This window comes from Scleropages formosus, chromosome 10 (genome assembly GCF_900964775.1).
Source record: "Scleropages formosus chromosome 10, fSclFor1.1, whole genome shotgun sequence".
Classification (NCBI taxonomy): Eukaryota; Metazoa; Chordata; class Actinopteri; order Osteoglossiformes; family Osteoglossidae; genus Scleropages; species Scleropages formosus.
Window position 1 is genome coordinate 26,804,674 of NC_041815.1, and position 71,617 is coordinate 26,876,290.

General features: G+C 48.1%; 2 protein-coding genes across 5 annotated transcripts; one reads left to right on the top strand and one right to left on the bottom strand.

Moving 5' to 3' along the window:
• Positions 1-458: 458 nt before the first annotated feature.
• pxylp1 (2-phosphoxylose phosphatase 1) lies at positions 459-30,277 on the bottom strand. Of its 4 annotated transcripts, none has more exons than XM_029255405.1 (7): positions 30,090-30,277; positions 26,438-26,554; positions 25,155-25,300; positions 14,633-14,794; positions 11,467-11,593; positions 4,315-4,454; positions 459-2,339 (listed from the first exon to the last, which is right to left on the bottom strand). In XM_029255405.1, exons 3-7 carry the CDS (start codon positions 25,231-25,233, stop codon positions 1,369-1,371), a joined length of 1,479 nt encoding a protein of 492 aa, XP_029111238.1. In that variant the 5' UTR covers positions 25,234-25,300; positions 26,438-26,554; positions 30,090-30,277; the 3' UTR covers positions 459-1,368. The 4 variants fall into 4 exon arrangements, with proteins under 4 accessions (XP_029111238.1, XP_029111239.1, XP_029111237.1 ...); XM_029255406.1 differs by lacking the exon at positions 30,090-30,277 and adding an exon at positions 26,727-27,378; XM_029255404.1 differs by lacking the exon at positions 30,090-30,277 and adding an exon at positions 26,727-27,378 and having other exon boundaries at positions 26,438-26,634.
• Positions 30,278-39,612: 9,335 nt separating this feature from the next.
• LOC108932434 (solute carrier family 25 member 36-A) lies at positions 39,613-56,691 on the top strand. Its single transcript, XM_018748847.2, has 7 exons — positions 39,613-39,942; positions 42,615-42,776; positions 44,324-44,401; positions 47,195-47,295; positions 53,031-53,097; positions 54,554-54,843; positions 54,971-56,691. Exons 1-7 carry the CDS (start codon positions 39,902-39,904, stop codon positions 55,162-55,164), a joined length of 933 nt encoding a protein of 310 aa, XP_018604363.1. The 5' UTR covers positions 39,613-39,901; the 3' UTR covers positions 55,165-56,691.
• The last annotated feature ends 14,926 nt before the right edge of the window (positions 56,692-71,617 follow it).

Consider the following 71,617-nt stretch of genomic DNA (forward strand, 5'->3'; position numbering starts at 1 on the left):
CTGACAGATCTCTTCTGCGCTCTCCTCACAAATTCTCCTGCAAATTCCCACGTGTTTCAAAAACCAAGTATATTCTTTCAAATACCGTGCGTGTCATTTATATACCGCATAAACCTCTTACCTCTCTTGAAAAACCTTTCGCCCAGGAAGTTTAGGACATCACGCGTACTATTTACAGCAGCAGTAGTATAGGCTAAACATAATAAAAACAAATGTTGGCCATGTACTATGTTTACACTGGTTCCACAACCCAATAAACTGCAGTAGGTCTCAGGATTCCCTGCGATTCCCCAAATGGCCACGAGGGGGCGTCCTTTCCCCCACTCAACTGCCCACAGTGTTACCACGATAAGAGCAAGCAACCCTAGAAAATTTATTAAAAATAAACGCTGCTTATGAACTGGATTTTATATCCTCTAATTCCAGAAATCTCAATAAACACACAGCAACCAGCGAAAGAATTTAAAGTCAGAAATTTATTTAATCGCCATCAATGGGCAACGCGGTTAGGAAACAGCCTGTGAAGATTCATTAAAAATGCAGATCTGGAAAAAGATCAGTGGGGGAGGGAGAACAGTTTTGATAAATAATTTTTTTATTTGAAAATGTGCCTAAAGTAAAGCATTAAAATACTATAAATATCCATACGCTGCAAATTTTATTCATAAGAAGCAAATACCAGTATATTCAACATCCGACTTGTTCAAAACTCTCCTATTAAAAGTAATTTATGCCAAGTTTGGGCCTCTGTGAAAACTTGAGCAGGGGGGAGCAGTTCCACGCTGTTCTCTACAGCAGCAAGACTCTTTCGTACCTTCTTCTAAACACACAGTGCATGTGCAGAATATTGTAATAATGTCCCGTGTAGAAAACATCAGCAAATCCAACATTTTACCCAGAACAGGGTACTGAAAACATTAATTACAAAATACCAAAGCGCTTGTGTAGATGCGGTTTGCGTTCAAGTATCAGTCTGAGGTTTAACATTGTGGAAATTGTATCAACAGCCAATGGAGGGAAACTGCAATCGAGCACCATTCTGAGTGGACGTGGTAGAAAAACATGGTAAAATACGGTACGGTACACATAATACAAATTCCTTGTTCTGGGTGAGTGCAGAACTTTGCGGTAAACAACAGATAGTTTGATTTAAATTTACAGTCAGTGGGGTTCAGAGTGAGTTCTGGGTTCCGAAAAGCAGAGCGCCCCCTGCTGTCCGCGAAAGGCATCTCCTTAAACACTTATTCAGTCATCTATTATTCATGTTTTCCGCGACGCTTGACGTGTGCACGAAAACACACTTTTTAAACATATTTTCCAGGCGTGGGCTTCCGCGAGGACGTGCGCGATTCGGCGCGGTCCACTCCGTCAGACGGGCCGCCGGCGACACGCCTCCTGGTAGCTGGTGGCGTTGAGGGCGCCGAACATGTCCCTGCGGACGAAGGACAGGAAGCTGGCGAAAGGGCACAGCGGCTGGCCGGCGTGGCGCTTGTGGGCGCGGCAGAACGTCGTGCGGAAGGTGACGTCCTCGCCGTCGTAGAGGACGCGCACGAAGAGCCGCCGGAGGTCCCCGTCGCCCGCCTCGTCCCCGGCGGCGCCGAGCGGGGACGGCGGGCTCCTCCACAGCTCGAAGACGAGGCGGGCGGCGAAGCGCGGGAAGCGCGCCCCGCTCAGGCCCAGCGCGCTCAATACCGGCGCCAGCGTGACGTCGTGGGCCGAGAAGAGCGCGAGCAGCTCGTCGCGGCGCCCCGAGGCCACGCGCAGCATCCGCACCGCCGTGCCGTTCAGGAAGGGGTGGGCGGCCAGCAGCGCGTAGCGCCGGTACAAACCCCGGCGGCGGCGCTCGCGCTCGTCCTCCAGCTGCTGCCGCTTGATGGAGGAGAAGTGGCGCAGCGAGAGGCAGCCCCGCGCCCCGCACGGGAAACTCAGCCCGTGGCACAGGTGGCACAGCAGCGAGTCCACGGGGCTGGCGGCGCGCATCTGGCGCGTGGCTACGCCCACCAGCCGCGCCATCTCCGCGTAGGTGCGCTCCAGCGCGACGTCGGCCACGCGCAGCTCGTACTGCCGCCGCTGCTCCTCCTCCAGGTACTGGTTGCGCATGGGGCAGTCGCAGCCGCTGCCGCAGAACAGGGTGCTCCACTGGTGGCGCACGCTCACCTTGGCCCAGTCGAAGTCGGGCAGCAGGCCGTACAGCAGCGCCAAGCCGCTCTGCAGCGTGCGGCTCTTGCCCGTCGTCTCCAGGTGGAGCTGGCGCCCCGACCAGTGGGCGGGCAGCAGTTTGTGGCGCTTGATGTAGACGCTGCGCAGGTGCTCTCCGTTCTGCAGGTGCTGCACTACGCCTGCAGGGGGCGACAAACGACGGGACGCGTCGCTCAGGGACGTCGCCGGGCCACGCGGCTCTCCAGACGCGCGTGTGTGCGGGGCACGGCTTTTAGGGAAATAACGCGCATTTACACATTTGCGTACGTCAGATGTTATCGTAACGCGCACGCATCTAATGGGCGACACAGCAGGTGGCCCCGGTGCCTCACAACTGCTGGGCTGCGGCTTCAAATCTCAGTCTGGGTAGAGTTTGCAGGGGTTTCCTCCGGCTGCTCTTGTTTCCACCCACACCCCAAAGACAGGTGGTTCAGTTGGGCAGATGACTCTAATTCGCTCATTTTGTGTGTGTGTGTGTGTGTGTGTGTGTGTGTGAGAGAGAGAGAGAAAGAGCGAGTAAAAGAGTGTGTTAGAGTTTAGAGTGTAGTAAGTCTCCTTGGACAAGAGTGCCGACTAAATAGTAGTCAATCACCACGTTACCTCAGAGAATAGTCTCTGCTAATTAATAAATGTATAATTTTATGAAAAAATTAAAAACTTTTTGAACTAAGCAAGCTGATCTCAGCGAGACGTGCCAACGTGGAAATCAGCTTTCAGTTCCTCCCTGCTGTTAAGTGCCAACGCAATCTGCGTTCTGATTGGTCGATGCTCCGCTTTGGAGGCGGGAAAGAACCGGTGACGTTTGTTCCAATTGGCTGGTGCCCAAATTAGGCAGGACCAGGGTTCTTCGGACACGCCTCCATCCTCCTTTGCTGCACACCTCAGTGTGATAAGGTGGAAGGTGTGTTTGTGTGTTTGCGCTCGCCACATGACGGACTGCTGAGCTGGAATGACACGCTGACAGGCTCCCTTCGCGTCTTTGACGAGCGCCTTGAACGTTCGCAATGTGACACGAAGGGAGCCGCATTCCCAGCAGCCCCCGCGCCACAGCTCACCCCTGTATCACACACCACACATGTTCTGCGTCATCTAACGGCTAACGTGTGAAACATTAATGGAAAATCCACATAACTTTTGCTCATTTAGTGAAGCAACTCAAAATTATTTACCCAGCTTTTACTGGAGCAATTTAGGACAAGTACTGTTCAAGGGTATTCCTGCTGGAGGTGGAATTCGAACCTACAACCTTTGGGTCCAAAGACAGCAGCTCTAACCACTAACCACCATACTACCAGCTGGGTGCCCCATATGTGCGTATGATGTCTATTGTATGCTGTGTCACAACGCAGGAGCGAGCAGCAGGGGGAGCAGTGGTTAGAGTCACGGCCTTGCAATCAGAAGGACCCGGGTTCGAATCGTCCTCCTGCTGCAGTTACCTCGATCAGGGTACTTACTCTGAAGTGACTCAGGATAAATACCTGACGATATAAATAGGTAAACCAGTGTAAAGTTAGATGATACAGTAAATGGATAAACGTTACAGTGAGGACAGATGGTCCAATATGTAACTGCACCGCGGTACTGGGCATTATAGCAGTGTATAAAGTCACTGCACTCACTGTGGCCGAAACTGAGACTTCCAGAAAGAGACATTGTTTCGGTGGCGGGAATAAACACCCTGATGGAGGATTTTATTGGTTAGCAGCCTGTGTGGCTGTCGAGTGGCACAGTCAGAACAAGGTAAAATCAATAGGAGCGGCGGGGGGACTGGAGGGTGAAGGCATGGGCTGTGTATTTATGACGCAGTTGTTCAGGAAAGCACTGATCAGGTGCGTGTGCGCACGCACACACACACACACACACACACACACACACACACACACACACACACACACACACACACAGAGTGTGGGCAATTCAGATTTGCCAGCTCACCTGAAATGCATCTTTGGAGTGTGGGAGGAAACCAGAGCACGTGCAGGAAACCCACATGAACATGGGGAGAACATGCAAGCTCCACACAAACCGAACCTGTTTCGAACCCACAGTCGTGGAGCTACGAGGCGCCCCAACCCCTACCCCTACCCCTACCCCTACCCCAACCCCTAGCGTTACCTGTCTGCGTGAGCTCCCCCATCTCACAGGCGCTGTGGCTGGGCACACGGGGCAGGGCGCTGAGCACCGGGTCCCACCGGGCCCTCCCACCCCAGGACATGTGATTGACGAAAGCCGCCAGCTTGGGGTGGGTGGGGTTCCTGTTGGAGAAGCAAACCAATCATTGGTCACAAAGTCAACCCAAAGCACCAAAGGAGCCAATGAAAGCGCAGCATCAAACAACACGTGAATTTACATGAGCATTGGAAGACAAGGGTCCCTGTCGTAGCCTTACCGATATTAAATCACATTTTATTCATCTGACTCTGTTCTCCGAAGCGACTAACAACATTCACTTCATACAGTAAGCTATTTACACTGATTTACCCATTTATATGGATGGGTCATCATTTTTACAGGGTAAGCGCTACGATCCAGGGTACGACAGCAGGAATTGGGATTCAAAGCTGCTTCCCTGAACTGCAACAGGAGAGCTCTAACCACCACGCCCCCCGCTGCCCACAAAACCGAACGAATTTAAAAGTCACACATTAGAGAAACTGTCCAGTAGATGATGGAGGGAAACTGTCCATCTGTCCACAAGAGGGACCAAGGGATGTCCTCGTATCCTCGTGTCCTTTGGCTCGTTGGCTACTTTACCAGGAAGTTGGGAGGGAGAGAGTGAGAGAGAGAGAGAGAGAGAGAGAGAGAGAGAGAGAGAGAGAGAGGCGCCAGGGTGCCGAGAGGGGCAGACGTTAATGCAGTAGCGCAGGACACGGCGGCGGTAAAACAGAGGACAGGCAGTGCTAATGTGCTCCATGAGCCGGTTTGGAGACAGGAAGTTGGGAAAACTGGCTGGATGGGGGACGGGTGTCTCGGCGGGGCCTCTGGCTGCCGTTGCCGCAGATCGTCGGTCAATAAAACAAGCGGCACGCAGACCTGGAGCGCTAGTGAACAATAATCGCGTGCACACATCAACATTAAACCCACACTGAACCGTTAACGCAACACACACCGTGGGTTTAGTGCGGAGCGTGTGTGTCCCGTGATGTTTCTCAGACTGCACACTCCTTCACACTGCCCAGACAGATGGAGCTTAAGCGGCAAATTTGATTACCCTGATTACATTTTGTTGATTTACTTGATTTTTTTCCCCCCATCATGCAGTTAAAGTGGAGCCAGGGTGTCATTAACGACGGCGGCCACTAGGGGGCACCACAGCCTAAAGCGCCACCAGTCACTTGGATGCGATGAACAAGCCATGAGGCTCTCTTTCTCACCAGTGTCAGCGGATGATCTCTGATTTTAAAATACGTTGTTTATATTTAACAGCAAAAAAAGGGACAGAAGTAGATGAATTCCAGAGAAAGATCGACACGTTTATTATTTGCAGGAAACACGCATGTGGTAATTCAGTACCTCATCGCAAGTCAGCATCCAGAAACCGTGGACCGAAATATACAAATCCATGCACAGCAGTTCCCTCCTGCAGTCCAGACCCTCTCGCACCCAGAGCCACCAGCTGCCCAGATCTTAGATCTAATCAAAGTCACTGAAGCTCCGGGCCAAAATTTGGCTTCGCACTTCAGCCCTGCAGTCACAGCTCTCCATCCTGCACTCGCCCCCGCAGTCCCATCATCCCCAGCGGCTCCTTCACCGGAACCACCTCCACTCCTCCGCCAGCAGCCTGTCGCCCGACTCTCTCTCACACACACAAACACGCAGGGCTGTTACATCAGATGAAGCGATGTGACGTTACATTGTGTTGCATCAGTCGCGCCCATTTATCCCGTCTCATCCTCACACATCGCCAACTTGTACAGATACCCTAACGCGTATCAGGTTGGAACCCACAGCCTCCTGGCGCCGCAGGGACACCCACATGTCCGCAGCGGGGGTCCCTCCAGAACCACAGCTCTGTACTGGAGAACCGTCATCATTCATTCATTCATATGACACTTTTGTTCAAGGTGACCTGAACTGTCTGTCTGAGCACTAAGCTGATGACACTGGGTACTCGATCAAGGGTGCCATAGAGGGAGACGGATCTGAACCCAGGTCTTCTAACTGCAAGCTGACAGTTAACCACTGTGCCACCTGCTGGTCCAACTGCAGCAGAACCACCAACCTCGATCACAGCGGTGTCACCGCGGTGTGCAGCCGGTGAACCCTCCTCTTCCTCAAGACCCCCCTGCAGCAGGGGAAGGGACACAGCGGTCTCGGTCTCACACACACATACACACACAGACACACAAGCTCTTCTGTTCCGCACTTGTTTATTTATGCCACTCGGATGAATAATTAAATTTATTAACATCCGCCGCCGCGCACGTCTCCCCGCAATCATGGGAGCTCATTACACGGCTCCTTGGGGCACACGGGCCTTTCCCTTTCAGTAATGGCAGGCTGTCACGGCGGCTCTTTCTCCGTGACTAATGGACGCGCTGCACCCCCACCCCACCCCACCCCACCCCACCCCAACCCCAGCCCGTCTGTCTGCCCACCCGAAATCATTCTGCGTCTCAGTCCCAGCAGGCGAGAGATCGGTCCACAGACAGGCAGGACCGAATGGGTGAGGACACAGTCGGCCTCTGTGGGTGGTCTCTCTGTGCCCCCACCCCCCCACAACCCCCAGGCCAGCCGTTTGGTCACCAGTGCTACGGTTCAACTGCGCGAAAACCAAGGGGCCAGCTGGTCCAGCAGCGGATGGAGCTGTTGCCTTGCAATCAAAGGACCTGGGTTCGAATCCCGGTCCCGCTGTAGTACCTGCAATCGATGTACTGACCCTGACCGAATAAAAAATTACCCAGCTGTATGAGTAAATCAGTGTAAGCAGCTTAGTGTACAATCTAACATTATGAGCTAGATGAATGAATTACATAATAGCTACACAGTAACAGCGATAGTACAGTATTATATTATAACAAGGCTGTTCATAGATTGTCTATAAACTGTTTAAAGCACTCTTTATGAACACTTTTCTCCAAAGCAACTGAGAATGTTGAGCTACTTACAGTTATTTACCGTTTATACAGCTGTACTTTTCACTGGAGCAATTTAGGGTAAGTACTTTGCTCAAGGGTACTACAGTGAGAGGTGGGATTTGAACCTGCAACCTTTGGGTGCAAAGACAGCAGCTCTAACCAGATAATACATTACTACTATGCAATATTTTGAAGTAATCAATGAAGGGAAAGTCACCTTGTTATGATTCCTATCATCACAGTTGAAGTCACTGCACACATTTTAACCATTTTTGGTGATATTTAAATATCTCACACACGCACAGGTCTAAACCACTCGTCCCATACGGGGTCGCGGGGAGCCGGAGCCTAACCCGGCAACACGGGGTGCAAGGCTGGAGGGGGAGGGGACACACCCGGGACAGGACGCCAGTCCATCACAAAGCATCCCAAGCGGGACTCAAAACCCAGACCCACCGGAGAGCAGGAATCGGCCCAACCCGCTGCACCACTGCGCCCCCCTTATTTAAATATCAACGGTGAATTTTGGGGTTCAAGAATACAAAAAAATGCTAACCACCATAAAATGATAATTATGTATTTGATTTATGAGAATTCACCTTATATCGGGTCTTTCAGAATGCTTTACCTTCAAAAAGCCTGGCATAATGGCATAAGAATAATAATAATAGCAATAAAGGTGGCCTGGCTGTAAACTCGATGCTCATTGGATGCGCCGAGATCCAGGGAGGGACCGGAAAGAGCTGCACTCGGACTCTGATCAAACACGGTAAAACTGGACACGGAACAAGTCATGGGCTCCACTGACCCGCAGTGACTCGATGGGCTCCGTTCCCTATTGAGTGCGGTGGGGTCTGGTGACGTCACACGTGGTGGGGGTCTGACCGATGGAGGGTGCGAGGGAAGGATGGGCAAGCCATGCAGCAGGGGGACAACAAATGTAAAATGTGGGGAAGAAAATCTTTCCAGCTGGAAGGAGACGTAAAGGGGGGCTGGCGGTGGAACCGCGAGGAGGGAATTACAGCACATGGCGCTGCTGTGCTGGACGCTGCACATATGCTCAGCCAAATTCCCATAATTACAGGATATGAAAATAAAAATAGGAAGATTATACCGACCTTTATAAATAGGCTTTGGTCGGCCTTCTTTCCCTCTCTCTAACACACACACACACACGCAAGCTCTTTCGTACGCCAGAATTGACAGAGTAATGGGAACTTTCCTTTTCCGCGAGGCGTACGGGCAAATCCGAGGCTAACAAGGCACTGCGCACACGCACACCCCCCCCTCCCCCCACCCCGCTCACTTTCTCCTCCTCCGCGCTCCCCTGTGCTTCCGTGGGCCGAAGGCTCCGATTTGCATTTCGGCGCCGGGTGCCAGATGGCAGGGTGAGCAGGGAATGAAAAAAATAAAAGCATGAGAGGCAAACACCAGAGAGAGGCGGGTTGACGGGGGGCAGGGAGGTGGTGTAACAGAAAGAGAGAGAGGGAGAGAGGGAGAGAGAGAGAGAGGACAAATGAGACTTTGGGGAGATGCTGGACAGAGGGGTTCCCACACACGCACACACACATACGCACGCACACGCACAGTGACCGGGGACATTCGAGTTATACACATCTGCAGGAAGTCAGACAGTACCGACCGCAGCGAGAACATCCTTCACACCACCAGGGCTACACCTGTGAGGTTAGAGCACCGACCCCACCCCACCCCACCCCCACCCCCACCCCCCACCTCTTTCTGGTCACACACACTTCCTCACCAAGTCTCCCCTTCACACGCTCCAGAAAGACCCGGCACATACGAAATGCGTGTGAATCATGTCCGTCACCACAGCATCCATCTGGCCCCCCCAACGCAGATCCACGATAGGGGAACAGCAGGTGGTTAAGTCCCCTAACCTCCCCCCGTGGGCTTCCTGCCGACGCTCCGTGTAAAGGACCGTCAACAGGACCATAACCTCAGACCCCACGTACCGTCCCACTTGGGTCTCTCCAGATGTACAGACTCTGTCCCATGTTGATGTTCCTGGGTACTTCCCCTCCTCACCCCTTAAACACACACACACACACACACACACAGAGGCAGTAAATGGCTAACCACAGCGAGGACGATGTCAGCGGAGAGCAAAGATCAGGACCGTTTCAGTTCCGCCATCAAACTGAGCAGCATCAGCTGGTTCCGACCAGCGACCGTTGGAACCTCAACCGCTGAGAAGAGCGGTGCACGTGGCGGATCGCGGAAATTTCAAATCGAATCAGAAGAATTATACCCAATATATGTCACTAATTAAACTAAAACCCTGCAAACTTCACATCAACCCATCATCATCTAGAAGTGGAGCAGCTGACTGAGTAACACCCCAAAACGCTATAATTTAGAGCCAGAAACCACAGTTTTCCCGGTTCACGTGAGCACGTCGGAGTCGAACCCGGAGCGAACGCCCCCGGGAGTGGAAGCGGGCTGTAAGACTGTGGTTGTCATGAACTGACCTGCGGGAATAAAGAAGTAAACTGCTTTACACGTAACCTGGAGAGGATGACAGACAGGATGTGCCGAAGAATTGGCATGGGGGGAGGGGGGTGAAACTGACCCCAGTAACAATGGTGGAGGGTGGGGGAGGGGGTGCCGCCTTTACAAACCACACTAAAGGAACTGAGCTTTGACAAAGGAGAGCCCTCCCGGTTGCCCCCCGCTCAGCCACGCCGCGCCGCACAGCTTCCCCTCGAGACCCGAAACTCGACAGGACAGAACTTCACGTCGGAACCTGCAGGGAAGGCCGGACCGGGGCGGGGCCTCCGGGGCGGGGCCCCCGGCGTGGGGCCCGCATCTGAATGAAAGGAAGCGCGCGGGGGCCTGAACCAACGGGGGCTGCCAAGCGAGGAAATGCACCGCCCCCCACGAACTCGCATTTACCAGCCGCACCCGAACCAACGAATGCGAGCTCGCTAATACTTGCTATAAACGCCAAGAAATGTAACAGGAAGCCCGGGTTCAAGGCTTGGCAGGGAGTCTGAAAACGGTTAACGCATTTTGCAGCTACACCTCCGTGCTGGTGGGAGCTTGAGGTGCTGGAGGTAGCTCTGGTGAGCAGGTGCATTTCGGCACGTGGGCGACGGAACAAGAGCGGACGTCTCGCACCAAGGACTAAGCCGACACAGGGCAGGAGTCGCCAGCGCCGCGTCGCCCACGGTAACGTCACCGGGCGGGTGCTCGCGACCGCCCGCGGGGCTCGGTTGAAATACTCGCAAGCGGCAGAGCATGCGCTGAAAGGGGTTCGAGGGACGATGAACCGCCTCCACGCCGATCAGCTTCCTGCCCTCATTTTCACTTTGACTGTTCAGTTTCACACCTAGGAACACACCCAAGGTGAAGGTGTCCATGGAAACACGAAACGCTACCAGCTTTTATCTGCGTTTCGGTACCTTGGGCAACGATTAACCGCAAAACATCCTGTTTCCGGAATGATCTCTAACCACACAGGGATGACGGAGGTTTCGGCAGGAACGGTTCCAATCTGCGAACTCGTCTGCAGCCCAGGCCGGGTTTTACATGCTTATTATATTTACTGTATGCATATACTGTGTATTATATTTCCCCAGGTCACAGTTCCAACTTAGTTACTTACCCATTTAAACAGCTGGGTAATTTTTACTGGACCAATTCAGGGTAAGTTCCTTGCTCAAGGGTACTAGAGCCGGAGGTGGGATTCGAACCCGAGTCTTCTGATTCCAAGGTGATGCTCCAATTACTACGCCACCAGTTGTCCAAATGCCCCCTCTCTATGCCAGGTGAATTTTCCACTGAGTTCATAAGAGATAACGGCAATATTTTATTTTTTTGTTTTCGGGATTTGAACCCAGGACCTGTTGTTCAGGACATAAAAACTAAACGGATCAGCCTCGTTCTGTATATTTTCTCAACAGTCTGGACGCTTTAAATATAAATACATGAGACGCGGTAAGGAGGCCGATGCCCGGCAGCAAACGGTCAACGGAGGGTCGGAACCTCGGGCCCGAGGTCTCCGGATGTCCTCTCTTTCCCTCAATCGACGATCCCTTTGTTACCGTGTTCGAGGGGAGTCACGGCAACTAGACTCAGGAATTTTCTTCAGTACCAAGACGAAGGTGATTGGGATTCGAGGAGGAGGGAGGCGTGTTTCCTCCACTTCATTGCCAGAGACTCCTACCTGTGCGGATCCAGCGTGCAGTCGATGGCGGGCCTCTTGGTTTTGGGGATGGCGTAGAGCGGGTACCGGTCCCCATGGCGGATCAGCACCTGGACCGACAGCAGCTTGTAATCCGCCGGACTGTGTCCTGGACCGCACAGGGCACAAGGATTATTCGACGAGCATCAAACCCGTTCGTCCCCTTCACGATGCTGTGAGCCAACACCCCTCCGCAAATTCACCAACGTCCTCACCGTCTCGTTTACCACATTCGTTCGTGGTTAATTCACGGTAAAGAGCCACGCACCTGGTATTAAAGCGTACCGCAGGGTAAGACCAACGGGAACGCGCACGTCTCCAGCTTTGTTTACACAACCATCCGTCTGCTCTTTATCTCCAGCCGCGATTTCTTCTAAAGCCTTTTGCTCTCCAGCTTTTCTCATCGCCGACCTTCCGACCGTGAAATTAATTACCGATCCGCTTCAAGCGGCAGCTTCTTTCCCTTCGTTACCTTAAGGCACCCAAAGCCAGAGTGGCGTTTACACTGGGATTCCTCCGGGGAGCCTCAGCTCGGTGTGGTAAAAGGGTAGAATTAGTCCCGATCCCGATCTTTGTTATTGCACAACGCGCCTGGTGCGTCACGACATTCCCGCACCGCGACGACAACCATCTCGTATTTACCTGTATTCATTTGTCCGACACTCTTCTCCAAAGCAACTTTACACTATTAATCCACCTACCTTTATTTACCCATTTACAGAGCTGGGTAGCTTTTACTGCAGCAATTTAGGGGGAGTACCTCGCTCAGGGGTATTGCAGTCAGAGGTGTGATTCGAACCTGCAACCTTCGGGGCCAAAAGCAGAAGCTCTCACCACAACGCTACCAAGTGTCCGCTGACAAGTGCCTCAACGTATGTTTGGTTCCGAACAGCAAGAACTCACACTGGTCCTCCATTCCACAAAAAAAAAAATTGTTATTATTGTAATTATTATTATTATATGGCCAATACTGTAATTATTATAATAATTGTATAATAATATAATAGTTCTAAATAAAATTTTAAAAAAAAATTTCTACTTTTATTTTTACTCATTTATTCCTTTTTTTTTTTTTTTAATACACGCACACCACGCTGGGTCAAGCTTTTCGGGGTCCATTGAGGGGCCTCACCTGGGACCTGGGGAGGAAGGGGATTTTTGGAGAAGTTATTTAATCGTTGATTTTAATTGATTGTAATGGCTTTTAATAATGGTTGATATTTTATTTATTCGAAAGTGTTCATTTAAGTTAATGTATTTGAAAGTGTTTATTATTTATTACGAGGTATTTGTCGCTATTTTTCGCGCATTTAGGTTAGGATGTTGTGTGAATGAAGGGGGATGATTTCAACATAACACTGTTAGATATGGAAAGAAAAGGGACCTATTGGGAATTTGATAGTCTATTGATCTGGACTTGATTGATCGGTTTAGAAAAGGACATTTTGCAATTTTACAGTGTTGGAGAAAAATGGGTTTCAGCTTAAAACTGGACTTTTTGTTTTACGGCAGTTATGCCCTCTTTAGAACCGCACACCTGCTATTTGTTCCTTAATGAGCGGATCAGCGAGTGTCTTTCGGATTCGTGGCTCTCTCGGTACACGTCACGGCCTCTGTTGGCCGCTTAGTGTTTTTAACGTTTGAACTGATTACTTGGGAGTGTTTTATTAACTTTATTAGATTTTATATACGTTGGGGGGGGGGGGGGGGGGGCATAAAGAGCTCCAGGGAGGAAGCCAGCAGCCAACTGGAATGAAAGTGTACCGAGGTCCTAAATCTGCAGAACAGATTTGTGAGAGAGAGTGTGAGTGTGTGTGTGTGTGTGTGAGAGAGAGGGAGAGAAGTGATATATTATGTAATCTAAGTCAAATCCCTCTCATCACCAGTAATACCCAGAGAGACTGTTCTGGCTTTAATGGGAATCTTAGCTGCTCTCTGCAGATATTTGTGAAGGGAAGCGGAGGCACGAACTACATGCTGAATCGGCGTCCGCTGCAGAAACATCCTCCTCCCCCCCCCCCCTTCCCCGTTAACCTTTACCCCGTGTAAAACCGATGGGCTGGAAAAACACGACTCGAGCGAAACGCGGCGAAGGGGAGGCGCTCGGGATTCCTGTAAACGCTCCCCTTGCCCAACTGGCAAGAGAGAAACGCTATGATCCGGGTTTAAGACCCGACGTTTGCTTTATTCCTCGGGATTTTGGCGATAAATGGAGAGCGGATCAGGGAGCGAGAGGGAACTGATGAAAATGAAGAAGGAAAACAATTTAAAATATACTCAAGGGCTAAGTGGTGGAGGATATCTGAGTTATTATTTTTATGTTTTTTAATTTAAAAAAAAAAAAAAAAAAAAGGCCCAAACTTCCACAGCCTTGTCAGCATGACCCCAGCACTGTATAAAAGGGTACAAATAAAAATAATTATTATTATTTCATTTTTAGCTGACACTTCTTTCCAAGATGGGATACAATGCACAGTACACTGAACTTCCTACAGCCACTCACACACACACACACACACACACACACACACACACACACACGCACACACAAACTTTGGACAATGTAGAGCCACCGCTTCACCCAGAACAGGTGTCTTTGGACTGTGGGAAGAAACCAGAGCACCTGGAGGAAACCAAGACAAACCTCTAAAGAAAATGCAAACTCGGCACAGACTGAACCAAATTCCAACCCATATTTGCACCCACGGCACCAGGGCTACCCGCTGTGCCACCTTTCCACTCTTAATCTCACACACACACACTGTCTGAAACTGCTTGACCCAAGCGGGGTCACGGCAAACTGGAGCCTAGCCCGGCAACACGGGGCGGGGGGATGGATGGGAGGGGACACACCCAGGGCGGGATGTCAGTCCATTGCAAGGCACCCCAGGCGGGACTCGAACCCCAGACCCACCAGAGAGCAGGACCCAGTCAAACCCGCTGCGCCACCGCACCCACACCCACTCTTAATCATTGCTTAATTATAAGCCATTTTGCAAAAAAGCTTCAACTGAGCAAGAAAAAAAAGAAAAAAAAAAAAAATAGATTAGGAATGAGATGCTCTCACGAGCTGCATTTGCATTGCATTGTGGGTCTGGTTATGTGTCCAGTGTAACCAGCGCGTGTCCAGTGTAACCGCAGGACTCACCTTCCCAGCCCTGCTCCGTGCGGTTGGGGATGTTGCAGTAGGCGTACGCCTCGTAAACGGGGTCCGGCTCGGGGGGGTCTGTGTGAAGCACAGGGCTCACGCGCTTCCTGCTCTTAGCCGCCGGCCTCTCCTCTCTGATGGGGCTGATGGGAATTAGGTGCACTGGAGGGGGGGGGGGGGAGCATTAAAATACTTCAAAATCACATGACAGTAGAAGACTGGGAATTACAGCTGGGGGAGATCAGTTAAGTCTTACACACACAGCTGGCTGACTTGGTTCAAAAAGAAAGAAACTTTGTCACATGAGTGCGATAAGCAACTTTGATGCGAACACACACACACACACACACACGAACACGTTCCTGAGGAAGCAGAGCGATGAGAAACGTGTTCCAGCACAACACCAGAGTCAAGACCTCGTGCTTTGGTTCAAAGACCCCCGACAGAGACGTTGAGCCTCTTCTCTGGTTCCTTTTTGAGCGGACACATCCCCAACGGTCCTTTCACAGGGTGGGTGTGTGTGTGTGTGTGTGTGTGTGTGTGTGTGTGTTGGGGGTGGGGGTGGGGGTGTAGGGGCTCTTCAAAAAGGTAAATGTTTCATTTCTCCAAACTCAGCGTAACTACACGTTCGGCTCTACGGAAAACAAGCACAAAGAAGGTTCAGGAGGGTCCTCGAGTTTCCGTGGCAACTACCCTCTTCACTCCAGCAGCTGAGGTAATAATGTCAACAGCAGCAGCGCCGCTGCCGCCGCCGCCGCCACCGCCACCCAGACAATGCGCCAATTTAGAGAGGTTTTGGGAACAGCAGCGTTCTGAGACACGATTCTGAAAGTCGTGGAGGAAAAACTGATGCTGGGTTTTAAATTGCACGCAGCCTAGGAAAGTAAGTAAGTAAGTAAGTAAGTAAGTGTGTGTGTGTGTGTGTGTGTGTGTGTGTGTGTGTGTGTGTGTGTGTGTGTGTGTGTGTGTGTGTGTGTGTGTGTGTGTGCGCGCGCGCATGCCTGAGCCTGTCCCCAGGGCAGCTCCACAGAGCCTTTAGGATTAGGAGGTAGGGTTAAGGTTGCCGTTAGGGTCAAGATCAGGATTACGGTTAGGTTTAGTGTTACGGTTTACAGTTGCAGTTAGAGGTTAGGGCTACGGTTATGGATTAGAGATTAAAGTTACAGTTAGGGATTAGGATTAGTGTCAGGATTAGGGATTTGAGCAACAGTTAGGGTTGGGGTTTACAGTTGCGGTTAGGGTTACGGCTACAGATTAAGTCCACGGTTATGGATTAGAGATTACGGTTACAATTAGGGATTAGGGCTACGGTTAGTGTCAGGATTAGGGATTTGAGCAACAGTTAGGGTTTACAGTTGCGGTTAGGACTATAGATTAGGGATTACGGTTACAGTTAGGGATTAGTGCTACAGTTAGCTTTAGCGTTACGGTTTGCAGTTGCAGTTAGGGCTTAGGGCTATGGTTATGGATTAGAGATTACGGTTACATTTAGGGATCTGAACTACAGTTAGGGTTTATATTGGTTAAACCAAGTAGGTAAGTATGTAGAATGAGATGTGTAAATCATAATCATTTACACATTTAACGTTTACATTTTATAAATCTATTTTAACATTTAAGACAAGAACAGTAACCGTCCCAGTTGGGTTCACACACTTTCAAGATGCACACTACAGGTCTGATTGAGCGGACTGCGTTTTTCCTTCGGTCAACTCGTACACTCCGACCGCAAAGGACCACTCACACGAGCTTTCGGCAGCAGTCAGAACGAGGATCTGTTCTCTCACACACACACACACACACACACACACACACACACACACAGATGCTCAAGCCCGTCCAACACACAGACACATACCTACCGCTAATTCCAACACGCATCACATTTCCAAAACACAGAAAACACATGCAAAGCGTGCAATGCGACCGCGATTCCCAGCTACGCTCGTTCTCGCTTCGTACGAAACCGCGCCGGCAAGTCGGGACACAGTCCGGCGTTTCTGAGCCGCATACACTCACAACTGAGCAGCAGCAGCAGGGGCAGCGGGGGCAGCGGGGCCGGAGCGGGGCGCATTCTTCCAGCAGGACCCACGGCACACTGGGGGCATTGAGGACCGCGCCCCGGGGTCCTGCACGCAGCGCTCCGCGGTCGGGGACCAATGAGAGGGCGGCCTTGCTGCGCGTGCAGGAGAAAGGTCTCTTTGTAGTCGGCGGCAGCCTGTCGGGCTGGAGGCCCATGCGGCACATCACACCAATTGCAGGGTACTGACGTACACACTCTTGTGTGTCGGGCTGGGAAAATGTTCATCGTTTTATACTTTTCACACCTTTATTATTAGAAAAATACACACACACACATTTTCTGAACCACTTGTCCCATAAGGGGTCGCGGGGAACTGGAGCCTACCCGGCAACACAGGACGTAAGGCCGGAGGGGGAGGGGACACACCCGGGACGGGACGCCAGTCCGTCGCAAGGCACTCCAAGCGGGACTCGAACCCCAGACCCACCGGAGAGCAGGACCCGGTCCAACCCACTGTGCCACCGCGCCCCCTTGTATTAGAAGAATAACTAATCAAAAATAAGGGTAATGGTTTCATACTTTTAAAGTCGATGATATTAACTTCTGTGGCATCTAGTCACAGTTATTCGTTATCTCAGACTTTTCTCCAAAGGAACTGAGTGTTAAGGTACTTACTGTGATTTACGCATTTATATATCTGGATGGATGGATGAATGGACGGACAGACAGATACAGTATATAGGCAGATAAACGGATCGATGGACACACAGACGGATGAATAGATGGAGAGATGGATTGATGGATGGATGCATGGATTAATGGACAAACAGATACAGTATATAGGCAGATAGATAAACGGATCGATGGATGGATGGATGGACACACTTGAGTTTCTCTGTAAACCATGTGCTCCAGCTAATGACGTACAGCGAGCTGTTGGACTCCTCTTCCACGCAGTCGCGCGTCTCTCCCGGCGCTCGGGAAAAGTTTCCACGCACACATAAAAAGATCACGCGGAGGAATTCGGTTTCATGTCGGAGGAACTGTCCAACGCGTCTCATCGGCTCGTTGCGCTCGAACCGGGGTCCGGTCGCGTGACCGTGCGGTCCAGACGCGCTGCGGCGCTGCCCCTCCACCGATTCCGGCAACATCAAAACAGACCTAGAAACCCTTGGTCGGTGTGTACATTTCCCACCTCACACACACACACACACACACACACACACACACACTGCGTGTGTGTGTGTTCCAGGCAGCTCCTGCTCAGCCCACTCACCCTCTCCATTCCAATCCCGTGAATCCATCAAAGTGCGGGTAATGAATTCATCGCAAACCCACGCAGCTCGCCTGGTTGGCATGGAAGGAGGTCGCGGCTCAGAGCGCCGGCTCAAGGAACGGCACGGTCCGCTCGGGAACGGAACCCCGCGCGCGCTCGCAAAAAATTTTGGCCATTTGAAGAGACCCCTAATACACACGCGCCACATAAAACTGAATACTAATGAAGGACTGGCGTTCCATCAAGACGCCCTCCTGCGTTCCTCCATCTTACCTGGCTGCCAGTGCCTTAACCATCCTCCCTGCCACCCATTAACCATTTGTGGAATGCGAATTCGTGAAACGGTTAATGGGCGGCAGTCCTGAACTTACGGTCCAACCATTTTGAGACCTACACCGAACCTGAGGTCCAACGTGTCTGCGGTCGGTCACTAAGCTTACGGTCCATCTTGTCTGCATCTAAACTCACGGTTCAAGCCATCAGCAACCTGTTTCAAAACCCACGGTTCGACTTGCGGCTTGCCCCCTCCATCCCGCCACCCCAGTTCCATGTGGTAACAATTGTGCGAGAACGCTGGGTACAGACACAGTAACTTAGCCCATTACTGCACGGCTGAGTCAGCTTCCCGGAGACATCGAGAGAACCGGGTTGAGCTACGTGTAACACGGCGTGCCCTGTGGCGCAGCGGGGAACGCTTTTGTCTCACACCTCCTGGGCTCGACTCGACTGAACCTGCGTGGAGCGTGCGTGTTTTCATCATGCCCGCACGGATTTGCTCCAGGTGCTCTGGTTTCCTCCCACAGTCCAAAGACAAGTCTTTGAGGCAAACTGGTGAGCAAATTGCCTCTAGTGTGTGTGTGTGTGTGTGTGTGTGAGAGACACTGAGCTGCTGTACAAACATGTGCACAACTGTATTGCGTTTACTGCAGTGTATCAAATGCTGTAAGTCTCTTTAGACAAAGGTGTCAGATGTACTTTATCGTTGCCACAGTACACTGATTTGGAGAAAAGCATCTGCTATATTAATAAAAGTGCTCAACGGAAAGCGATTTGATTAATTAAAAGTGCTCCATTCGTACCGCTGTGTATATGCGGGTGTCATTTTTTACAGCGGCCCGTTCATCTACGCGCTGCCACGCTTACGTACCGCGGTGAAATTTATCCCCTAGCAGCCACCTCGAGCCACGTGCTTGCAAACGATTTCACTTCAACTGCGGTCATCTGAACCACAGGATCCGGAGGTCCGGGTTCGGAGTCGGTCAGGACCCCGGGGTCAGTACTTGGCACCGGAGGCGAGTTATTACACCGCGGTAAACACGCTCCGGGTAGTTGCACCATTCGGGCGCTTCCCCCAGGAGCCCCTCCCGCGTCCCGTGTTTCCGACCACACGTTGGGCCCAGGGGGTCATAATGGGGCCTCCTCGGACTCAGAATGCAGGACCTTGTTCCGAAACCCGGCCCGGCGCAGATTAATAGCTGCGACGTCCGACACACCCTTTAATTAACGCGTTTGCGGAGGAAAGGAGGAGAAACGAACGGATCTCAACCATCCGAGGACAGCGGTACGGACCACCCATCTGAGACGAGTCCCCGTTTGCCCCCCACGCTTGCGCTCTGTTTTTTGTTCCCTCCCTCTGCCGTCTCCCCGCCTCCTTCGTTCTCCTCTCCGCTATTTCCGCCTCTCCTTCAGTCGCCCTAGGCAACCTCCCCGAGGGTCACATCTGCCAAAACGCATCCCGGTTGCCGTGACGATGGAAACCTCGGCCCCTGGGAACCGGTCCCGGCGAGGCGTGCGGCGCTCGGAGGGTTCGCGCCAAATGCGAAACGGCGTCGTGCTGAGAGACGGAAGCGCGCAGGGAAATGTGACCTTTGCGCCGCAGGGGGCTGCCGAGTGAGACACGGGGGCGAGGGAGGAAAAGAGAGACGTTGCATAAATTATAAAGAGGGACCAGACGTACACACACACAACCTCTTCAGTGTGCTCCGACTTAGCAGATTATCGCAGTGCGTCTTATAAATAAGGTATGGCCGGGCGATGCTGAAGAGGAGCAGCGAGGTTCTGAGGAACATCTCTAAAAGGCTTCAGGACGCCTCTCTCTCTCCGAATATTGACGATGATTTAACCGTTCGGTCGAGGCCGACTTTCGGTCGCTTTATGGATCGTCATTCTCCACGCTTTCCGATTCTGAGCACGTCTTAATTCTTTCAAGGGCACGTTCGTGTCGGCCTCAACGATGTCCAGCCAGCGTGTTCTTGGATGTCCTCTCCTTCTCATCCCGCTGACTATGCCAAGCATTAATGCCGTTTCCAAGGAACTAGCTCGCGTGATACGACCAAAGCATAGGAGCTGCCGCTTGGCGATTTTACCTTCCAGCGATATCTTTCTTTTGACTCGCTCTAGGATCGTCTCGTTTGCGACCTTAGATGTCCACGGCACGCGCAGCGTTCGCCTCCAACACCCTAGTTCGAAAGCATCGATTTTCCTTCCGTCCGCCTTCTTGAGCGTCCAGCTTTCGCATGCGTACGTGGAGATAGGGAAAACGATAGCTTCGCTCTTCCAACTTTTTGCCGTTCCTTGCATCGCGTTACGACCAAGTGCGATTCGTCTGTCGATTTCCGGTCCCGGTTCGCCGCTGCGGTTAATTTTGGATCCGAGGAAAAGGAAGTCTCGTACAGATTCGATTTCTTCATGGTCGATCGATATGCGAACTCTGCCGTTGTCTGATGTTGTCATTACCTTTGTTTTCTCGATGTTAAGGTACAGTCCCATGCGTCCGCTTTCTTCTTTTGTTGCGATCCATGAAGTATTTCGGCAACGATAGCGGAGCAGTTTGCCGTCGCTTTCTCCACCCGTCCTCATTTATCCGGGCTTGGGACCGACGCGTCGTCGTTGCCAACTACACGGCCGGGTGCTCCGAATATTACTAACCAACAATAAACCGCTTACCGATTCCAGTCCACCCTTAGAGCGTGTGCGTCGGTCCACGAGTGCGTGATCGCCCTGCGATGGACCGGTGTCTTGTCCAGAGCGGACCCAACCTCACACCCTGCGTTACCTTGTGTTTCCGGGATACGTTCTGGACCACCAGCACCCGGCCCTGGACAAGCGTCAATAGATGGATAAAGCAGCCACAGCTTGAAAGTATGGTGACCCCTTGTGTCCCTTGGTTTTACCACAAAATGGGTATTTAATGAGGATCGGTGTTTCTCGTGACACAACAGGTGCGTAGTGACCAATTCCATAAGTTGTTCCCTTTAGAGGAAATTATGTGTGTAGTAGAGACACGTAAGTAGTGCAGGTGTAAAAATAAGCGAAGCCCAAGTTGAACTGGTTAAACCAAGTAGGTAAAGAGAATCAAAGGTGTAAATCATAGTCATTTACTCATTTTATGTTTGTTTTATAATATTTTACACTACAATAATGACCTGCCCAGTGGGGTTCACATACTTTCAAGCAGCACCGTACTTTCTCACATGTACGTAGAGACCCACCGAGAAATAAGGACATTTCACTCGTCTTAAAACTGAGGCTATAAGCCAAGCTCATCTGCATATTCATATTGAGAGTAAAATACTTATTTGCAACAGCTGACACTTTCCTCCAAAATGACTTACAATTAATCTATTTACAGTTATTTGTTCATCTATACAGCTGGGTAATTTCACTGGAGCAATTTAGGTTAAGTACCTTTCTCAGGGCTACTACAGCTGGAGGTGGGATTCGAACCCGCGACCTCAGGGTCCAAACGCAGCAGCTCTAACCCCTAGATCTCCAGCTGCGATCTTTGTCGCGCTATGAAATCCCGAGCGTTGCAGATGAAATGCGTTCTAACACTTACGCACGCACCACGCGTGCGGAGGAGCCGCGAGACTGTCGGCGAACAGGAGCGTTGAGCGATGAAGTGGGAGACACAGAGTGGCGTCCGGGGACGCGAGAGAGTATCGGCTGTCCGCTCGTTCGGGGGGATCATTTATAAACCTCATTATTGCTGCGTCCCCCCAGCGGAGGGACGAGAGCAGAGCGGGGGAAGCTGCCGTACACTCCTGTAGACACACACACAGAGAGCTATAAAGACATAGTGTTTGACCATTTCTCGTCCTCCACGTGAAAAGGTCTTTGTAAGGGAGGTCAGAAACACGACCGGAGGGATTTTAATCGCACTGCTTGGAATGGTTACCAGAAATCAATGGCTCAATCCCCCCAGTGAAGCAACAAAGGCCTTTGGACCGCTCTGACGCAATCTGTTCAGTCGACGAACCCGCCCCTCGACCACGAAGACGGAGCCTCTGCCTGCGTGACTCCAAATTTGTGTCATATAATAAAATAAAATAAAAAAAAAAAAAACACCTGATGGCCCCGATTGCTGTTCGTAGTGACCCCATATCCTAGCGGCGAAGTAAAGCCCTGTTCTGAGTTTGTGATCCAGATGAGACGGTTCCAATCCCAAATTGGGGGAGGGGGTTGAGAAGCGTCTTCACAGGGGACTGGACCTAGATGATGGGATTCTGCATCCCGGTTCTGAACAAATGGAGCCGATGCACCAAAAGGGGTGAGGTCGTAACCTCTGACCCCAAGGGACACACATAAGGCGTCAGGAAGAGAGTTTCGGAGCTGATTCCACAGGAGAAGCAACATCAGAGCAGATCTCCTGAACCTCCTGTAGGACCCCCATGGCCTCCAAACCCCTGATCTTCTCAACATGGCAAGAGGTTTGCTTACATTTATTAATAAAGAACAGGCTTTTCTCCAAAAGAGCTGAGGAGCTTTACACGCAGACTGTCAAAGCACAGCCACTTCGTCCAATGGCGACGCTTCAGCTGGCGCACATTTACACCGGTACCCGTGCGCAGAGGCGATGGTCACCGATGCAGCGATGTAAGTTTCTGAAGCAGTCAGAAGACCAGGAAAAAAGTGAGTCTACGTGGTTTTACACCCTTCTTGAAAGGGACTCGGCAGCTCTGAGGGACAGGGGGAGCTCACTGCATGACATCAGAGCCTATGGGCTTTCCATTTTGGACCCCAACCGAGTGGCACCACCAAGCAGCCAGATGTGGAGAGGTAATAATCCTCGGATGTGTGGTGCGGAGCCTCCAGACATGAGCAGCACTTACTGGAATCTGCGTTTGGCGACACACATATTTCAAAGCCCAAGTGTAACTACAGGGCAAAGTCCTTCCAGGCCTTGTAAAGATATCCTTCCTCGAGGGATGAGGTCACCGCTCCGGAGGAAAATTGATACGGATCGGGCCTTTCAAGTGGCGGCTCGTCCGGGTGCGCCGTTCCGACGAGTTCCCTCTTTGTAGATCGTTCCGGAAGTCCGTCGAACCCGGGTTTGACATTGAACACGCTGCCATTCTGGCTTCCGGCAGTCTCCTGCGGTCCGGGTGGTGGAGGAGCCGCGGAGGCTGTGGTTCTGGCACGGGGATAGACGATAGTTCCAGCCCAGGGTCCCGGCCGTGCCTGGCCTCTTCTTCCTCCTCCCCTCACTCCCTGCTCCACGTCCCCGCACGACCCCGGTGAACCCGCCCCAAGAACGGGAGGAGGGCAGGATGGATAACTGCTGATCTTATCCAACAAAAGGGACAGTTTGAGGAAACACAGGACTCGACATCCGGTACGGAGAGGGTCACCAGCCGGCACAAGTGAGGCACTGCCTCCGTGGCCGTGTCGGTCCGCGTGTGCGCATGTGTGTGTGTGTGTTTAATTATCCGGTCACACTTGTGATTCAAGGTGTCGAGCTGAAGCTGTATCTCCCACACCCCCCGGAGTCGGCTCCGGATCAGAGCCCTCGGAAGATCACGTGAAGATCACATTTCATGACGCGTACCCTCCTGTCACACACACACACACACACACACACACACACACACAGAGCCTTCTGTCCTCCTGCTTCTCAGAAATATGCTGTGTGAACGAGGGGATGTCACACACACACACACACACACACACACTCGTTCTCCCAGGAGAGAGAAACACACCGAACCCTCTGACCCTCTTCGCAAGGCTGAACCTGTCGAGAACGGTCAGGAGGTCTCTAGGGCCGGGCTGGGCTCGGGTACGAGCACCTGAGCGAACGACTCTCCGGATCTGGGGAGGCCGGCGCGTCCATGAGCCGCTGAACCGTCACGGCAGTTATATTCAGCTTACTTTCTAGAAACTTCTTCGCTCTGTTGCAGATTCCCCATCGACCCGTGCATCTCCATTCCCACCTGCTGCCTCATAGGTTCTCGACTTACATCGATTCATTTATCCAACACTTTTTTTCAAACCAATGCACAACGTTGCGTTACTTACAATTATTTACCCATTTCTACAGTTGAGTAACTTCACTGGAGCAATTTAGGGTAAGTACCTTGCACAAGGGTTCTTCAGCTGAAGATGGGATTAGAACCTGCAACCTTTGGGTTCAAAGACAGCAGCTCGAACCACTACGATACCAGCTGGGTAGGAGGGTCCTAAAGGGGTTCAAGGGAGGGAAATGTTTAAGAACCTCTCACCTACTTGACAGCAGTTTTTCCTTTCATACACTTTAATAAATTTTAAGAATACTATTTATGGGGGGGGGGGGGGGGGGCCCGCTGTGTGGCGGGTCTGGGGTTCGAGTCCTGCTTGGGGTGCCTTGCGGCGCACTCGCACAGGCAGAAAATTCAAAAAGCATAACTTTTATGCATAAAAAGTGTGCGTAAAGGTCAACGATTGAGCTTCAGCGCCTGCTGTGCTGTATTCCACCCGTCCGTCCGTTTTAACAACCGCTTGTCCAGTGCAGGGTCCAAGTGGTCCAGAGCCTATCCCAGAGGCATAGGGTGCGAGGCAGGCTTCAACCTTGATGGAATGCCAGTCCCTTACATGGCAATCACACACACTCATTCACTCACTCACTTTGGACTGTGAACGGAAACCAGAGCACCTGGGGAAAACTCGCAAACTAACACTGAGCTGAATTCAAACCCGCAGCCCAGAAGCTGAGGCACCAGCGCTACCCGCTGTGTCACCACACCACTCCTACTTTAAGTTGTATGAAAACACTTTCCATGTAAGATGCAGAAAAGAATATCAGTTGTATTTCATTTTTTACTCAATTTTTTGTTACAGATTCTGCTGCCTGTACAAAGGTGAGCTCAGTGCCTAGTGGGGCATGTTTGCACAAACACACACACACACACACACGCATGTTCAGAGTGCCCCAGCTGTACTGCGGTCACTCGGGAGGCGGTCGTACTCACAAAACTGCAGGCTGAGGCTCAGCACGGCCAGCACGGCCCCCAGTGCCAGCAGCAGGATGAAGCGGTTCTGGGCCATCATGGTCCCGGCTGCGCGCGCGTCCCGGTCCGTCAGCCATCCAAGCCCCGCCCCCTCGGCCGCCGCACACCTGGCAGCGCAGAAAGCGAGTCTCTTCACCAACAGGGGAAAAACGACTCCCAGAGCGAGAGCCCGACGTCCAGGAATTTGAGCAGATGTAGAGGAATGGGGGCGGGGTGTGATGGGGGTGGGGGTGGGAAAAGCACGCAAACCACCCCCCTCCCATCGGCTTTGGGGGGGGGAAAGAAAACAAATAGAACCCAAATTTGTGCAACCAAATCTGCTTTTACAATTTCGGAAGAGCAAACAGGCTCAGGACCCATTTTTAAATCCAGGTTCACCGTTTTATTTTATTCTACTATGATTAAAATTTAAGCCACTCCCCTCCAGACAACAGGAGGCCACCAGGTTCCACCGTATCAGGTTATCAGCAGGGGGGTGGGGACGGACACACACACACACACACACACACACACACGGATCAGTGCATAACCGATTGGGGGGGGTGATAACACAGTTGGGAAAAAAGGAATTTACTGCAGTAATGCCCCAAGGGCCTCTTCCAGTATGCAACACACAGGTCTTTGAGTGTTGCAGCGGTTAGTACACGGGTTCGAATCCCACCTCCTGCTGTAGGAACCTCGAGGTACGTACCATGAGACGACACAGTAAAAATTACCCAGCTGCATAAATAGGTGAATCAGTGTAAGTAGCTTAGCATACAAAGCCAATATTGTAAATTACTTGGGGGGGGGGGGGGAGGCGCCGGCGCGTCTTATGCCCTTCGGCAAGAAAGACTCCGGCAAAGACTTCCGTCTCTGAATCAATAAAAATACGCATAAGTATATCTGACCATTTTTTTTCCCCACTGATAATACGAATGTGAACATTAAAGAGGCACAAAACAAACATTTATACTTTAATAATTGAAGAAAATTAAATTGAACCTGGTTAAGGTAAACTATTTACCCACAGCTGGCGTACGCAGTCACCTGTCATACCATGTTTACATCATACATTAGGTGCCAGTTCTCATAAAAAAAACTATCAGTAAACAAAGTTATTTATTATTCCCCCCCCCCCACGATTACAATGTACTTTTTGATTTCGGTACCAAAATTTGGTGCCCCCAGTTTCAGCTGACAGGGTCTCATTATGAAAGCAGCCCTAAGGAGGAAAGTCAAATTACAGAATAAATAAATAATACCTGTGATCGTACTACTCATCGCAGCGGCACGATGCTCTCGTCTCCTTCGTATCCTCGCAGGGGTAAAACACGGTGAAAAGGGCACCGTGGCTCCGGCCCCCACCGCTTCCCTCCTGTCTGTAAGAGAAGACGGACGCAGATGCGGCGAGATGATCGCTGGAGCCCCGTCTGAATGGGACGCACGGCAGCTCGGGGACCTCGGATGACCGCAAGGGACCGTCGTCACACTCCCCGCCGCACACTTTGCGTTTCGGCGTCTGACCCCCCCCCAACCCCCCACGGTCATTACCTCCCCAGCCGGAGCCTTGACACAAAACCGCGAGCCGCTGCGTCATCGTGGCCCTACAGAAAATGACACGTTGCATGACGAGTTTGGGGAGACAAAGTGGCACTAGGAACACCCCCCCGACGTCCTCGAGACAACAGCTGACGTGTCAGGCGGTTTTTTTATATAACTGGAAATAATAGAGTAACGTTAAAGTGTTACAGTAACACCTGGGTGCCGTACTTACAGATTTATTGCTGTATTTTACTGTTTTCCTTAAAACACTGTTAAACATAAAGGGTTTTAAAGTCCCAGGTTTTGTTTTTACACCAGTTATTTATAACTGTGTTCAACCTCTGATGTTTCTCACTTTCTGTATTGGGAAAAATGAGTTTGCGTTCAGACGAGTGAATAATCGTGTTCATGATGAGAAAGATTTTAATGTTTTTTTCCCTTTTGAGGCACTTTAAACTTTACTGGTATGAAATAAAATTCTGGAAGAAAAAAAATCCTTATTTTAAAATTAGGAAATTAATATTTGATCTGGATGATAACTCACGCGTACTTGAGGACACTTTTCAGACAGCGGTGATGCTTTTCAAACTTTTGCCCTCCTTCTTTGTATACACTGACATTTATTTATTTAGCAGACACTTTGTCCAAAGCGACTTCCAATGAACTCCATGTAGTGTCATCAGCCCACACATCTATTCACCGCGGTGACTTACACTGCTAGATTCCCTACTTACACTGGGTCACTCATCCATACATCAGTGGAACACACACACACACACACACACACACACACACACACTATGGGTAAACCTAAACAGTATGTCTTTGGAGTGTGGGAGGAAACCAGAGCACCCAGAGGAAACCCACACAGACATGGGGAGAACATGCAAACTCCACACAGACTGAGTGGGGATCGAACCCACGTCCTCTCGCACCACCCAGGTGTTGTGCCACTGTGCCACCTGTATGCATGTGGGTGTATCTGCGGTTTCTCCATGTGCTGTTTCACTTCGCATGTAGCTGTGGCCTGGTGCTGCTGCTTGTTTTACTTAATAAATAATAAAATACATAAACTTTTCTTGACTTTGCAGCAGATTTCCATGATCAAAGGATGGGCAGCATGGAAGGTGGCAGGAAGAGGAAGTTATTAAAAAAAGGCTCCATGATCACACCTGTGATACACTGTAACCTTTGACCTTGAGCCCTTGCTCTATATACGTGGATATTTTTGCAGTTTCTCAGTGTGCTGTCTCTGCCTGTACGATGCTGTGATCTTGTGCTGTTCATAAAACCAATAAAAAGGAAAAAAAAAGAGGAAAAAAAAAGCAGATAAACTTTAAAACAGACAACAGTTTCCCATGAACAAAAAAGGATCTCCACCCCAACACCCACAGGAGCCATTTGATCCCAACACCCCAGCAATAGCATTGTGCTCCCCCACCTCCAGCCACCTGGTGGTCCCACTCACTAGGAAACCAAAACTGTAAATGCGCAGTTTCTCAGTTTCGACCCCGATGTGGCGGAATGCGCTCCCCCTGCCCCTCGGAGCTGCTGAATCCCTCCCAGCATTTAAGAATGGTCTCAAACCCATCTCTTTCAGACCAAATCCCTGTCTAACCAGCCTCAAAAGCTGGTTCTGCACCACCTATTACTGTATTATTATATTCACACGACACTAAGAAGAGACAAAGAAACAAATCAGGCTTTAATAGCTGTGTGTCTGCATCCTTTCATCTGTTGCTTTACATGCAGAAATATTAACATTAATGTAAATATGGATAGGGGATGCGGTGGCGCAGTGGGTTGGACCGCAGTCCTGCTCTTTGGTGGGTCTGGGGTTCGAGTCCCGCTTGGGGTGCCTTGCGACGGACTGGCGTCCCGTCCTGGGTGTGTCCCCTTCCCCCTCCGGCCTTACGCCCTGTGTTGCCGGGTAGGCTCCGGTTTCCCGTGACCCCGTGAGGGACAAGCGGTTCTGAAAATGTGTGTGTGTGTGTGTGTAAATATGGATCTAGGCTTTGGTCAAACTACAGGTGACTGTAACTGGAGATCTCTAACATAAGAGCCCCGCTGTCAGTATACAGGATGTCATGGATCCATGTCACCCCGAGTGACCCCTGGCTGTCCTTTAGATGACCCTTCATCAATCTGGTGGCACGGTGAGCAAACACAATTAAACACCGGTGCAATTTTCTTCCGTTTCTGACCAGACACGAGGCATCGGGTCCTCCGTGAGCTGCAGGGAAACGGTTAAGGCTCCCGCGCACCCAACAGAGGGTTGACAGACACGCACACACAAAGCTCGGCTTCCCCTCGTTTGAGATGGAAGGACAGTGTTTGTTTTACACCCCCACAAACGCTGCACTTCTGCTTGTGTCACAGGGCAAACTTACAAACTTGTCCTTTACTGTATTTTCATTAAAGAAACATAAAACAGCCCACAGTGCAGTGGGTCACTCCTTCATACTGAATTACATATTACTCCTACTGCACCGTGAAGTATTTATTACACTGAAGCATTTATTACTCTCATTATACTGAGAAATACTTATTACTCTTGCTGCGCTGTGAATTTTTCATCATACTGTGAAATACTTGCTATTCCTACTATGCTGCGAAATACTTGCTTATACTGTGAAGTACTTATTTACTCTTATTACATTCTCAAATACTTATTCTTTTTTAAACCTGACAACTTTACCCAAGGTGACTTTCACTCTAACATCATGATCTTTACAATAATTTATTCATTTTATCCATTTCATTAGTGTGTCAGTCCAGGGTGAGCACCTCGATCGCGGGTATTAGGGCACGAGCGGGGTATAGTGTAGGCGACACCCCTCACCAACCCCCCTATATCCCCCCACTCCACTACCTGCTGCCCCCCCCCATCAGTCATATATAAATTGTTATGCCTTTTCATATTATTCCGCAGTCATTCCGTACCGTTCATTTCCGGCACAGGTACAAGACTCTGCCCCCCCCAGAAGGTAAGCAGGTACTCACGACACCTCAACCTCCTCCGCGGGTGTGTTTAAACCCCGTCTGTCCGCAACATCTGCGTCTCTCTAATAGGATTCCGCGCCTTCCTCCCAGCCTTGGACCTTCTGCTTCTCTCCCCGCATTACGCACCGCGTCCCCCGAGATACGAACAGAGCGATCGGACCCCGGTTCGAGAGGAGGGTGCGCGTGTTTTCACGTCGTCCAAGTAGAGAGCGCGCGCGGACACACACACACACACACACACAGAGAGTTCAGAGTCTCACGAAAGAGCCCCATATCATTGCAACAAATGTATCTAGTACCAACTGCCACTGCCCACGAAACGATGTCAGCGATTTCGCCGCACATAATGATTCAATGTATCCGTCTCACCACGCGGGCCTGCGACGCGAGCTCAGCGGTCCGGAGCGCGACGATCTCGAACCCTTCTCCTTCTCCTCCTTCTCCTTCTCCTTCTCGTCTCTCTGAGGGACGAGGTCGAGGAACACTTCTTTCTTCCTCCCCGGCATTAAACGGTAAGCCCGGCTGGCAGCGAATAAAGGAGCTGTAGACGCTCTCGGCGGCCCGCAGCGCCCCCTGGCGGAAAAGCGGCGCAATTGCGGTCCCTGTTTCAACGCGATCCGCTACCACTCGTTGATGGGCGGAGGTGCTGTGTGCGCAGGGTGGGGTAAGAACTCACCACACCTGGTAAACAAGATCAGGCGTAGGCTGACACATGTCTGCTTCGCAAAACCCACCTCTTTCGCAGACGATGAGTTCAAAGCACTTGAGCTCCTCTGTCCATGTGAGTGGTCGGAGGGGGGTGTGTATGTATGTCTTGTCTCGTGTCTATTTTTTAATCCACGTCTCGACAATCGAATCGGTTTGAAAATGGGAGTAATTTAACATTGCGAAATTGCCCCCTGGATTTAAAATCCTAGCAAACAGCAACGAAGTATCAACGAAACGAGGACTGAAGTAAATCGGCAGTTTATCATTTCGTGGAAATAAGTCATTTAGGTCATGAATAAAATGAGACCAAACACGCTACCAGGATAAACCAACTTTTCTAGTCCGACCACAATCTCCTAGTGCGGCCAGACAGCACTCAGTAGACAAGTGGGAAACAGCGACACCACGTGGTCACACCGTGGTAAGACACCTCCTGCATGCAGTGCTGCGCAGCCCTTTCGGGTTACAGTACCGCGCATGTGACCTTGTTCCAGTCCTGCAGCATTTTGGCAGAGCAAAGCGCCAAACCATCTGAGGACAGAGCAGCCTCACAATTTACACTGAGCAATTTTAGCAACGTTCGCCTCGGGTGTCTGAGGATGTCTGAGAGGAGATTAGACTGCCCACTGTGCCACTTTTCCTCTAATTCTGGTTTGTCTGTGTGTGTGTGTGTGTGTTGGGGGGGGGAATCTCCATTTCATTAATCTGACAGCTGCTCCTTTCAGATGTTGGATGACAATTAAGAATCAGTACTAATGACCTTTAAAACTGACTGTTACGCACTGAAAAAGGCCGCAGGACTCATGTATTTAGTTGTAAGACTTCTTCGTCTAGGAGGTGGGTGCATCGAACCATTAGCCGCAGAGGAATTTAGTGGCACCACGACTAAATCTCCACTAGCCAAAAATTTATTCATTTAGCTGATGCTTCTTACCCCGAAAGCAACTTACAATGTTAAGCTGCTTACAGTTATTTTCCCCATTTATACAGCTGGAGCAATTCAGGGTAAGTACCTTGTTTATGCATACTATAGCAGGTGGTGAGACTTGAACCTATGACACGTTGGTCCAAAGGCAACAGTTCTAACCATTACGCTACCAGCTGTCCCAAGCGTGTAGCTGCACATCCGTCCGGAGTCTATCCTGGAAGCATAGGGCATGAGGCAGGGGACACCCTGGCAGGGACATCGGTCCATCACAGGGTAGTCACACACAGAGTGGTGATTAAATGGTCAAAAATTTGGCTAAACACGTGATTTGCCCCCCCCCCCCGCCGCCCAGGAAACTATCACACTGCATAACTTGGCAAATTAACTCATCAAGCTGATTAAAGGAACGTATGGCTCTCTGGGTCAAATGTCGCCACTTGAAACTTACTGTAGTTCAGCATCAAGCATCAGTGAAGAACTGCTATCTGGAACACTCTGCAGTACCCCCCCAGGTCATTCATCTGTTTACTGTGTCCTGCGCAGCTCGATTGTCCCCTGGCTGGTTACTGAAGGTCATTTAAGTTCACGTAGAATATAGCACAAAGCACAGGATGCACTTGTAGAGATTCCATGTTGAAAGGTGTCTGTTTAAGAGGGTGGTGTGGGGGGGGGGTTATTGCAGACCTGTGAGTTCCTTTTAATCTTATTTGAATTGCCTTTGGCTTCGACTGTCTCCGTTAATCCCATGTCCCTCCCAGCAGCGCAGTGTCCTGTCCCGGAGGACGCTTTATCCTCGTTGACACTGGACGGTGACATCGGCGAAAGCGACTCGACAGACACGCCCGAGAAGTGCGGTTGTCTCTAATCCCGCTGGGTGACCTTATCACTCCACCATCCCTGCAGGCCCGAAGCACCCTCTGCCTGAAGGTCGTGTATGAGTGTGTGAGACGGCCCAGAGAAAACAGCACTGAGTGCGTGTGTCTCTGCGTGTGTGAGTGTGTGTGTGCGTGTAGGTCCTGGCAAAGCATCGCTTGTTTGGGTTCATATTAGGCTCCAAGGCGCTGCCACCACTGAGCTCCGGCATGAGGGTTCATATTTAGGAGCTGGAAGTAGTCTGTGACCCGTGGTGTTAACACTCATTTATTCCATGTTATGGTGTAGTGGGTAAAGGTATAAACTAAATACCTTGTTAATAACACTGCGCTTCCCTTTGGAGGAAAGTTTCTGCAGGATTATTTACAACTTATATGAATATCAATAAACAGGTATTACATATCTGCAAGAGAAATAAATGTACCTATAGGTCTGAAGTCCCAGGAATGGCTAATTAAAGAAGCAAGAAGGAAAGCGGTATTGAACTGTTGACCCCAGGAGGCCTTGTTGGGGTGGCACAGAGGGACAGTGAGTAGCTCTGCTGTCTCACAGCACCTGGGTGGTGCGAGAGGACATGGGTTTGATCCCTGTCCAGTCTGCCTGGAGTTGGCATGTTCTCCCCGTGTCTGTGTAGGTTTCTTCTGGGTGCTCTGGTTTCCTCCCACAGTCCAAAGACATGCTGTTCAGGTTCACCCATAGTGTGTGAGAGAGAGAGAGAGAGTGTGTGTGTTCCACTGATGTATAGATGAGTGACCCATTATAAGCAGTGTATCTAGCAGTGCAAGTCACTGTGGTGAATAAGGTGTGTGGGCTGATACACAGAGTTCATTGGAAGTTGCTTTGGAGAGAAGCATCTGCTAAATATGTGAATATTGTACCGTACTATACTTAACTTCCCAAAATACTGCACCCAGCATAGAGGACCAACTGATCCGCACCTCAAACAGAAGTGCAGTGGAATCTGCAGTGTGGCTCCTCATGATGCCCACCAGACCCCTGGCAATCGGCACATGAGGGAGGTTCCTGATTACTGGCAATTCGGTCATGAGTCTGAGACATGCTGCTTCTACACTCATTCCTACCGCATCGCTGGCCCCAGTACCGCCGTAATACTCGGAGGTATGTGAGTCATGTGAACGACCCGCAGAACGTGCCTTCCATTAGAAGTTATTTCCATACCCGGCGCAATGAGAGTCATGCGACCCGAGGAAGAACCTCCAATGTGTGCGAACATCATGAGATGCTCATTAGCTGGAGTACCATATGCCGAGCCGTCCCGCATGGGTGCCCTTTCGGCTGCAAAGAGCTGATGGACCCTGTGTAATCACAGTGACAGTTATGTTGTAATATCTTTATTAATCCTCACATGAGAAGAGACATGCTGGGTTGTATCTTTACCAAAACATGCAAAATCATATCCGTTGCAATGTTGTCCCCTGATCTCATGCACGCTGTTACATTTAATCACTTTTAATATCAATTTGCTTTTGAAAACCCTATATGCTGCTACTCCTGCCATGTATACTGGTTTATGATATGTGACAAATTGACTGTACTCAAGAATCACATCTGTCTGCATCCAGGTATTTCCATCTGTTGGTGTAAGGCACTTTTGTATTGTTCTCGGAACTGTGCGTCGCTTTGGAGAGAATGAATTAATGTAAATTTAAATGCAGACCATTACCGTTGATCTTAAACGCCTGGAAAAAGTTATATGATAATGAATGAAACAGTGTCCCCAATAAGGACTTACAGTAATATCCTACTTATAATAAAGTCCCAGATATGCTGCAATAACATACTTGATGTCTGGGAATTTTTATTTCAGGAATTCATTTCTTCTTGAAAGTGTTGAAGCCAAAGGAAAATGAGAGGATGGCATCATCAGTAATCCATTCAGGCTCTGGAATTAGGGCTTCATGGAGGGAATTCAGGTTAGGCACCTTGTACCATTATGATCGGAAGCCCAGAAGTCTCTCGTCACCAGGGTATTTACTACAGCAGATGGTCTGGAAGAGCTGCGCTGGGTCAGTAACCCAGAAAACCAGCACCTGACAGCGGGCAAAGTTTAGCAGCGCTGCAGATAAGCTGAGATATTAATAGGTATGGGTATAAAGGTCGACTCTTTTTATCAATAAAAACAACAAAAAAAACTTTAGTGGTTGACCAGTCGTGTAGACAGGCAACTCGCTGGTCTTCGTCCTGAGAATGGATGACCGTGTATCGGTCACTGGTGATGCTGCTGGCTGGTACCTCCTGGGCTCCACGTTCAAGTCCTGCTCTGTGTGTGTGTATTTTTCCCCATGTTCTCCCAAGTGGGTTTTCTCTGGGTGCTCTGGTTTCCTCCCACTTTGGAGGAAACTAGGTAAAGAATGAACTATTGCAATTATTACAAATACAAACATAGGGAGTGTGTTTCAGGTGAGCTGGTGACAAAATTGCCCGTAATGTGTTAATGTGTGTGATTGTCCTGTCCAGGGTGTGCCCTACCTCACGCCCTATGTTTCCCGGATAGACTCTGGACCCCTGTGACCCTGCAACAGAGAAAGGGTTGATAATGTGGGAGAAACAGATATCATTGGCATGAAAATGGCACACTGAAAAATCATCTCCAGCAGCAGAAGACAAAGGGTTAAAAGGTAATTCTAAGGGAACAACGGTTTTCTTCTCACTCCAGGCTTCCAGCAAGTTCCAAAAAAAAGCCAGTCCCTGTAATATCCTTTGTTGTGTGAAATCATGTAAGGTACTTCCAAAACTATGATGATAACACATAACTATAAGGGGGCAGTTAGTAGTGCATCGGTTAGATCTGCTGCCTTTGGACCCCAAAGTCACAGGTTTGAATTCCACCTGCAGCTGTAGTACCCTTGAGTAAGGTACTTACCCTAAGTTGCTCCAGTACCATTACCTGGCTGTATAAATGAGTAAATAGTTATAGGCATCATAACACTGTCAATTGTTTTAGAGAAAAAAGTCAGCTAAATTAATAAATGTAAAGCAAGTCTCTGTTCCGTTATGATATTTCACCCTTAAGGTGTCATGAACTCTCAGTTTTATTTCCATTCTGTTTCGGTGGCCTCCGTCTGGTCGCGTTTATCTGATGTATTGGTATAAACTGAATTAAATGAAACACGTTACTCCCTCACTGTTACTGATTTATAAAATCTGCCGATGTGTTCGGCGGGCAAGCGAAATATTAGATGAGCGAGCGTATGAAAACATCATGGTGCTGGTATGAGGGCCACGAGCAAACAGAAATTAATGAGTAACACAGAGCCCACGCTGGCAGAAAACCATGAGCCGCTGTATACAAATGTGGAACGGGTCAGCTGGTCCCCTGAATTTATTTATACCGATAATCTAATGACTCCAAAAATCGTGTGTTTTTTGGGAAAATTTCTAGGTAATCGCAGAAGTCTAATGTTGAAAGGATTATGCTGCTGTCCATTTTTCAGCAATATGAGATGGTTCATGAATAGAGACACTGAACTGGGATAGACTGGAGCTTCATGGAACTGAGGCCAAAGGGCAATATGAGCCCAAAATATCGCCTCTGGGAAGTACCAACAAATCATAAACCAGAAGGAGGGCAGCTCTTGCATGTCAAAGTAGGGATATGTCACCTTGAACTAAAAAAAATATTAAAAATCATCCATTATTAACCGCTGCTTGTCCAGTGCAGGGTCACGATGCTCCAGGGCCTATCCTGGACACATAAGGGAATGCATGAAAATTTGGGCAGAACATGCTGATCCAGCTGTTGGAGCAAAACCCACAATCCAGGAGCTGCAAAGCACCAGAGCGTCCTGCTGCACCACCATGCCACCCTAAATTCTGTTCAGGAGGCTTTGATATCCATCAGATTTACATAACTTGGCTTTAACACACCACAAATAGACGCAATGACAAAATTAAAAAAAAAATAATAATTGAGCAATGTTCAAAACCCATGTGGATGGGTGGGTGTCTTCGTGGAGGCTGAGCTGCGATGAGAGACACCTCCCCTCTGAGACAAGGAGCTTAATCGACGTTAGCGGCGTGCTGAACGGAGACGTTCGCACGGCCCTCGGGAATGCGAGGACCTCGGACACGCCCCGCTCCGCCGCGAAGGGGAACGCTGTTACATAAGCAGTAATGCATGCCCACCCGCACGGAATCACGCCATAATTCCATTTGGGCCTTCTCGTGACAGAGCGAGGACAATTTCTCAATGTTGGCGTCTCTTCAACGAGTACTTCGCGCTCCTCAACATTTAATATCCCCGGCACGCCAAATTCTGCAGCATTAGGTATTTAACACTCCGAAAGTGATGGATGCCTATTTATAAGGATAATACACACACACATTTTCAGAACCGCTTGTCCCTTACGGGGTCACGGGGAACCGGAGCCTACCCGGCAACACAGGGCGTAAGGCCGGAGGGGGAAGGGGACACACCCAGGACGGGATGCCAGTCCGCCGCAAGGCACCCCAAGCGGGACTCGAACCCCAGACCCACCGGAGAGCAGGACTGCGGTCCAACCCACCGCGCCACCGCACCCCACCTATAAGGATAATAATTTGTTCAAAAATATACAGACTGGTGGTCCGCTAACGTGGCTAAAATTTGCGTTTATAATGCAAACAATTCAGATGAATGGCGAAAGGATTGAGGCCAGCATTGAAAAGTGACATTTTTTTCACATTGCATTAAATTGGTCATTAAAGGCTGGCGTAAGAAACATAAACACAGGCCGGGTTAATGGCAGTGTGTTCGGCTCACTGTTTAGCGCGATCCGGTTGATGTGTAACTCGATTGGATTAGGCTGCCGCGCACGGGATCTCGGCTTTCCGACTCGTTGCCGTAACGACAAAACCAAGGGGCGTACGTACCCCATTCGGCTCTTCAAATTAGTAAATGACATTTTCTCGTCAATCGAGGCCCGCTGGTACACCCACACAGACCCCTTTCATGCTCGAATCCAAATGTCCCCGTTTTTTCATACCTGTCCATTGAGCGATAAATGCATTACTTTCAAAAATGCCAGAATTTGATATTTAACATGCACAGTGAGGTGAAATATTGCATTCTGTATTCTTGAGCTTCCATCCTGTACCACTCCAAAAAGATAAAGAACTGTTGCGATAATAATAATCATAATAATAATAATAATAATAATGATAATAATGGCACCTATTTTGACGATATCATTCTTACTAGCTCAAGTCAGATCTGTCTTTTTTTTTGATTACCTCTTGTTCCAAATACAATGCGGGTACAAGACTGGCCCTATGAGACGGATGGAAGACTGTGGAATATTCTCCTGATGAAGGAAAAATACGCCACGAGACGATCAAGATCAAGTAGTTTTCTCGGCGCCCCAGTGAAGCCACTGGTGATCATTGCCGATTTTGTCCAAATGGTCCGCTGTTGGACGAAACAGTTGACGCCAACTTTGGGAACTCGGACCTTCCAGTTTCGCCGCGGTCGACATTCCGTGGGGGGTCCCGCTACCTGAGTGGCGAACCCACCAGGGGCTGCTGGGAAATGGACTTGGGTCTTGGAAGACACCTTGGAAGTTCCCCAAGAAATGACAAACCTGCTGCTTTGCAAAGCGCCTGTTGTGGTTTTTATTTTGAAAACTTTGCATTTCTCTTCTCTGGGTTCACTCTGAATTCACAGGAAAAAAGTCACTCCGGAATAATTAAGGCTACAACCTTATTTTATATTATGATGCAACGGACACACGTAGTTCCTCTCTCCTGAATACAGATAACCGCATTTATATTCAGCCCAAAAGTATCAAAATGGGCAAATTTAAGTGCATTGTCACTTTCCCATATCTTTGCTATTTTAAGTCCAAATTCCCACATGCGAGAGTCTGGATCATTTAATAGGGGCGGCAGAGTTATCGTGTGTTTGCACACGGAAGTGATGTTCCCATAAATTTCCCAGCAGAGGAGATTTACTTGACTGGCCTGGACCACGAGGACATCAGAATCTCAGCGAGTGGTTTTTCAGCCGCTGAATGAACTGTATATTTGAGAAGAGGATGATGAAATTCTTTCGAAGGCAGCGTGCAGTTCTACAGCCGGGGCAGATCACCTCTGTTAACACAACACGGAGATTTCGTTCCAACACCCAGCATCAGAAGCATAAAGTGTCCCCTTTGTGGGCTGTGGGTGATGTTGATCTGTGTGCTGTTGGTAGTCTTTATAAATACAAGATGTTCAATTTTTATACATCTCACATAGAGAATATTGGGCAGCATGGTGGCACAGCAAGTAGTGCTGCTGTCTCACAGCACCTGGGTGGTGCGAGAGGTTTTGGGTTTGATCCCCACTCAGTCTGTGTGGAGTTTGCATGTTTTCCCTGTGTCCACATGGGTTTCCTCCCACACTCCAAAGACATGCTGTTCAGGTTCATCCATAGTGAGTGACAGAGAGAGTGTGTTCCATTGATCTATGGATGAGTGACCCAGTGTAAGTAGTGTATCTAGCAGTGTAAGTCACCACAGTGAATAAAGTGTGTGGGCTAGTAACACTACATAGAGTTTACTGGAGGTCGCTTTGGAGAAAAGTGTCTGCTAAATAAATAAAATGTAAATATCGGAAGCCTATGGTTTGAATTCCACCTCTGCTTGCTCTGCACTGATACAATAAAAATTACCCAGCTGTATAAAAGGGTAAATAATTACCTGCTATTTAGGTGGCAGTCTAGCACGAGGTAGCTTACAATGTCAGATAAATATTTTTTACAATGTTTGATAGTGGGGGGGGGGGGGGGGGGGGGCGCAGTGGATTGGACTGAGTCCTGCTCTCCAGTGGGTCTGGGGTTCGAGTCCCGCTGGGGGTGCCCTGTGATGGACTGGCGTCCCGTCCTGCATGTGTCCCCTCCCCCTCCAGCGTTGCGCCCTGTGTTGCCGAGTTAGGCTCCGGTTCGCCGCGACCCCGTATAGAACAAGCGGTGTGTGTGTGTGTGTGTGTGTGTGTGTGTGTGTGTGTGTGTGTGTGATAGTGCAGTGCGTTGTGCGTGCCTCGTCAGGGTACTACAGCCCGAGTGGGAATTCGAACCCGGGTCCTTCAGCTGAAGGAAGAGAACCGCTACGGAACGCAACGCCACCTGCTGCTGATTGCCAGCAAACGCGCAATGAAAGAGATTAATTTAACTGCAGTACTATTACCAGGGTGTCGATTAATAAAAAACATAAAGGTACCGATTTCCAAAACGTCGGACTCCCCTGGTCACGTGCCAATTACGCAGCCCACCATGCCCTTGTCCTCTGGAGTCCAGCTTCATTCAGAGCTCCATCACGTGAAAGGCCAGTGATGGGGCGGGCATAGTGACGTCACCGAGAAACGGACCAATCGCTGCCTCTGTTTTGTGGCTTGTCATTGGACGATAAACACAGGGCTCACGAAGCGCCGCAACTGTTCGTTGTAGCGCTGCGGACGAGCCTGTGCGCGGGGAGATCGGGGTTGTGGGAGTCGCGGGAAAAAAAAAAAAAAAAAAAAAAAAACGCTGGAAACCCGCACCGACAGCGCGGTTCTGTCCCTAAACTTAGCGGGTCTTCATAGCAGCCGGACTTAACGACAGGACAGGGCGAAGGCGGCGGGTTCGGCTTCAGTTCGCGCGTGGACCGGCCGCGACGCGCGGTGTTTCTGGGGCCCCGGATCCCGAGAATGAGACAGAATGAGCCAAAGAGACACGCTCGTTCATCTTTTCGCCGGAGGGTGAGTTCTGCGCGTCTCGCTCCATCCCTCGCGGAAGTGCCGTCGTGCGCGCGTACCGTACGCGCCAGCCAGCGAGCGTGCGCCGCTGCCCCGGTTTCTCCGCCGGTGGTGACCTCGACGTCGTTAAAAATATGGCACCGCCGCTGCGCGTCCGTCCCTCACCGCGAATGCGGGGGTTGTGTCGAGTCACGCGTGGAAGAATAGCCTCGCGGGTCCCCCGCACTGCTCCTGTGTGGCCGGCGGGGACACGTAGACCCGCCCCGGCGGGGCTCCGTGAGTCAGTCCTCGTGCAGAGGGGAGCAGCGGTGGACCCCCCCAGGGGGTCGGATGACAGACGCGGTCCCGCTCGTGAAGCGATATCATATTCGTCAGTAGTACTGTTTCATCTGCCGACTGACCTCTGGTCCGGATGCCTGTGCAGAAGCCCTAGATTTCCATTCGCTTGTTGTGGTTCATGAATATTCGTTGTCGTACACGAACTGATATTTGTACGTTAACACGAGAAACGCAGCTCGAGACCTGCCCAGCCACTCGGTTATTTTCCGTTAGCTGCAGCGCCAGCGGTAGCCAGCTACCGACACGCACTTCTCTCACCTCGCCGCATATTTCCGCAGGTAAAATAGACCCCTGGCGGCGAGGTGCATGCCATGTGTATGTGCCCAGAACACACTCGTCGAGTGTTGTCGTGTTGTTGTGGCGTTGTTGTGGCTACGGGGCTCGGGGCCTGCACCGGCGGCTCGAGCCTCGGTGCTCGACTGGACACGGCGCCCCGAAAGCGCAGCTCGATCTCGGTCATCGTGTGCGCGGGCTGGCGGGGCTGCAAGGCGGAGCGGTGAAGCTGCTTCACTGCGGCGCCGAGCACAACAACAGTCAAGCGCCCCGTGAAACACACATAAATCGTTCAATAAGGGTCTTATGGTCAATTTGGACCACATTATTTTTTATTAAGGTGACCTCGTCCCAGTGACAGTCACAGTGTGAGTGTAAGGGACCTGTGTGGTTCCTCCTTGCTTTACACTCTGCACTGTACGGTATGTTGGTACACACAATGTTGCTTTACAGTAGTTACTATATTTACAGGAAGTCGTGCGTGTGTGTTTTTACAGTGTGTTCTGTATAAGCAGTAAGTTGTGTGTTTTTACTGTTTCTGTGGTAAGCCGTGTGTGTCTGTATAATACAGTGTTCTGTGCGTGTTGTGTGTATCCAGCAACTTATAAGTGTTTAAGTTAAAGTGTCTGGTGTGTGTCTCAGAGAAAAAGAGGAACATCCAGTTGTACTTGTTTCCTTCCTTGCTTCTTTTCACCCTTTCTCCTCTGCACCCCGAGTGCTGGTGAAGCACACGTTGTTACCTGTATGCCTTAAGATCAGTAAATCAATCTCCGCACCCCTGTTTACCGGTGTACGTTACCAGCCCGAGAAGAATGTGCAAGAGCAGCTTGTTGAAAACTGGGGCCCAATTTCCCCGATATAGTTTGTGTGAGCAGCCTTTCACTGTCATTGCCTCCCTGAACAACAGGTGGCGCAGTAGTTAGAGCTGCCGCCTTTCAAAGTTGCTGGGGGCTTACGCTAAATTGATACGGTAAGAATTACCCAGCTGTATTAATGCGTAAATCATGTTCAGTAGGTTAGTATAAAAACTTGGCACTGTAAATTGCTTTCAAGGAAAGTGTAAGTTTGATAGGTTTACGTGACGACTTGGTGAGTTTGCACATCTCAGGGGGTGGATGCCTTTTAGAGTGAACGGTTTGCATAGCGAAGTCTGTGTTACCGGTAACACTGTAATTAATGTGTGAAAGTGACTTAGTGACTCAGAGATTTCTCTTCCACTCTTAATCGTAATCCGGATTGGCAACTAAGCAATTTACAGTTACTTACTCATTTACATTTATTCATTTAGCTGATGCTTTTCTCCAGTGTGACTTACAATTGTTTGCTTGTTTATACAGCTAGGTAACTTTACTGGAGCAATTCAGAGTACGTTGCTTGAGGGTACTATAGCTGCAGGTAGGATTCGAACCTGCAACCTTTGGGTCCAAAGAAAGCAGCTCGAACCACTACGCTAGCAGCTGCCCCTGCTTATTCATTCAGTCTCGTCCAGCATTTATTGCACACTGATGCCCGCTGTATGTCTAATCTTGGACATCTACAGCATCCACAGGGTGTCCAGTGTCCCCAAAATAGCCCATCTGATGTGTAATCGCCAGGATCTATATACAGGATCCACCTGTGTCCTACTTGGCAGGAGCACAATGCAGAAATATACACACATTCAAACAGCAAGGGGGAAAGTGGGTCAGAGGTGGAGGCATGTTGATGCCAAACCACTTTCTTTCCCAGGAGATGTGGTGTGGAGATGAGGGCTACTGTTAGCTGAGGAATGTGGCAGATCTGCATGATGCATGATGCGCTTGGCTCTTCTCATTCACATGCTTACTCCAGTATTGGTTCTGCATTCATATTTGTGTAGTTTTTATGCGAGGTGCATTTGTCATGTTGAGCGAGCAATGAGTGTAGTGCAATTCTAATCCTAGAGCACCCCAGCGGCAGTATTGTTGACCTGCTTTGAGTTGTCATCTGCTTGTCATCTGGTGTGTTCCTCAGCTGTGTCTCACCTGTCTCTCTCCAACAGTGTAGGAGATGTATGTTCTGACCGTTCTTCCTTTCGTGTCTAGGTGCGGGGGCACGGTGGGTGCCATCCTGACGTGCCCGCTGGAGGTGGTGAAAACGCGGCTGCAGTCCTCGTCCGTCACGCTCTACATCTCTGAGGTGCATCTTAACACAGTCAATGGAGCCAGCGTGGCGCGAGTGTCCCCGGGTCCCCTGCACTGCCTCAAGTAAGTCACAACTGCTGCTGTTGTCATTGTTATAGTCGTTGTTGTTGTTGTTGTTGTTGTTGTTGTTAATGCCTTCCCTCTTGACTACACCGCTACTGTCAGAGTGCATAGTGGCCTTCAGTTAGTCTGTCATTATTAGGGCAGGGCAAGTGGTGTAGAGGTTAGAGATGTCATCTTTGGACTTTGAGGTTGCAGGTTCAAATCCCACCTCTTGGTGTTGCACCCATGAGCAAGGTACCTTGAAGTGATCCAGTGGTTACCAAGCTCAGTAAATGAGCGTAAGTAGCTTAATACTATGAATACTGTGTAGTATTTAGCGGACCCATTTTCATCTAAGGTGACTTAATGTTAGCTACAGTACAGTACCGTCACTGATCTATACACCAGAGCAACACATGCACACAGTGGTGACTCTGAATTGCCCAATATATCTGAAACACGTCTTTGGAGTATGGGAGGAAACCGGAGTATCCAGAGGAACCCCGCAAGAGAGCAGGAAGAATATGCAAACTGCACCCAGACTGAGCAAGGGTCGAACCCATGTCCCCTCGCACTGCCAAATGCTGAGAGACAGCAGGGCTATTCGCTGTGCCATTAGTGTAACTTGTGCCAGAATATGTCAGCGAGTGACATTTACTCAAATCGGGGAGAACCTGACAATGATGCTCGTGTCATATGAGGGGCTTTGTGGTGAATGTTGAACCCCGTAGTGCCGAGGGACTGGGTGTCTCAGCCCCAGAGCTGCTTGGATCGCCAGTGGGCTGCAGTTGCAGTTGGAACCCCTCTGCTATTACCTGCAGTGGCTGCTCACACAGACCTACAAGACATGGTTACAAAGACAGTCATGCTCTATGGTCCATTGTGCCTCTTTGTTTTGTGTAAACATGGTAAACATGGTTAAAGCACCATTCCCAAAGTTTATGGAAGGTTTCACATTTTGGTTTTGTTTACCCTTTTCTATCAAATGATAGTTGTGCTAAATCTTTGCATTAGGGGAGCAGCAACACGGCAGCGCTTCTTTCCATGTTTTTTTAAATTCGTTGTTGAAGTTTGTTGTATATTTGAAATTTAACTGCTGTTTTTAAATTCATCTAATTCTAAATCTCCCCAGAAAGCTGCACATACAGTTCATGGCAGAGTAGTACTAAATGTTGAATAAAATTCCACTGTTAACATTTTTTTGGGGTGGTTAAGGCTTCCCCAGCAGATAAAAATACCAGTGTTTAGTTTTTACCCAATTTTAGACTCCCTGTGTGAGCTTCTGTTCACCCAAGAAAAATGCTCAGTAAGTCTTCTCCTTATAAAAATGCATACCAGGGAGGGATGTGCAACACATCTCATGTTATCTTGTGTTTTCAGTTTTTGGGGTACAGCTAAAAAAGGCCAAATATCATGCCCTCTCATTGTGTAGGGTGAATTTGGTAGAAGATCTTGGAAGCAGTGCTGAAACCCAAGCGCGAGGGCTCTTTGGAAAGGAGACAGTTGCTTGTTTAGGCTTGCTGACAGCACCGTGTTGGTATAACACTCTCTCCTCCTTCCCCTCACAGGCTGATCCTGGAAAAAGAAGGCCCTCGCTCTCTGTTTCGGGGATTAGGCCCTAACCTTGTGGGTGTGGCTCCGTCCAGGTAAGAGGCTGAAAGAATTTGCTTTTTTTTTTTTCCCTTTATTTTCTGCGCACTAGACTCCTTATGCTATAAAAGTTCAAGCTATGAACTTGCATGTATACATTTCCAGTTGCGTTTTCTTCATTCCCAGCTGTATAAATGGATATTTATCTGTGTCTGTCTATTGAATGCCATCTTTTTTTTTACCAAAGTTTTGGTTTTTATGGAGCTGTAGCAATTTGTATTTATGCACCGTCTGGTAGTTGGCTGCAAAACCCACCCAAACAGAAAGGAGACTGGGGGTCCAACTTCATTCAACTTTCACCCTCAGTGTTTACCACTCATTTCTGGTGTTTGAGTGTTGGAGATGAGTGACAAGTTGAGGATCTTTGCGCATGTTTATGGGATGAATAAGTCAATCTGAATTGAATGTGTTTGTAGAGAGGGCGTTTCTTTGTTTTTGGCCTTTTTAGATTAGTTTAAGGTAGCTGAAAGTCAATAATAAAATGGAGTATTTTATTATTGAGATTTTTACGGAACATAATGAACAAAACAAACTGAACCATAAATATATAGATCGACGCTGCAGCCCAAGGCCAGCAGCTACCTCGTGACCAGAGTGACCATTATGTAACTGGACTTCCTTTTTGCTGGGCAGTTGGTGGGACCTTATGGACTGCGTCCTTTCACCTCCTTTCTCACTTCCAGCCCTGCGGTTTCTATCTGGGCCAGGGTTTGTAAGTCCACCGTGTGAGACTCGCATGGCTGATACGGTCAAACCTGGGAGGTCTCTACTGTGCTGAGTAGGCATGCAGCTCAGTGAAAGTTGCGCAGTGAACTGGGGATGGGAAAACAAGATGTATGCAGCAGGTGGTGTAGTGTTTAGAGCAGTTGCCTACAGTCAAAGGATCTGAGCAGTATCCTTGATCAAGTGACTTAACTCTGAATTTATACAGCAAAAATTACGCTGCTTTATAAATGGGTAAATCAGTGAAAGTAGCTTAGTATACAAACCTAACAATGTCAGTCTATTTTCTCTCGGATGTATGTCGCTTTGGAGAAAAGCATCAGATAATAGCAACACGGTTTTACAAGTGATGCAACCATTGTTTCTGCTTTCAGCAAACAAATGAAATGACCAAAGCTGGTGCTTGGTGGTCCACGTGTCGATCCGAATACACTAATCTGTTATGTAATGAAGCCTCGGAGGGGGAATGGATGGGAACAACAGGGGGGTTGGAGGAATTGCTCTGAAGGAGAGCGGTAAGCGGATAAGAGCGAATCTGTGTTTGTGGAGGGACGCTGCACGCGCCGCTTCCTGTGCATTAATGCTGCTGGATAAACCGCCAGCTGGGAAGATAAATCGCCGCCGGTGCCAAGCTCACGACGAGTACTTTGTTGACCAGCCTGAATGACGGCAGGTCCGGAGCAGTTAGCCTCCTGTGGTAACGTCACCTAATGAGGCCTGGACCTCACCACTGGCTGTCGCATAGTGGAGTCAAGTTTGCGTCCGTTTGCTTTTTCAATATCAGGGTGTGAAATCAAGCTGAAGTGACATTGATGACTGGAAATATCCTCAGATTTAGTGTTGACATCACCTGCGTCTAAACATGGGAGTGAAAGCTCAAATGGGGGAGCCTCCACCTATCCATTACTAATAGTTGCTTGTCTGGTGCAGGGTCACAGTGGTGCAGAGTCCCGGAGCCATTGGCTGTGAGGCAGGGTACATGCTGGATGGGATGTCAATCACACACACTTATTCACTCACGCTCTGAGGGCAATTTAGACACCCCAATTCACCTGAGATGTCTTTGGACTGTGGGAGGGAACACGAAGGAACATGCAAACTCGACACGGACTCGGCCAGATTTTAACTCATGTCCAAACACACAGCCCAGGAGTAATATACTTTAAGTAATCCACCATAGAAATTGGAGGTTAAGTTTAATTTGGCCATATCCATAAGGGTTGTAGGCCATCCTTAACTAAAGATTTTCTCAAATTAAGAAATTGGTTTATTCTTAATGTGTCTGAAGTGCACTGGCTGTGAAAGAGTATGAAAGGGGTCTCAGCCCCTAAGAGGGGTTTTTTATTTATTTTTTTAAAAAAAAAAAAAGCAAGAAAAACCACACACATGCTGCCATTGTGAAGCTTAGGCTCAGATGAGGTCCTGTCTGTAGCGGAAGAGCAACATGAACATCATGGCTGATGTGTAATGCAGTTGGTCTGCCAAAGAGTCCACAGTGTCTTTGAGATTTGTGTTGATACAAAGGAGCTGTGTGACATGTGGAAAGGCCTAGTTAATCTGATATTTTATTGGAGGAGAGTATAGATTCAGCTCAGGTGCCTGCAGCAGGTCCATTGACTCGTCACTCTCTCCGCTCAGGCCCCCCCCCCCCTTCTCGTTTCACATTTATCTGTGGATGTTGAAGGCCATAACGTCCTTCAGGAGTCATTGTTGACTTTTCTCACAAGCCACTCGCTTGACGTGTTTCCCTTGGATCTTCATCCTCTTCAGTCCTTGAATGTCTCAACACTGGTCTCAGCGATTGTCTTGAGGGCCATCCATCCATCCGTCTACGGTGGTCCAGAGCATAGGGCATGAGGCAGATTACACCCTGAGGGCAGCACCAGACCATCACAGGGCAATTGCATGCACGCACACACACACGCTAGGGGCAATTCAGAAACAAATTACCCTGAAACATGTTTGTTCTGTGGGAGGAAACCAGAGCACTCAGAGAACCTGTGTGTTGTCCTTGTGAAGGTTTCCCTGATTGTTGCACTTTTTCTAACTCTCTTCCCTCCCTGCAGGGCGATATACTTTGCTGCATACTCGGGTGCGAAGGAAAGGCTGAACGGGGTGCTTGAACCCGACTCCACGCAGGTCCACATGGTGTCCGCAGGTCTGGCAGGTAAGGGTATTTTCACACAGCCCGCCGGCCCTCTGGGGGCTCGGTGGCGCGCGCACACACTCATACACATTCGCTCCCCCACAAACACACTGCTGTGGTAGGGATCCAGTGAGAAGCTCAGCCATCCACACAGTGATTTTACTAATGGACTAACTGGGTGGCTTTGCATTATATTCACTTGTTTTATTGCTCTCTGCTAAAAGACTCACTGATTTGCATACATTCCCAAAAACCTTGTATTTGGGTTACTTTTTATGTGGGAATTCTTTATTTCAAAAGACATGCTGTGAGTTTCACATTACTTTGTAATGCTAGATTTTCTGTGTTTTTTTAAAAAAATTTTTATTAAAGTTTTCCAAAAAAAAATTGTTTTATTTACAGATTTGTAATATTGTTGAGCTAGTAATAAATGCTCTGCAATGTTAATGTTTTTTTAAGGCAAATTGTGGTCATTTTCTAGATTTTTATTTATTTATTTATTCATTTTTTTATTGAGGGAGAACTTGTCAGAAAGCACAACCAGAAAATTGTGGGCTGGTTATGTTGTCTTGTGTCGACATGCTGAACAAACCCGTCCTCGGCCCTTCAAAGTCCATGAAATTTCTCTTTTTATTGGAGGGTAGAATGCAACCTGTTGCCTTTTACCTTGTTGAATCCTGTGGACAATAGACATCGCTGTCAAACATTATACCCTCTTGTCAGGACAGGTGAAGTCCCACTAAAACTGTTTGACTGTTGTGGCCTCTGGTGTGTTGAAGTTTGGCAGTTTGCAGCAGAAGCAGCCTATTGTTAAAACGTGGCCTCATTCAGTACTACTCTCTCAACAACTAATCGGCAAGCTTTTGATATAAGCACAGGTTCGTACCTTTCCGAAAACTGTACCGTAACAATCTACTTTGTATGCTGTCCTGGCACTTGTTCCCTCAACAGGGAAAGGGAACAGTAACCTTGTTAACAGTTTTGTTCTTTAATTGTTGCAGTTTCAGGCAATGTGGATTGTTAACAGAGGCAAATTATGTAGTTTTTCTAAATTTATGTTGATTTGTAGAATTAGTGGGGTTTTAATAATAATAAAGGAATTGTCAAGGTGAGCAGTATGCTGGCTCCTAGTCTTACCAACATTCAAGTCACAAAATTTGAGACCTGGTTTCCTGTTTATTCATTTAATTGTATTTTCTTCACCAATCTACAGGTGGTCCTTCACTTACGGTGGCGTTCCTTTCCAGTGACCTTATTGTAAATTGCAAATCCTCTTTACTGTATTGTATAACTATGAAAAGTGGTTTAACATCTCTGAATACTATACTGAAGAATAGGGTGTTATGTTTTTACTAACTTCACACTTTTCATGTTAAAGGACAAAGGTCTAATGTAGAGTACAGTGTTATATTTTCATGCTGTGCTGTTATTTTTACATTAATTTCCAAATCTTTTCTTCTCATATTTTGCTTTTTCTTTTTGTAGCACCAAAATATGAATGTTTTTGCTTGATAGGCATGAAAATGTTCGTAAGTAGAGCATTTTTGTAAATACATCGCAGTCACTGATAGTGACACTGAGTCAATAAGAAATATGGTTCCTTGCAACAGCATGCCCAGCCAGTGTTGTCATACAGCACATGGAGCAGTGAGTGTTAGACATTACGACCAAGTTTTATTCATCAGTGATATTATAAGGCTGATGGGATGGCCACAGGAAGTCCAGGTGGTCGTAAAGGACTACCTGTATTTTCTGAAATTTCTATGTAGTGGAACAAGCATGAGCGGTCTACTCTTCCAGCTGATAAATGGCAGTAAAACACACTTAGATGGAATGGAGACAGAACAGTAGCGCAAGACTAATTCTGCTCACTTCCACAGTGCTTACAGATCGTGTTTGTGGTAAAATCGAATTTGGAGTTAGAAACTTTTTCAGTCATTTTTAGTTTACATTTTAAGGTAGCATGAAGCTGATACTTTTTACACATTATTTGTTGTTATTCAAGTTTTTATTTATGGCGATATCCCAGACTTTACCGAACTAACCTAGCAAGTAAATTGGGTGATGTCAGTGATAAAAGTAACTTTTGATTTTTGCACAAATTGAGTTGGACTCCTTGTGTTTGTAAGATGAGGAGCCAGTGTATGTCGTAATTGTTTCACCCTTTCCTACCTAAATAAAACTTAAAACTGTGAGTGACAAAAAGAGGAATAAAAACATGCCACCTTTCAATGTTCTGGTTGTGCTGCTCTTTTATTTTTGTTGGGAAGCAGGGATTTTTAAAGCATCCATCTCCCTCTCTGATTAACCAACTGCTACTGAACAGTGTGTATGAATGAGACGGAGCCGGGGGGCTCTAACGTTTAGGGGCCACAGGCGGGGGTCCTCGTGCCGGGCGCTGGCGGACGGGTCGGGGGTCCCCAGCGGGTGGACGCCTCAGGTAGCTCACTGATCTCTTCTCCCACTACGGTGATGAATATGATGATGTTGCTGATGATGATGATGATGATGATGTCATGCCTCGTGACCCACTTTACGGCTGGATTGCAGCTCTGTGTTCTCCTAACCTCTTGTGATTGCACAGTTCTGTCACCCTTTCCCAACATGCCCTAACCAGCCCGTTGCCCCAGTAAAGGTAAAGACCTGAACATGCTGTTTTTTTTTTTTTTTTTTTTCTTTTCTTCCCCTAGCCTGCAATGAGAAATGCTAACCTTGTCATTTTAAAATTGATTTACTATCTCCAAACACACCAACTAAGCACACTTAATGTAATTTATTATTTGTATTTAGCTGACACCGTTGTCTGAGGTAACTCACAATGCTAGATATAACACTAACCTACCTGGTTATCTATGCAGTTGAGCAATGTAACACACACACTCACTGTATAAGAGTAGTTTAGAGGAACCATTACTGCTGAAACATGTTTTTGGACTATGTGAGGAAACCCATACAAACTCCACACAGACTGAGCCAGATTTGAACTCGTGTCCAAACCTACTGCCCAGAAGCTGTGAGGTATTAGTTCTACCCGCTGTGCCACCGTGCCACCTCTTCGTAACTTTTAACTGTTCTCATTCAACAATATGTGGGTCTTGTACCCACATCCTCACGACATGTCCCATTGGAACAGCACCACAGCAGTTCAGTGTCGCTCAACGCAATGTAGGTCACGCTGCCTGCGCTAAACGTGTGCATGCGTGGTGTTTGCGCAACCCCTGCAGGCGTGAGTCAGCGCATGGGCCTTCCAGTGCAGGCAGGGCCGCAGCAAGCCTGCAGACACTCTCTCTTACTCTGCAGCAGCTTCTTTCCTCATTTTGTGCTCCTGAATTAGAGATATTCACAGAATACAGAAAAAGTAGGTTGCATTTGAGAGAGAAAATTTGATTTCAATCAGTTTTTTTTCCTGCTGCAGTTTGGTGCATCCCTAAGGTCAGCAGGAGGCCCAGGTTACCCCCTGCGCAGTTGCACGTACACATGATTGGCAGATACTCAGACCCTCAACGTGCACTCTGAACATGCAAAATTCTCCTCTTACGGATTCTCCCTTTCCTAGTCTTCGCAGTCTTTTTGTTTTTAAGACATTTTGTAATCAATGACAATGATTCCCCCCCTCTAGGCAGGTTTGACAAGGTTAGCATTTAAACAGTTTAACTTGCACTGCCTGAATTAAAATGTTCTATTTCTTTAAAATTTTTTTTTACCCCCCTGCTTTTATTTGTTCCCATACTTTCCCCCATTACACAAGGTTCGAATGGTAGGTCATGGTGTGTAGCACTCAGCATATACGTTTGGACAGAAAGGAACTCATCTTTCATTTTCAGATTTTTGTTTGTCTTTGATACTTTTTCTTTGTAGTCACTTCAATGAGTTGTTTCCTTATAAAACACAGACTAGCCTGCAGATGAGCATTAGCATCCCTTAGATGTTGGGGAGAGGAAATGAGCGGGCAGAAGGCTATGGATGGGTGGAGGAGCCTTGTTTTTGCTGGGGAGGTGTGGGGGGGACTCTGGGGAGGTAAATGGGGGTGAGAAATGAGTGCTCCACGCCCATCTACACTGAAATGAAACGGTGCACTGCTTTGGTGTGTGTGGTACAGAAAAGCCTGTGTCTATTTTAGGCCTTGTACTGTAGCTTTGACCCGCGAGTGGCTGAGATCCTGCCATCTCAGTGCCCAGACCTGCAGGTCTGTAGCTGCAGCTGTAAGGAGTGGCTTTGGCCTTGTGAGTACTCCCTACGGAAGTGCCCCTTCACCCCCGCGTGGGCGCCCCCACGCCCAGAGAGCGCTTTTCTCTTTTTCTCTCTCTCTCTTTCTCTCTCTACCACCCTCCCCCTCTTTCTCCTTCCTCCAGCTCTACCTCTAGATCTCTTTTCATTAGAGCTATTTTACAACCCATTGAAGCCCACGCACCCTGTAGAATATAAATGGTCACCTTCATGAAATAGTAATCTTTAGCTTGTTTTCCAAGAAACCTCATTAACAGCACATTTGACCATTGTTACATGAGTTATTGTTGACATAGCAAGGCACTGACTAACTTTTTTTAATCATACACATAGTGATAAGTATTATATACACACATATGTGGTCTTTCTCTCCTGTGTTGTTACTTATGAATTTTTTCCTCACCTGACATTTTTATACAAAGTGACTTACAGTATTTGACCCTTTCATACAGCAGAGTATTAAACTGGAGCAGTTCAGGGCAGTTACCTCACTGAAGGTTATTAGAGCTGTAACAGGGTAGAAGTCTTAGAACTATCTGCCTTCAGGTTACAAGTGCATGCCCTTAACTGCCATGTTGCCTACTTTCCCAACTGCTGCCTAAATTCTGCTCTCATCAGCTAACTGTTCACCTTTTCACAAACCATGATACTGATTTACACGCAATCCTGCTGATAATTAAGAGCAATAATTATTAACGACTAATTTGTGGACACTATACACAAAGACACAGGCATGTTTACATCACCATCTCTGTCACTATCTGTGGCTTGGAAGAAACATTCATCGTGAACACCCCACCCCTTCTCCACACAGACATGTATGATTAGCAAATTCTTGTCTTTTTATTAGTTTTATAAGCAGTCTTTAATCACTCTGGCAGACAGCATCTCCTAATATTTTTTTTGTTTGGTTTCAATTTGTTTTCCTGTGTTTTTAGATACACATGTTCAGCCATTATGTGCCCCTGGTATAGAGAACCATCACATGTTATATACATAGTTTTGTTAGACATGTCCTCATAGGACCCTAAGGAATAAAATGCCTTGAGGGCAGCCATCACCATAAGTTGTGTTAAACGCTCAACAGCAGATGCAAAGACAGTCATGTGTTCACTATTTCTGTCGTGTGTGTAGCAGAAAGTTTGTGTCAGAATAGCGAACAATACCAGTCTACAGTTTGTATGTTCTTTCTGCTGTGTTTATGACGTAGGTCCTTTCTTTCCTGCTTTCTATGTTTCTCCATAGCTTATTATTGACTGTATCAAGGGTAAAAAGGAGGACCTAAAATAAGAACATTCCTCAGTGGATTGCACCCTCCCCACTTCTAAAGACTAGTTTCTCTTTCCTGTGGCTTACATATTACAGGAGTTGAACAATGATAAACAGTGTCATGAACACAGCTGGAAGAAAAGTAAAGGTTATAGATAAGTGAGTAGCTGATAGGAAGTTGTGCTGTTTGCGCCCTTAGTGAACTCTTGGATGAAACCGTTCCACCTCTAAGTCTGAATCCACCGTTTTCCTTTTTCCAGGGTTCACTGCCATCACCGCGACAAACCCCATCTGGCTCATAAAGACTCGACTGCAGCTGGATGCCAGGTAAGCAGGGAGACTATGTGCACAGTGCCAGCTGAGGGCTGAAATTAAGATTGGTTTGGTCCCCTGTAGTTAAAGCATTTTCCCTCCAGACAAATGCAAATGGAGCTGGGAAAGGATTGCGTTTTTACTCTTGCAGATAGATACACACATATATATTTTCCTGTCAGATATTACTGCAGTCATTGATGCAAGATCGTGACTTTAATGGGGTACAAATCCATCCCTTTAACCTTGCTGTACACTGGCCCTCTGTGTGATGAGCAGTAGAATTATGGATTTCAAGTTCAAGGTTTGTTGTCATATGTACAATTACCATGAAATTCTTGAGTGTTTCTCCACAGACTATGAACAAAAAACAATTGATAGTACTGCACAAAATCAAAACAATAAATAATGCCAATAACAATAAATAACAATAGACAGCCAGAGTATTTTAAACTGAGAATACTTAGTGATGATGCAAGTAATGTGTTGATGTGCTTGGAGGGAACAGTCCAACTCTAGTTGCAAAAGGTGGCACATTGGTAAGTGTTCTATGCTGTTACAGCAGTGGGGTAAAAGCTGTTCCTGTACCTAGCAGAGTGGGTTCGAATAGACCTGAGCCGCTTTCCAGACAGCAGAAAAAAGAAAAGTGCCCTTGCGGGGTGACTATGATCTTTCATGATGCGCATTGTCTTTCTGAGGCAGCGTATGGTGTAGATGTCCTGGACTGCTGGTAGCTGTGTGCCAATATTTTTTGAATGTATTTTTAATTGCAGGACAAGCAGAAAGAAATGGTGCAGCTATTTTCCTTTACTGTTTCTGTTTAGTAAATTTTTGTTTGTAGCCAAGCGAATGTGATCTGAACTTCAGTGTCCAGCTGATAAACGGCAGAAAAGTGCACCTTAATAGGATTGTGGGAGTATCTTAATTCAACTCACTTCCAGTGTTTACAACTTGTCTGGAGTTCTTGTGTGTTTATGATCAGTAAAAAGATGATAAATGTTTCATGCCTATGGGAGATGAGTCAGTCTGCAGTAGGCCTTCAATGACAGTTTGTAGAGACAATGTTACTATTTCATTTTAAATTACCTTGAACTTCAATTCTGCTACAGGTTAATAAAAGTGTATATTATTGTTTTAATATGTTCTAGCTAAATTCAGGGTTTTACAGAATCTAACCTGTGAGTAAATTGAGACTTGTATTTTTAAGCTTTAATTTATTGAGGCTTGGTGATTTTTTTTTTTTTAGTGGCCAGCAAAGCTAATTAGGAAAAGTGGTGTTTGCAAGTTGAGGAGCCAGAGTAAACCCTGTTACGGGGAACTGCAGGAAGTGACAGACAGGTTACGGTCCTGACTCAGGTTTCTGAGACTCCTTATGCTTTGTAGAAGTGATACTTTGGTTTTGCGAAGGGACCCACTGAAGCTGTTGTGCTGTGTTATTGAGCATCTGTTCTTGCCTTGCCATGTGTCCCAGGAATCGGGGAGAGCGGCGAATGAGTGCCTTCGAGTGCATCAAGCGGGTATACCGCGCCGATGGGTTTCGAGGCTTCTATCGTGGCATGACGGCCTCCTACGCCGGCATCTCGGAGACAGTCATCCATTTCGTAATCTACGAGAGCATCAAGCGAAAGCTGCTGGAAGCCAAGGCTACAGCTAGCATGGACGAGGAGGACGAGTCCGTGAAGGATCCCTCCGACTTCGTGGGGCTGATGCTGGCTGCTGCTACATCCAAGACCTGTGCCACCTCCATCGCTTACCCCCATGGTACGAACCGTGGTGGGCGTCTCTCTAAGGATTCCTCGAAGCAAATATAAGAGCTTGTCCTTCTCAGCACCTTTCTGAAGGGTCTCCCACGTTAACGTCTTCCTGTCGTGTTTCTCCCGCCCCGCAGAGGTCATCCGCACGCGGCTACGAGAGGAAGGCACCAAGTACCGTTCTTTCTTCCAGACGCTGACCACGGTGTTCAAGGAGGAGGGCTACCGTGCCCTCTACCGGGGTCTCACCACCCACCTTGTGCGCCAGATTCCCAACACAGCCATCATGATGTCCACCTACGAGCTGGTCGTCTACTTGCTAAACGGTTAACCCTGGACCCCCCCACCGCCCACCAAGGCTGTCCTGTGGGAGACCAAAGAAAGTGCAGGAGGACCAGATGGACAGACACCCCTCTCCCTGCAGCCTGATACACAGAGAGGGAGAGAGAGAGGGAGGGGGTGGGCTTTTCAAATGATGAGCAGTGGATGAGCGTGGCACACAGGGCGTGGGGGGCTCAGGCTGGCACAGGCCAGGAACTACAGACCCTCACAGGCAGATGCTGCAGAGAGAACCGAAGACGTGTCTCTCCAAATTGTCTTTGCTTCCATTCTCTCTCTCTCTCGCTCTCTTTCCCTCGCCCCATTCTCTGCTTCACCCTCCCCCTCACAGAGAAGCTGCTTTCAGAGGACCCTCTTTTGAGAAGGAAGGCTTGAAGTTTGTGAGTAATAACAGTAATAACAATACTAATGATTTAAGAAAACAGTAAATCATATATAATAGAGGATATGTCTAAACATACTTAGAATCCCGCTTAAATCAAATATGGGGCATTTTTAATTGGCCTTTTCCCGAATCTGTGAAATACTGTTTTGTGAGGGCGAATTTGGTGTGTGACTTTTTAAAACTGTGGAGGGCGGTGTTGAGCATTCCTGCTTGTTGGCAAAAGTCGTCACGAAGTGTCTGAAATAAAGGGGTGGCTGTGGGGTCACGTGTTTTAGGTACCAAAAAAGGTTGAGGCTAAATGGCAACTGCCAGAGACCCTCTCTAAACAAGTGCAACTGAGAAGTTTGACAGGTGTTCCCATTTTAACAAGAACAAATAGTGTGTCACCATGAAAATCTTTTTGTGTGTGATCATGTCACTCTTCAAATGCACTTGGACGTTCTCGAAAGTCCTCCATAAGGGACAAAGTTCATTCTCCACAAAGCGGTGAATATGGGACATGGGGATTTGCACCAAGGTTACTTTGTGTTTAGAGATGAGCTCGTAGTTGGGGTTCTCATCCCGAACGTTTGGTTTTAGTTCCGTTTATGCTCCTTTTCTGTGGGATTGCTCTGTGCTCATGCTTGCCGTTAAAGTGGAACGGTGGCGGCTTTACATGTGGCTGCTTGTGCACGAGAGACGAGTTTCCCATCTCTAGTCTGTCTTCATTGTCAAGAGGTGGTTTTTTTTTTTTGTGAGCGTGGGGATTAATTAAAAAGGACTGTGATAAGTCTCCCTAGACCCTGTCCTCCCTCCATCGCTGCTCTCTGAGAAAGAGCCCCACCTCCGACCTTTCTCATTCCTCCGGTGTGAGAAACCAGAGCAAACCACCGCTTGTCCTCGAGCCCACTGATCTCTGGGCTCCTGTTGGCGGCCCATGGCGTTTGAATCAGGCCGAAGGCCGACGCACGTTTCCTGTTTTCGTTACTTGAATGTAAACGAGTGCAAGTGTGACACCCAGCAGCAGTGGGCGCTGTCATCACTGTGGCTGTTTGAAATTCAAACACAACAGATATACAATTAGAATAATCAATGTAATAACCCTAATTTTATAATTATGACTGTAGTAATAATAAAAATGTTTTCCTGATTACATAAGGCATCTGAAGACCTGGGTTGTGCTTCTCATGTACAGTACCTGTAGCCGACTGGCGCTACCGTGGGAATTGGGGTCAGTCCTGGGGGATTACTGTGGGAGTTGGGGTCAGACCTCCCTCCCCTCCCCCCTCCGTTCTGAGCTCTGACAGCTCCAGCCATTCTGTATGCACTTTGTGGCCTTTTCTGGCTTGCGATACTTCTTTTTTGTCACGTAACATCAGGAATAGTGTTATCAAGAAAATTTTGGTAAATGATTCCTAATCAATATATTGAACTGTTTAGTGTACTGACTAGTGAAGGATATTTGTATATGTGTATATATGTGCAATATACGTATATGTATGCATATTGAATATCCAGTGTTCCTTATGTTTTTACATTATGCAGTAGTTTGCAGTTGCAAAGTATTTTTTGAAAACTGAACTTAATATCTATGATGTGTTTGGAACTGTTGCAAAATGGTGTGTATATGTAATGCATTCTTATTGCTCTCTATTCTTACCTTTTTTAATATATAAATGTGTGGGTTTTTTTTTTTTTTTTTTTGACATTTGGCCCTGAGCTGAGGCAGTTGGGATCTCGGCCGTTGTCAGTATTTACTTTTATTTATTCCACCATCTTCTCCCTGTTTCCTTCTCGCAGACTCTAGGTTTGGTGTTTTGTCGTCTCCTCGCCCCATGTTTACACCGATTGCCGGACACACACACTCAGCTGCCTGGTTGGCAGTCCTTCCTTGCCTCTCCAGGCTGTGTGCCGGTACCAAAGTCGTACAACTGAAGGCACCTTTTAGGAAAATATCGCACAGTTCAGATGAGTTCATATGTTCCATAATCCTGAAGTTATATCGTCCCTTTAATGTTGCATTGTTTCCGAACCAGTTAATTGTGGGTCTTTGCTCACATGTAGATGTCATCGTGCCTAATTAACCCCCCCCCCCCGCTGAGGTGATGTCGCTACATTGACCTTCAGTGTTTGGGAATGAATTTAAATTTATACTGTACCTCCTGTTTGGTTTGGAGCATTCTGGGACTGAGCAAGATGCCTCTGTGACCTGGTGGGCCATCATCTCATGTCAGGTGACCTCTGGAACGCACAATCTCGGTAAAACTGTTTCATTCAAGACCTTAATTATGTTTTTAAAACCTCTCCTGACTCATATTTCTTTATTCCTCCCTTGTATTTCCTTCCGCTCGCGAGGAGAAGCAATCAGTGCTCTGGTTGTGTTTGTGACGTGCTCGTTGTTCACCCTGAGTTTGCTCATGGTTTGAATCATCTCGTCAAATTTTGAGGTACCCCATCACCCTTTACGTGAGGAACCTTCCAGGACCTTGAGCACTGGAAATCCAGGACTGTCACCCCGGCTTACTCTCAATTAGCAGTCACTGTTTCGATTAAACGCACACGCATACACACATGCACACAGAATGTATCTGTGCAGTGTGTTATGGCAGCATGCTTTATACAGTATTATAACAATACAACATATTGCAATTAGTCTTGGCGTGAAAGACGAAGATTGTGAGTGTTGCGAGGTGTTTTGAATTCTCCTTACCGTGAACCATGGAGTTGTCAGTGACGCCCTCGGTCACACGCTTGGCAGTCATGTTCTAGCTCTGTCTGGCTCACTAGCTCTCGGCTCTGCTAGCGGCGGCTCCTAGGGGGCAGTGCCATGCTGCTAGTGACCAATGGGTACTCTAACGGGGGGGGGTGCAGGGGCCTGCCCGCCTTCCATCCTGTGAGGGAAAAGAGAAAACACAAGAGGAGGATTGCAGTGCAGCTAAAGTCCTCATCAAGCCTCAAGGGTGCAGTCCTGGATTTTTTTTTTTTTTTTTTTTTTTTTTTTTTTTTTTTTGGAGGGCGGGGGGCGGTGGGTTGAAGTTAATTTGTTTTTGTGTTCTCTGTAGTTGAATTTTCTGAAACTATGTTCTCATGGTCTCTTCTGTCTCTTGCGGAGGGAGTGGAATCTGTCTTCAGACGCCTGCATCCTTAGTTCACTGTTGTACAGGTAATATAGTTTGACTTAATGAAAGTTTCTGCACTGCATTTCAATTTTGTTTTGTCCCCCCCCCCCCCTCTCTTTTTTTTTTTTTTTTTTCCCCCCCCTTCTTCCCCCCCTCTCCTCTTGAGCCTGGTGAAATCTGGCATGATCAGTGCCACTCTATGCATTATCATAACCCCCTTTTTGTACAACAGAAGTTAATAAAAATGAAAGAATGCCAACTGTATGAGTGTAATTCTTTTAATTGTTCTGTCGTGCACATTTCTAGTAGGTTCTCCCAAAGATGATCTGTGGGAGTCTTTTTTCTAACCCCCCCCTCCCCACCCTTCTAGTAAAACTGGTTTAGTAAGTTGTCTACTTTAATGAATGGTTTTTAATTATTTGCAAGAGTGAAGTTGGCACAGTGGCTGTATGGAAATTTTAAAAAGTGTATAAATGTTTTTCTTTGCCCGAATAACCAGATGTCAACTCGAGACACCAGGTGTGTGACCAGGTGCAGGTGTTTTTAATTCACACTTGCATTTCATCGCTTCTGACGCCAGGTGGCAGCAGAGCCTTAGTATGTGCCTCAAGCAGCTCTCAGTTCAGTAAAAGTGTTATTTAAGTGTTATGTCCTTCATAAAATTTTCTGCTCCCTTCTCTGATAGTTCAGGCTTAACATCTCTCTCTCTGCACTTCAAAAGCAGTCCCCCCCCAAACATTAAGGTAAAACACTTCTGAAAGGGCTTGGCTGGTTGAGATCAAATGGGTCTTTTTAAAAAAAAAAATTAAATACATGAAAAACCTGCTTCTGTGTCACAATCTCGGGACAATTGCTAGAAAAAGTCTTATCCTATTTAGCTGACAGCTCTAAATAAGGTGGCTTACACCAGTAAATGCAGAGCTTTGCAAGGATTTTCCTGTTTATACAGCGGTGTAATTTTACTCTCGATTCATGGTATGTATCCAGGGTGCTGCAGCAGGAGGTGGATTCAAACGTGGGCCCCTCAGACTGGGAGGAGACGGCTCGAACAGCTTCTTCCTTGCTGAGACGAGCCGTCAGGAAAAGGTGGTTGAGAACGTGCTGAACGGTTAGTGTGTTTGATTCATTGGTAGAAGATGGATGGTCACGGAGACCTTTGAGTTATGTGGCAAGAAGGTCACTGCAGACCCCCTGTCTCACAGGTCTTGTCTCACAAGCTCCCCATGTACCACGAGACACAGACTCGACCCCACAACCTGCAGGCATGGGCCGTGCCCTCAGGGACCCTAATGCTCCTCAGCCGTTATTCTCTCAACTTCTTTTTCTTGTGTAAATTAACCTATTTATAAATATTTAATAAGGCATCTCCGCTTCTGAGCAGAGGAAAAAATGCAAGTAAGCAAAGCATGTGGTGAAAGTGGTATTAATTAAGGTAATCCGTCGGAATGGCTTCATCTCATGCCCCCCCCCCAACCAAATGGGATGGAGAGGGGTGGGCGGAGGCTGCTGGTTACGTAAAGCCCACAGGAGCATCCCTCGTTCTACAGGTAGGCCGTTTCTCTGAGACGATGACTCATCAGCATCCTCAGCCAAATTGGTCCTGCTGCTTTGGGGATGTGAGACCTCATGTTGGCCGCAACACCTGTAGATGGATTCCGAGGTCCTCGGGGGACTCGAACCCTGAGCATTAAATGCCAGACCCACACAGAAATGCAGTTTCCTAGTAGGGAATTTATCAGTCGCTTTTCACCAACGTGACGTGTAACTCGGAGTGAACAAAAGTGTATAGAAAGAGCTTTAGACACAGACACTGCGTTGTGTCTGACACCACCATGTTGCTGGTTCACATCCCTCATGTAGCTCCTATAGAAGTGACATTCAAATATTAAATAAATAGATAATCATAGCAGGTGGTGTTGGACATATTTATGTAGCTGTCAGGAGATCAAGAGAAAAGTGACTCTCAAAGAGATGGGTTTGAGACCCTTCTTGGATGTGGGAGGGATTCAGCAATGCTGAGGGAGAGAGGGAACTCATTCAACACTACCTATGGAAGTTAGAGTTTAAATGTCAACTGCATAGATAATCATAGCAAATGGTATTGGACTCATTTGTGTAGCTGTCAGGAGATTAGAAGAAAAGTGGCTCTGAAAGAGTTGAGTTCAAACCTCCTCTAGGATGTTGGGAGGGATTCAGCAGCTCTGAGGGACAGAGGGAGCTCATTCCACGACCCAGGAGCCAAAGCAGACTAACAAGCTTTTGATGCTGGACCCTGCACGAGCAGGACTACCAACCAGCTGGACGTGGTGCAATTTGAGGAGAACAGCAAACATCTGGAAACATCTTTGTTCGGTTCAGTAGCCTGTGAGTGAATCCAGAGAACGGAGCAGAGAGGATTCTGGGCCATCGGAGGAAGATGCAGCCGTAGCTGAGAATGGGAATGGAACATGGTTTGAAGTTCTGTTGAGTTTATTATGGGTGACTTGCATTCCCAAAGCCCCCCCTCGGGTGCCCTTGAGCCCACCCCCTCCATGAACACACACACATTCACTGAGAGAGGTTTAGCCGCTAGCCCTCCCTGTGGGCTCCAGTCACTTGCGGAAGCTTCCAGTAAAACCACTTCTGCACTTTGGTCTCGCAACACAGACCTTCTGCCAACCCTTTCGCTTCCTTTGTGTTCCAGCCTTTACCACGTTAAACCACATTAAACTGTACACACTCTATATGACATGAATGAGCAATGCAATGGGCAAGTCTGATTTATGACATACAGGTTGTCATTATTGTTGTTAAGTTTCATTTATCTGGCATATTAGTCCAAGATGACTTGCAATTTTATGTAATTTAAAAATGTTATATAAAGCCTCTGCGATGGATCGGAATCCTGTCCGGGGTAAACTACACTGAATAGTAACTAAAATAGTAGATATTACTGAACAAAGTGTAGCTCTGCAAATGTCTGTATTTATACACAGAAAATCAAAGAAACATTTTTTTAATGTGCTGCAATCTAAAATCAATAAGGGTTTCGACCTTCATTCAGTTTGTATCGACCTGAAGGCATGATGACAACAAAGGGGGAAAAGTGTCAAATGAATGTTACTTAACTGATTACTTGATGCAAACGAGTTTACTGTCTTTACCTGTATATATACAGCACGGCTTTTTTACTGCAGTAATTCAGGGTAAGTGCCTTTGTCAGCCTAACGCAGTAAGGCACAGTGGGACTTGAAGCAACAACCTCTAGGGTAGCGATCTGGCTTTTTCAGAACCCCCGCCCCCCCATGTCCGAGGGCCTGCGTCCAATCAGTGAGCTGTCCAATCATGAATGAGCGAATGAAGGAGCAAGTGAATGAATGAATGAATTAATTAATTAATGAATGAAGCAATTAACGGATGAACAAAGAACAAAAGAATGCATGAATGAATCGACGAATTAGTGAATGAACGAATGAATCAACGGATGCCTGGGTGTATGGATGAATGAATCAACGAACGAACTAATGAATGAATGAATGAATGACCGACCACAGGAACAGGACTGACCCGCGAGACACCGCTCCACAGAAAGCGACCGGAAATCAGTTTCTGACTGTGCGCGCGAAGCCCACTCTCTATATCTCAATGTATGTCCTCAGCGGCTCGATCGAGACCGTCTTCTGCGCGCGCGACCACTTGCTGTATATTTCCCGAACCTTCAGATGAACCAGAGGACACCTTTTAAACACAGAGACCCACGCTCCGAATGCAACATTGTGTGTGTGTGTGGGATTGGACCCCATACCCAGTTGGCGCCCCGCTACGCCACAGCTTCTTCATCAACCAGCTTCAATTATTCTGCAAATATGTTTTTCCTTGTCTCATAATATCCTCCGAGTCATAATGCCGATTGCGGAATGGAAACATGACGCCGCGCGCTACACCTCATAACATGAAATAATAACACGGGATGCGGCGTAACCGGGGGGGGCGAGACACACTCATTTCCATATCGTGTCTTTTTATTAGTCCTCAAGAAAACACACGCGTTTGCATTTACTCTGCTGGAAAAAAGGAAAAGAAAAAAAAAACAATCTGTCTCAGAAGGACCGCTTTCATTTGGGTAATTTATAATAACCGGTTTCATCCTATTTCTGCGGCAAACTTCTTTCCGTGACGTCACTGTGCTTATAATTATTCCAAGGCGTTTGTTGTCCGCGGACGGGAGAGGACAGGTGAGCGCGTTGCAGTACACGAACCGTCCGCACGGGGGCGCAGCGAGGCGCTCGCAGGAGCGGCAGGTGCGCTTGCGAGGCCAGAGATGAGCGGAACGTCGTTCATTCTTCACTGGCGCCTTTTCAGCAAATTCCCGATGCATCTTATTAATCAACATAATTAGGTTTCTGTAGCTGACCGGTTAAAACCGCGTGTTTTATTTCAGATTACGGAACCGGATCCGTTAGCCGTTCTCTACGTTTCTGTTTTCAGGAAACCCTTTAAAGTTGTTTTTTTTTTCGAATTTTTATGTTACATCAGTGAACAAAAAGTTAAAACTGTTAAAATGTGCCATGGATCCATAATCAGAATCACCTGCCAATACTGTGAAATATCAATGAATTAGTGGATGGATGAACAAATGAAGCAATGAATGAATGCTTGACCACAGGAACAGGGCTGACCCACGAGGTGGCATGGTGGCACAGCGAGTGGGTTGCGCGAGAGGATGTGGGTTCGATCCCCGCTCAGTCTGCGTTGGAGTTTACATGTTCTCCCCATGTCTGTGTGGGTTTCCTGCGGGTGCTCTGGTTTCCTCCCACAGTCCAAAGACATGCTGTTCAGGTTCCCCATAGAGTGTGAGTGACAGAGAGAGTGTGTGTTCCACTGATGTATGGACGAGTGACCCATTGTAAGTAGTGTATCTAGCAGTGTAAGTCACCGTGGTGAATAAGGTGTGCGGACTGGTAACACTACAGGGTTCATTGGAAGTCGCTTTGGAGAAAAGTGTCTGCGAAATAAATAAATGTAAACATCGGAAGCCTAGGGTTTGAATCCCTGCTCTGCACTGATACAGTAAAAATTACCCAGCTGTATAAAAGGGTAAAGAAAGCCAGATTGCTTTGGAGAAAAGGTGGCAGCTGAGTGAATACGTGCAAATTTCAGAGCCGCTCCTCTACAGTCTTACTGTCTTTCGGACCTTTGGCCGAACTCGGCCTTTTTCATTTCAGGGACCCGCACGCTTTCTTTGCTTTCCTTCCATCGTGCTCCGCCAAGTGTGCTGACGTGACAAACTGCAAACTCATTTATTACGGTTTGGAGAAGCTATTTTTCGGTGTCGCCTCCACGAGTCGCTCATGCCAGGTAACGCTTCTCCCACGTTATGGCGAGACCGTTACACTGAGTGCACCGCTAACTGTCTGCGTGCTATTGATTGCGCTCCTCTTTTTTAATATATGAATAATCATCAGTTGCTCTTTGGCCTGACTCCCCCCCAACCCCCTGCGAGGTGCTTCCTCATTGTTTGTGCGCTGTATAGTCAAGCTATAATGCATACACATAGTAATTAGAAATACTCATGTTTTCACTGTGCAATTTTTGTTATGGAAAATCAGTTTTGGGACTTTTATATTTAGTAGCATGCAGAAAAAGAGATGGGAGAGAGGCGTGTAATATTTACTGACAGCTAACATTCACAGCGACTGAATCATTTGACTTGGTGTAAAAAAACGAAACGTAACAGTTTGTAAACATGACCTTTGGGTTGTAATAGCGCCGCGTTTTTCCCTCCCGCGTATCTCAGTGTTTATGGTATTTGCACACGGGGCGTACGTGGAAGGAGTGTTATTTTTATTCTGTTCTGCGAACTGGTGATGGATGTACTGTTTTGGGGGGGGGGTTGGGGTGGTGGAAAGATGCTGCAAAATAGTGCAAGAGGTAATTAATCAAATAAGTGGAGCTGCTCAGGGAGGATGTGATGTGAGATATCAGTCATTAGATGTGCCGTCATACAGCTTCTCTCTCTCTCTCTCGCTCACACACACACACACACACACACACACACACACACACACACACACACACACACACAGGCACACACACACACACACACACACACAGGCACAAGACTTTATCATGACGTACAACACGTCCTGCGATCACAATCGTCCCCCAAACAGCAGTCACATCAGACCGCAAAATGCAAATTCATCGCAAGAGGAGTGTGAGTCTGCAATTGGGGGTGGGGGGGGGGGGGGGGAAGACAATTTCCTTCTGGTCCTCCCAACCTCAATCATTTTCACTGTTAACACAATTCATTAATGTCTTCTTCAGCCACACAAAACATTCATTGCTTCCACTAATTTATGGTTTACCCTTTTTCCCTTAACTACTGAGGCTTCCTGCAGATGCGTCGTCCTTGGAAGGAAACTATGAGCGGAACCGAAAACGTGACAACTCTGCGCTGCCACTTGTGTCACGACTTATTTCGCCCAAATTCATCTACATTCATCTCTGCGAATCGTCTGCTTTTTCTGCGGAACAATTAACGTATTGCTTAATACGCACTATAAGTGCACTTATCATTTTTCTTAGGAACTTGATGGAAAAATCAGCTGGCGTCGAGAAGGTGCAACCGGGCAGCGGGTGGCGTAACGGTTGGCGCAAAGCAGTTTTTGTCTTGCAGTCTGAAAGGTTTCGAATTCCACCTCCCGCCATCGAATCCTCAATCCAGGCACTTTCGCCAAATAAACTGGGTTAAAAACACTCGGCTGTATAAATGGCTAATTTATAAACAATTCATTGTACAACCCTGATATTATAAGTAGTCCTGCAGAAAAGTGTCACATAATAAATAGACACACAGACACAAACACTATGTAATATATATATATATACATATATATATTCACCAAAAGGGGTGCAGTGGGTTGGACCAGGTCCTGCTCTCTGGTGGGTCTGGGGTTCAAGTCCCGCTTGGGGTGCCTTGCGACGGACTGGCGTCCCGTCCTGGGTGTGTCCCCTCCCCCTCCGGCCTTACGCCCTGTGTTGCCGGGTAGGCTCCGGTTCCCTGTGACCCCATATGGAACAAGCAGTTCAGAAAGTGTGTGTGTGTATATATTCACCATAATAATTTCTAAGTTGCTTTACTAGTTAGGAATTCAGCTACTGCTGAAGAAAGGAAAAAAAGAGTTTTTAAAAAATGATAACCTTCCAAGTCATACTGGAGGAAAGTATCTGCTAAGTGTAAGAAAAACATTAATATAACATATCTGAAGAAAATAATTTATTTAGACTTTTAATGGTGGTACTGATTCGTTTTTTAATTTTACTGTTACTTTGACTTCTCCGGGAGGCTATTCTTTTATTTTGCCCGCACTTCTGTAACTGCCCATGGTCGCCGTCCCCTGGTGTCCGTTGCAGGCGTCTACGGAACCGAGGCTCTCCCTCTGCGCTGGGGTTGCAGCGTCAAGCATAAAATAACACTAATGAAGGCCTAATTCTCTCTAGAAACGCGTGTTCTGAATGGGTCCGGAGGCCGTGTGTTAACAAGGTGGGGAAATCAGGATGGACCTAAAGCCTTTGAGTGCTCCGGGTTTCCACTGCTACGCTCCGGACGTCCCCTGTTACGCTCCACACGGGCTGTATGGCCGGGTATGTGAACACTGGTGTGGTGGGTTACTGAGGATAGCCGTTGTTCTGGAGGAATGAACGGCTGGTTGGTTCTGGATCCACCTGGTTCCTTGGGTGGCCCTTTTAACCAAAGCAGGTAACAAGCTCACCGAGGATGCAGGTGGCCCGGTCGTTAGAGCCGTCGCCTTGAAACCGTGGGACCCGCGTTCAGATCCCCACTCCTGCTCTATTACCTTACTTCAAAGTACTTATACCAAAAAGATGCAGTAAAAATGACCCAGCTGTATGAATAGGTAAATCAGTGTAAGCAGTGCAGTGTGTAAAGCATCTGGTTACATTGTGGTTAGAGCTGCTCCCTTTGTATCTGAAGGTTGTAGGTTCAGTTCCCATGAGCACGGTACTTACTGTAAAATTACCCTGCTGCATAAAGGGGTAAATACTTGTAAGTTGCTTTGGAGAAAAGCCTCAGCTAAATGTAAAAGCGTAAGAATAAACCATGCTGTTGGTAAGTATTTTATTTAAGCAGCTCTGGTAATGTACCATGTTTTGTGGTGTTTTTTCGGGGCTGCTTCCAGTATTCAACTCAGTCTCCTCTATGTGGTTATTTGAATGAGGGCCTCGACACCGAAGCACAGGGGTCTGGGGTGGAGATGTGGGTCACCTTTATTCCCTGTGATGGAGGTGTAATAAAGGCAGAACATCTGACAAATGGGATGGAGTTGACAAGTGGGACTCGTTGCTCTGATGTCAAGTCCAGAGAGGAAACTGCTGTCAGGAAAGGAAGTGCATTGAATGTTTGGCTCCTTTTTTTGGGGGGTGGGGGGCAGACATTTAACACCGGGCTGAATTTTGGTGCTGACGTGCTGTGATCCATCAAACAGACCCGGCTGAACAGCGATGTTCTCCTTTCCTGACAAACGGCGTCATTAGCAGCAGCTCCCCAGTTGTTCAGGGACCGGATGCATCTGTCTGCCCTCGCCGTGGAGACCGCGTGGATGTTGTGTCTGATTCAGAGACCGAAGCTGGAAAACAGAGTTCGGATAAGAGGAAACATTATCCTGCTGGAGCTCCTCATCCAGGATTGTTCCTCTGGCAGAAAGTGAGCTTCATTAGTGGACCACCTCTGTCTTTGCCGCTCCCTCCGAGAACCGGAGGCGTTTCTTCTTGAAGAATGGAGCGATATTCGGCTACACACACTTAAGGACCTGTGTGACAGCTTTCCAAGAAGGATGGAAGCTGTTCTGAAGGCAAAGGGAGGCCCTCCTCCTTACTAGGTCCTTGATATTAACATATTGGAATTGATGATTGATAAATATTCATATATTCTCAGTTGTTTCTTTTATTTTGTCCACCCTCTGTAATTAAACTTTATCGGTACCTCAAATTCATGCATCATCATTTTGTTTATTTGTAATTAAACACAATGTATCAAACAAAAAAACTGATCCAATATTGTGTGGTACAGTTGTCAAGTAGTGGAGGCATACAGGTTAAGGATGTACTTGTAACCTGAAGGTTGAAGGTGCAAGTCTTACTTACGCAGGGGGTGGCACAGCAAGTAGTGCTACTGTCTCATGAGTTTGATCCCCGCTCAGTCCGTATGGAGTTTGCATGTTCTCCCTGTGTCTGTGTGGGTGTCCTCTGGGTGCTCTGGTTTCCTCCCACACTCCAAAGACATGCTGTTCAGGTTCACCCACAGTGTGTGAGTGGCAGAGAGAGTGTGTGTGTTCCACTGATGTATGGATGAGTGGCCCAGTGTAAGTAGTGTATCTAGCAGTGTAAGTCACCAGGGTGAATAAGGTGTGTGGGCTGATAGTAACACTACATAGAGTTGATTGGAAGCTGCTTTGGAGAAAAGCATCTGCTAAATAAATAAATGTAAACATAATGCAAACTTCCTAGTCCTGGAGAGCACAGCATTGTAAATTCAACCACCTTTAAAAAAGCAATTTTAATTCAGTCATAGTCCGGTTGAAAATGACTAATTTGACTAAAAAGATTTCGGCGACTAAAATTCCCAGCAGCTCAGTGTTCGGCGCTCAGTCCAGTTCTGGGGAAGAAGGTCTAAGCGATGAACCCCAGACCCCTTTTGGTAGGTGAACGGCAGGGTAAAATGCCCAAACCGCCTTCATCTTTTTGTTAGGGGGGGGCTGCCCTCATTAACATTTAGATGACAGAATAATTGGAGCTTGATGCATTGTAAGTTTGTGTTGTTCATTCTTATGTGATTAGCAAAACCCGACTGGAATTAAGAGTTTTGCGATTCTACAAAGCCTAATCGCTGTCGATAGAGCTCATTTTTCACGAAGTCTTTGCATGGATTAGAAGTGGGTTCACTATATGCAAATGATGGGCCGTCTTTTCGCTCGTAGCGGCTGGGAGAGAACGACGCTGCGCACCAGTCATGCCTTCTGCCGTCTTCTCTCCGCTCATGTTGCGGGGCTTCTGTGAATATGGCCAGTTTCTGCCTTTCTTTCGTCTTTGAAGTCGCTAAGAAGCTTCTGTTGTTCCCCTTCTGCTGAATCACAGCCCTTTAAAATGTGAAAGAAGTGGTGTGAAGCCCCCTCCCCCGTGCGGCGTCTTTATTCCACACAGGCCCTCCGCGCCGTGTATAAACACACTCCTTCGACGCGTCGTGTTCAGTAAAAATAACACTCGTCTCGCCGGGCTTAATCGCGCTCTTTTTAATTCTTTTCGGATTTTCTCTCTCCAGTTGCTATTAAACGCTTTCCCTGAAAAAGAAGGTGAAAAGTATTTAAAGGTTGCATGTCTTTCCATACCCTTGGTGTGACTCATCGGGAAGAATTGCATTTTTACATTTATCAGACACTTTTCTCCAAAGCAACTTCCGATGAACTCTAAGTAGTGTTACCAGCCCACACCCCTTATTTACCATGGTGACTTACGCTGCTAGATATATTACTTACTATGGGTCACCAATCCATACATCAGTAGAATGCACACACTCTCTCTGTCACTCACACACTGTGGGGGAACCTGAACAGCATGTCTTTGGACTGTGGGAGGAAACCAGAGCACCCAAAGACTTACACTGCTAGATACACTACTTACACTGGGTCACTCATCCATACATCAGTGAAACACACTCTCTGTCACTCACACACTATGGGTGAACCTAAACAGCATGTCTTTGGAGTGTGGGAGGAAACCAGAGCACCCAGAGGAAACCCACACAGACACAGGGAGAATATGCAAACTCCATACAGACTGAGCGGTGATTGAACCCATGTCCTCTTGCACCTCCCAGGCACTGCGAGACAGTGGCGCTTCTCGCTGTGCCACCCGGTTTCAGATGGTTGTTGTTTTTGGCCTGACCTTTCTGAGCTTTGCACCATACACCGCAGCACAGAAGGACTCCATTCACTGCTTGGAGATACAAACACACACACACGCACACAGATGCGCGCACACACACGATCGTTACGTAGTTCGCTACGCTATGTAATAGGTGCATAGCGCTGGATGATGTTTAGTTGGATTTTCTTTTTCTTGGTGTGAAAAGTTGCTGCTCTAATCTGTGGGCCATGGGCCTGCCAGCCAATCAGCACTCTTTGCGCTGGCTTTCACAACATCGGGACGACTCCTTGTGTCGGGGGAGGCCTTGTCCTCTTCGCGACCAAAGTACAGCAACATCCCCCCCGTTGCCAGTCGTCTTTGTCCGGAATGTATCCATCTGGTCTCGCTCGGACCTGGCAGGTAAAGTTGGCAGGTTCTCATTTCCTCCGCCACTTGTGATGTTTTTCCTCTTTCGTACATAGTTCTAACCTTCCAAGTACCGATCTTGAGTGTCTTGGATGAAAGAAGGGGTGTCGGCCCGGTGGCCTCCAGAGTTATCTGGTTTTTGCCTTCAGGCGTCAAAGGTCTTCTTGTGGAAGATCCAACCTCTCCAAGAGCTGAGATGTCTTCAAGTTTCCTTGTTTGTGTTTCTGTAGCTGGCAGGGTTTTTACGGCGTGGGGTAGCAAGCGCCACCCCAACCCTCCTGCTTTCTCCTTCTTCAGTCTGGAAGGTTTATTGACGTCCTCATCATCCTATCAGTCTTGACCTTCATCCCCGCTGACTCCATGGAGCTAAACACCTACCGTTTGGTATGAAAGTTAAAAAAAAAGTGGCTAGGTGTGTTTGAGATCTTCTCCCACGGTCCTCAGATGTATCTAAGTGCTCTGATGTCGCCGGGGTGGAAGGGCAGCTGAGGGCTGACGGAGGCCCCCGCTGAAGGAACCGTGTTCCTTTATTTCAAGGCTCCTGCACTGCACCTTTGTTTACCTTCGTCCAGGTGAGCGGCGGGAAGCAGCACTTCTTTCACAGCCATGCAAAGCAAATCGGGAGCGATCGGCGTGACAGTGAGCCGTCAACATGGGGCTACTTCCCCTTCGCGATGGCCTTTGGCACTCCATAATCTTTCTATGCAAATAATGTACCCGGTGAGGGGTCAAACTGGGTACACCGTGGACTCAGCGACTACCTGGAACTCCTGGTTGGATGCTGCCTGTGGAAAACCAACACTGCCTCATTTGTGTCTTCGGTTAGGACCCTGACAAAAGCTACGGTTAATATGAACCCTTCAAAGACTTACATTTATTTATTTAGCAGACGCTTTTCTCCAAAGCAGCTTCCAATCAACTCTATGTAGTGTTATCAGCCCACACACCTTATTCACCAAGGTGATTTACATTGCTAGATACACTATTTACACTGGGTCACTCATCCATACATCAGTGGAACACACACACTATTGGTGAACCTGAACAGCATGTCTTTGGACTGTGGGAGGAAACCAGAGCACCCGGAAGAAACCCACACAGACATGGGGAGAACATGCAAACTCCACACAGACTGAGTGGGGATCAAACCCACATTCTCTCACACCACCCAGGCGCTGTGAGGCAGCAGAGTGACTCACTGTGCCACTATGCCACCCTTAAACCCTTTACCCACTGATATTCCCATTTAAGAACGAGCACTTTTCATACCTCATCACATCGTCCAAATGAAAGATGGCTGAAAGGAGAGGAGCATGTAAGTGGTGAACGTGTGAGAAGTTCAGAAAGCCAACACGAGATTTTTTTATTACAACGATAATCATGCAAAACAACTGATGATTGAGTGATGGCGGCCGACTGACGAAAAGGATTTAAACGCACAGTTGAAGGGTAGGAGTTCGTCACACTGTGGACCTCAAATTGCTGTGGATGCAGATGGCGACAACATCTCCCGATTTATCCCGTGTCGTTTTTTGCAGGACTTTTCATGGCATTAAGTCTGTCGTGCGCCACTTCACGCCTGGTTACTCCTCGAACCCGGCACGCCCAGCGTACGGCCCTAGGCGGACATAGAC

Bases quoted from the DNA above. Each gene is read 5' to 3' on its own strand.
- pxylp1 (XM_029255403.1), bottom strand. From the start codon at position 30,226: ATGCCGGGGAGGAAGAAAGAAGTGTTCCTCGACCTCGTCCCTCAGAGA. The intron at 14,795-25,154 runs GTGAGTACGACC...CCCCCCCTCCAG, and splicing joins GAGCCTCAGCCTGCAGTTTT to TGCACCTAATTCCCATCAGC. The intron at 2,340-4,314 runs GTAACGCTAGGG...CGCCCCCTGCAG, and splicing joins GGGGGAGCTCACGCAGACAG to GCGTAGTGCAGCACCTGCAG.
- LOC108932434 (XM_018748847.2), top strand. From the start codon at position 39,902: ATGAGCCAAAGAGACACGCTCGTTCATCTTTTCGCCGGAGG. The intron at 47,296-53,030 runs GTAAGGGTATTT...TCCTTTTTCCAG, and splicing joins GGTGTCCGCAGGTCTGGCAG to GGTTCACTGCCATCACCGCG. The intron at 53,098-54,553 runs GTAAGCAGGGAG...CATGTGTCCCAG, and splicing joins CGACTGCAGCTGGATGCCAG to GAATCGGGGAGAGCGGCGAA.